At 42.3% G+C, this 60,948-nt stretch overlaps 1 protein-coding gene across 1 annotated transcript; it reads right to left on the reverse strand.

Annotated features, from left to right (window-relative positions):
- Positions 1-28,100: 28,100 nt before the first annotated feature.
- Positions 28,101-59,693, reverse strand: TTLL6 (tubulin tyrosine ligase like 6). The gene is made up of 14 exons (XM_044444656.1): positions 59,661-59,693; positions 59,045-59,163; positions 58,813-58,943; positions 57,304-57,460; positions 54,808-54,951; positions 53,044-53,129; positions 50,954-51,179; positions 48,818-48,999; positions 46,534-46,722; positions 42,889-43,045; positions 38,670-38,984; positions 37,820-38,180; positions 31,898-32,099; positions 28,101-28,477 (listed from the first exon to the last, which is right to left on the reverse strand). Exons 2-14 carry the CDS (start codon positions 59,144-59,146, stop codon positions 28,471-28,473), a joined length of 2,259 nt encoding a protein of 752 aa, XP_044300591.1. The 5' UTR covers positions 59,147-59,163; positions 59,661-59,693; the 3' UTR covers positions 28,101-28,470.
- Positions 59,694-60,948: the final 1,255 nt, after the last annotated feature.

The raw sequence follows: 60,948 nt of genomic DNA on the forward strand, positions 1-60,948 counted from the left end.
ACAACCCAGATTCAGGCTGGACATCGGGAAAAGCTTCCTCACTGTCAGAGCAATATAACAGTGGAACCAGCCGCCTAGAGAGGTGGGGGCTCTCCCACACTAGAGACTTTCAGAAAGAAACTGGACAGCCGTCTGAGTGGGAAGATGTAACGGGGTGTCCTGCAACAGCAGGGGGTTGTACTGTATGGCCTTCATGGCCCCCCCCAACGCTACTATTCTATGATTCATAAGACTTGCTGTCCAGACCCGTCACACACACACACACACAACAATCTGGTCATGCTCCTCTAGGCATTCCTCAGTTTGTCAATATTCTTTTAAAATGTGGGGTCCAGAAGTGAGGCCTAATGCAGAATCAGGTAGAATCATTACTGCTTTGCATGCTTCTGTTAATACAGTCTAAGATTACATTAACTTTGTTATCAGCCACATCACCCTGCTGGCTCATATTCAGCCACAAGACACTTGGGGAATTACCACTGCTGCCCCTGCACAAGGTGGAATGACCAACAGTGAAATGGGAAGCTTGTGTGACACATTGCAAGCTCTAAATACTATCCCTATGTCTTCTCACTGCTGCCAAGCACCAGGTTTTCCCACCCTATGCTCACACATTTGATTTAGAGTTACTTACATGCAAGACTTAACATTTATGTTTACATTTGGTTTCAAGTGTTCCAGCCTACCAAGATCCTTTTGACTATTGATCCTGCCTTTCATGGTTTTGGTTATATCTATCCTAGCTTTGTCATCTGCAAATGTGATAAGCAACCCTTCTATAACCTCATCCAAATCATTTATTTAGAAACAGGTAAACACAGAACAATATAGGGCCCTAAAGCACTCCACTGAAAATCTTCCAAGATGATGCCGAGCCATTACTGAGCACTTAGTGACTGTGCTTGCTTGACCACTGGGGTGAGGGGGAGAAGTCAGGGTGGCTTCTTTTCCCTGTCCTGCATGTTCTGGAACCCTTCAGCAAGCTATGGGTGACACAACAACCCACACACTGCAAGGGCAATTAAGCAGATTGCATGGGATACAGTGCCACTGTGGCATACAGTGCCATCCAAACCTGGTGAGGCACATGGTGCAGGGTGGCTTCCAAACAACCCATGGCTGCTTGTGTGGTTCTAGGACAGTTTTGAAGCCATCCCCACTGTGTGCCTTGCCAGGTTTGGATGGCACCCAGCAAGGGCAAATGGTCAAATCAGGTGAATGCAACCAGTAAGCACAGGGTGCAGCTTCTTTTCCTGGAGATTGTGCAAACTGGCCATTGGGTATTGCCACGCAACTAGCTGTTGGCCTACCTAGCCACAGTAGGATTCAGTGCATAAGGTCCTTTATTTGGCCCAGTGAGCAATTGGTTATCAGAGACTATTTATGGAGTGCAATAAATGTGTGGGGCTTATGGGATAAAGGCACAATACATGAGAAATCAGACAAAAATACAGCCCATGATGTATAAATTGCAGAGAAACTATAATGTCGTGATTAAATAAGAAGTTAAACACATGGAATGATGTGGATTGAAGCATCAGGAGAGATGGTTCTTACATACAAGGCTTACAAGAGCCAAATTATCTGTGATTAATTCTTATAAAAATCCTGCATGTGCCCCCTGTATAGAAGCTTTTCTGGATATTAAAGTACTTTTTTCTTACTTTAGGTGCAGATATATTCACCTCTCTCTTTGACTTTTCTACATTTTGTACAAGTTTTTGCTTACTCTTGCGCCACAATAAAAATGTTCTACAGCTTTGCAGTGTTGAGTATTATCTGTACATCAAGTTGTAACAGAACCAGTTCAATCCATTTTAGTCCCAGGTTGTAATCCAACAAAGTGGGGAAAAGTCAGGGGGAGGTCAGGTGAATACTTCAGGGAGGCATTGCATAGCAAGAACTGAGGGCAAGGGATTGGAACCAGCATCTTTTTCCTGAGAGAAGAGACAAGGGATCTGATTGTGGAAGGTCTCTCAGCTGATCTGGGGGGATTCTTTCCACCAGATCAAGGTCCATTTCCATCAGCAGAGCTGATCCAGTGCAAATCCAGATCCCATCCATGTTATTGTGGAAATAAAATGAAGTTTAGTAGAATTCAACCTAGTGCCCAACCCAGTGTTCCAGGAAAATTAATCCAAGTGGAAATTGAATAGAACAATTAAAAAAACAGTTGTAAAGTTTGAGCATTTATCATAATTGGTAAATTATCTAAAAGATTTGCCCACAGACTTGCAACCTATGAAACCACAAGGTTTAACTTCCATTTTTAAAGGACAATTGAACTTGATTCCAGTTTTCACACACTACCAGACATGAAGTTCAGGTTCATGTTCCAACATAAAAGCTTGGCAGTCCTCACAAGGTTTTGGGGTTAAAATGTGATTTATATATCCACAGGGCTTCAAGACGAGGTTCCTTATATGATATATGTGCCACCCCCTTGGAATTATGTGAAATAGAAATGAATTGCTCAAATAGTCATGCCAACAACAAACAGCTTTGATCATTTTGGACCAGCAGGGCCATTGACCAGGAATTCTGGCTGTTGCAGTCCAAACATGTCTGGAAGACACAAGGTTAGGGAAGGCTGATTTAGAGCACAGTCTTATAACCTCCCAACATTGTCTGAGAGGCCATAGGAGTGTTCAGAGTCCCAGTTCTGAGGTTCTGCACCCTCAAAGCTGGAACTCCATCGGTTGAATCTCACCCTGCCCTGGTCGCAGCCAGTGCAGAAAGAACTGCAATGGCACCCACCTGCCCCAGAGGATGTAAACAAGGCATGCCAGGGAGGGTAAAAAGCTGGGGCCAAAGACTGACAGAGATATTGTGCCCCTCCCAAGTCAAAGTGCATCAAGCCCAGGGCCCACTAAGCTGTATGACACCTGTGACACAAAGTATGACTTTTCTGGCCATAAAACTACAATAAACATACAAGCTGCAAACCGCTTGTTCCCCTTTCACGGCACTCAACATCAGCTGTCTGAGGCAGTGGCATCACTCTGCCATTCTCCAAAAGCAAATTTTCCAGAGTTAGAGAGGTGCAGATGTTGTTAAATCTATTCCATCTGCACTCGTGGATTGTCAGGAGCATTTTACTCTGTTTTCTGATGGATGAAATCATTTTTTAAAATGTTATTCTAAGTGTCCTAATTAGTGTTAGTGCTAATACATATTAGTGCAAATCCCTGCTGCCACCACTCAACAAGTGAAAACTAGTCCACAAATCAAAGAATCCATATATCTTGGAAACAGCATAGTCCACCAGTCAGAGTTACAGAAAGTTAAGGTGGGCTGCACATGTACAGTGGGAAGTGCATTCTTTCTGCAGCAAGAGGTGCCAGGAGCAAGCCTGTTCAGCACTTTTCCTCTGACCCAGCAATTTTCTCAAATCTTAAACGGACAGTTTGTGAGTATATACTGGTGAAGGAAGGCACCCTGCACATAGGGTTATCTGCTGGCCAAAATACTACTGACCTGACTGGAACTTGATCCCCTTGTCCCCCTGCATGTAAGGTTAAAAAGCCAAACCAGAGCAAAATCCAAACCCTACATGGTTGGAGCTTGCATTGTTAGCACACCTGCAGTCAGTACACTAAACTGTATTCACATTCAGAATCATAGAACAGAAGAGTTGGAAGGGGCTAGATTCAGATATAATTGTGAGCCAACATGGAAACAAAATACAAGCAAATTTACAAGGTTGATCTCAGCTGTACCCTTCCTTACCTAGAAGGATACATGTAATTCCTCATTTGTAGCATATTTCACATCTCAGGGCAAAGCCCTCCCAAAGCAGCATATAAGACACAGTTAAAACATTAGAATATTAAATACACCGAAGAACCCAGTATAAACCAAAAACAACAGTGGTCTGAAATGCAACACATGATAACTGGCACAGGATAAAACATATTATGAGGCTGATGATTTAGTTCATCTTTATACTGTCCAATAATTAAAGCTCTGGGCAGTTTACAACAGTGCATAAAAATAAAAATAAAATACAAAAAAATGCCAAAAATCTTATTAAAAAGCCATTAAAAACAGATAAAAACATTAAGTGAAAAATAATCCTGTAAAAGAAAAAACACCCATCAATGCCAAGTATCCCATCCCATCAATGCCAAGTATATCTTTAAAAACCATCTTAAAAGCTTAAAGGGTAGTCTTAACCTGCCATCAAAAAGATGCCAAAGTTGGTGCCAGGCAGGCTGCCATGGGGGTTATTCTATAGATGGAGGGCCATCACGGATAAACTCCTCCCTCTTGTGGCTACCCTCTGAGCTGCCCTTGGTTGGCACTTGGAATAAACTCCTGGATGTTGAGCATTGTGACCAGGTAGATTGCATTTGGGAGAGGCTCTGTGTCAGGTAAGGTGATCCCAAGCTTTATAGATTACTATTTATTTATTTTTATTTATTAAAACATTTTTATGCCGCCCCATTCGCCGAAGCCTCAGGGTGGCTTACAACAATAAGTTAAAAAATAATTATAATATTAAATTAAAAATATAAACATTAAATTAAAATACAAAAATACCAATATAAAATAAGCCGCCCTGGCCAGATAAAATCCAATAATATTAACAGTTAAAATGCCGCTTAAATAAAAAGGTCGCCTGGCACTGAAAAACAAATAACGGCGCCAGGCGGACCTCTCTGGGGAGCGCATTCCATAACTTAGGCGCCACCGCAGAGAAAGCCCTTCTCCGAGTACCCACCCTCCTAATTTCTTTCACGGAGGGTACTACCAGCACCTTGCTTTGGGTACAGAAGTATATAGGCAGCTAGTGCAAGCAGACTGTATTCTGAGCCATGGGCCAGACCCATGTGCCACATTTTGCACAAGCCACTGCTTCCAAACTGTCTTCAAGGGCAGCCACATGTAGAGTGCATTGCAGTAATCTAATTTAAGATGGGAAGAGAATGGATTACTGAAAACAGGCTATCTCTGTCCATATTGGAGCATAGCTGGACCACCAGCCAAAGCAGATGGAAGGCACTCCAAGTCATTGAGGCCACTGCCTCGAGTGACAAGGATGGATCAAGGAGCACCCCAAGATATGAATCTGTTTCCTTAGGGGGAATGCATCCCCTTTTGGAACAGGTTGAACACCCTCCATCCAATCAAAGGAGAAGATATATATCCTAAGTTCTGCCTAAAAAAATAAATACAGAAACGTTTATGCACGGTCCTGTATGGGGAGAGTTCCAAGGATACATTGCCACCCCTGAAAAATCCCTGTCTTGAGTGTCTACCAATCTGATAGACCTTGAGAGTGACCCATGAAGTAGGGCTTCTGAGACTGATTCAAATCCAGCACAGGTTTGTAGTGGACAGGTAGTCCTTCAAACACTTTGATCACAAACTAGGACTTTAAAAGTCAGAACCAGCACTTCAGATTGGGACCCAAAACTAACAGACAATGTGCCTGTTAGCACTGGTGAGAGCTGTTCTGAATTCCTACTATTCTTTCCCAACTGAAACTTCAGATCCACTTTTAAAGGCAGCCCTTCTACATGTGATCCACTTTCTTCAATTGTATGTAGATCCTCCACAAATACAGGATGCTCTCCTGCTCTGACTGTTGCCTTCCATGCAGACAGGCCATGAGGAGGCACGTGGAGCGGGCATGTTCCTCTCCTGGCGTGTTCAGACAACATGGGATGAAGAATGCTTGTAGAGGGCTTAAGAGACTATTTAAACTGAACACTTTCAAGGAGAGTGGAAACCCATCCAAATGGGTTTGCATCCAGATCATCAGATTTCCGAACCCACAATAGTTCCATAAAGGAAGCCACAGTCCTGACTGCCCAACAGCTGAGCAGGGCTGCCATGGATAGGACATTCTGATGTAGGGATGTAATTGAACGATTGCCACGGCTTATAAAACCCACTGACACATATCTGCTCCTTCTTATATATGTGGAAACAAAAGACACTGCCAAGCAGAGCTTTGAAGAAATCACATCAGACTTTCAAGCTTTGGGGAGAAAACTCAAGAAATTTGGGAGCCAGATAGTATTCTCTTCCAGATTTTCAGTTCTGGAAGAGAAATAGGGAAAGAAATACTCTAGGTGAATGCCTGCCCATGAAGGTGGTGCCAAAGTGAGAGATTTGGATTGTGGGAACATGGGCTACATTTCCTGGAAGACGGACTGCTGGTGAGGGATGTGTTGTACCTTATACAGACTGGAAAGAACATGTTTGGCCACAGCATGAAGATGTTTATCAGGAGGACTTTAAATCCTACAGGGAAGGGGTACACATAGACAAAGGTTTATGTACCATAACAGAGAGAGCAGTTGCACTAGTACTAAATAATTGTCTTTTTAAAAAGTAGAAAGAAAGGTAGGGTATAAAGTGTGTGGTCTTCAGTGTCCATGTATGAATGCCCAGAGTATGAGAGAAGCAGCATGAACTTGAACTCTTAATGCAGGATGGTGAATATGTAGGTATGACCATATGATAGGAATGACCAAAACTTGTTGGGATGACTCCCACGACTAGAATTCAGCAACTGAAGGATAGAACTTGTTCAAGAACAGGAGGAGCAGAAAGGGAGGTGAAGTCTCACTATAAGTTAAAGTTACATATCTTCACACAGAAGTACAGGACTACAAGCTTAGTAGCCCTATCAATAGCATCTGGGCAGAATAAAAGGAACTCAGTGGTTGGAGTTCTATTACCAATCACCCAGTCTAGGAGAAGATGGGGATGAAACATTTGAAAACTACTACAGATGTTTCAAGGAAGGAGTAGTTACAGGGGACTTCAATTTCCCTGATAACTTTAGGAGACAAATTCTGGCAAACACAGCCCCTTCAAAAAATTCCAATTTCCTACAGAAAGTGAAGGAAATAACTAGAGGAATGGCTTTCCTTGACTTGATTCTAAGGAACCACAAATACTTAGTGGACAAAGTAGCAGTTCTGGGAACTCTAGGTGAAAGTGACCATGCCATACTTGAATTCTTGATACTAAAGGAAGCAGAAGCCTAGTGTAGCTGAACAGGTACCCTGGATTTTAGGAAAGCTGATTTTAACAAATTCAGAACTATAATAAATAAAGTTCCATGGAAAGTGACTCTAATGAAAAAAGGAGTTCAAGAAGGGTGAGAATTTTTTAAAAAGGGAATTCTAAAGGCAGAATTACAAACAATTCTAAAGAGGAGATATGGTAAAACAACAACAAGAACAAGAACAGAAGAAGCGCATGTGGTGTCACAGAAAGCTTAGACATGTACAGAAAGTGGAAGGAAGATCAGACTTCAAAAGAAGAGTAAGAGCAGGCAGCACAGAATTGCAGTGGTGAAATCAGGAAGGCCAAAGCTAGGAGTGACCTGAAATTAGCAAGGCATGCAAAAAGCAACAAAAAAGCCTTCTTCAGACATGTCCATAGTGACAGACAGAGGAAAGAACTGGGGGTTCAACTACTCGATGTGTTTGGCAAAATGATAACAAAGGCAGAAGGCACCATTCAAACTTTGTCCCAGTCTTTTCCCCCCTGACAAAGGGGAAGTACAAGTTGAAGGAGCAGGATGGCCCCTCAAGACTGATAGGCAATAGTCAAGGATCACCTAATTAGATTGAATGAGTTCAAATCTCCAAGACCTGATGGACTCCATCCTAGAGTAATAAAGGAGCTGGCAGAAGAACTTTCAGAACCATTGTCTTTGAGGAATCATGGAGGGGAAGTGCCAGGTGACTGGAGAAGGGCAAATGCTGTCCCCATCCTCAAAAAAGAACTTGGGGACTACAGGTCAAATAGTATTTTGGGCTGCATAAATAGAAGTATCACTTCCAATCATGTGAAGTACTAGTTCCCTTCTACTCATCCCTGGTTAGTCCTAATGTGGAGTACTGTGTCCATTTCTGGGCACCACAGCTTAAGAAAGATGCAGACAAGAAGGAAAGAGTTCAGAGGATGACAAGGATGATCCGGGAACTGAAAACAAAGCCCTATGGAGAGAAATTGAAAGAATTGGGCATGTTTAACCTTGAGAAGACTGAGGGGAGATATGATAGCACTCTTCAAGTATTTGAAAGGTTGTCACATAGGAAGGTTGTCACAGGATCTCTTCCCAGTCATCCTAGGGTGCAGGACACAGAAAAACAGGCTCAAGTTGCAGGAAGCCAGATTCTGACTGAGTATCAGGAAGAATTTCCTGATTGTTAGAACTGTAGGAGAATGGAACTAATGACCTAGCGAGGTTGTGGGCTCTGGCACACTATAGGCATTCAAGATGTCGTTACAGTCATCTAAGAAGGACGGTTTAACTTGGAGTTCTGCACTGAACAGGGGGTTGAGCCTGATGGCCTTCTTGGCCTCTTCCAACTCTGCTATTGTATGAAGATCTTTCATTCATGTGATCACCGTAAGTCAAAGATGACTTGATGGCACATAACAACAACAAATCATTCCATTATATCTGTATTAGGCCAAACAAGCAGATTAGGCTTCTGCTTGTTTGGCCTCATCTATCCCAAAACTGCCTTCAAACACCTGTTCAGGATTTCCACAGCCTCCCTAGGACTATCAAGAGAGAAAGAGAGTCAGAAAAGTGTCTCCTGCATATTGATGTTACTGTAGCTCAAATGTCTAGATGACTTCTCCCAACAATTTTGTGTAGATTTTAGAGTGTTTGAAGAACTAAAGGCTGAATGGCCTTAATGTAGAACAGAAGTCTTTTAGTACACCTGTTTGATTCACCCTCCCAAAAATAACTGGAGTTACTGTAAAACAATGACAACAAATCACATCTGGGATAGTACAGAAAGATACCATGGTCAATCATATTGAAAGTTCAGGAACCAGTAGGGTTGCACTCTCCTCATCCATTCCTTTGTAAGTCATTCAGCAAGGCAAGCAAGTTTGTTTTTGGCCCCATACTAGTCTGGAAACCAAATAATCAGTGCCATCTAAAACTTATGTTAATTTATTATGTAATTTATTATGTATTTTTAGGATTTTAAAATTTTATGCCGAGATGTTACCAAGCTTTTTAATTAATTGTACTAACTGCTATTTATATATTTTAATTATGTTATGAGCCGCCCCGAGGCTTTGTTGCGATGGGGGCGGCATAGAAATGTTTTAAATAAATAAATAAATAAAAAACTGCCTGGAGTTAAGATGCTTCTGCTCACTCTAGTATGTTCTTCAACAATGGTAAATTGGACACAGGCTGAGAGTTATCCAGAACTACAGGGTCTAAGCAAGATTGCTTCAATAAGGACCAATCTTTAGGTCCTTCAAGGCAGAGGGACCACCCCTTCCCTCAAAGAGTGATTAACAACATCTGAGATCCCAACTGACCATCTAGACCTGGCTGGTTTCAATAATCAGAAAGGCTAAGGGCCTAAGGAACAGTTGATAAGCCTCAAGATCCTCAGCAGCTAATCCAGATGTTCAAGTTGCACAAGTTGAAAAACATCTATAATGATATACGACTGGACAGTCATTAAGAGTCATATTACAACCAATAGTTGACCCAATATCCCTCTTCCCATGCCTTGTATAAAAGCCAACTAGGCTAGCATTTGGCTTGTACTCCGACAGGGGCAGACACTTCCACCACATCTGAGGGCAGCAGGCTAGTGTAGGTTGCTCATGCAGGCCACATGCCATACCTAGCTCTGTCCTCCAACACCTCCTCACGGCTCCCCACTGCCAAGCATCTGCCACCCAGGCTAGCTGCTTCACTCTGCCTAGTAGCAGAGCTGGCCTTGCATTGAAGGAATGGCAGAAGGCATGTGGCATTTTCATTTGGAATAGTAAAAAGCCTAGATTAAATCGGAAGCCAAGCCAGCTCAAGATGCACAGAAAAGAGGAGTGTCAGTGACCCTCAGAAAGATTTATGTTGCCATGCAAGCAAAGCAACTTGATCAATAGAGTGACTGAAGGACAAAAATAATTTTCTTCCATGAACGAGAGCAGTATTTCTGTAATTTCCTACTAAGAGCTTGTGCCAAGATGGTGACCTGTCATCCTGGAAAATTCATATGGTTTATGGGCCAATAAAGGGCAGCTTATGGGTACTGTAAAGTGGTGAAAGATGATTTTATACACCTCAGGTAGGAATGTGGCACTGTTTACAAAAATATTGGGGGGAAATCACCGAACATATTAAAAAAAATCAGAATATTTGGTATTCTACTCTGTAGCATACTTACTAAAGAATGTGAACTTTGGAGCATTGGGCTAAGTCAACCTTTCCCAGCTGAGGATGATAGCAGTTACAGTCGAACACTAGCACAGGGAAAGTTTCACTAGGATATGAGATACTCACATTCAAATACCCAGAGGATGACCTTGGCCAGTCACTCTCCTCCAACCAAAACATCTGGCAGGGCTGCAGTGAGGATAAAATGATGGAGGGGGAATAAGTACATAAAATAAAAACTCAGGTGGTTATTTTACATCTTTTAGTAGCAGTAGGTTCATCTATATATAGATATAATATATATAGATATATATATATATCTATATTCATGTTGTAAGCCGCCCCGAGGTTTCGGCAAGGGGCGGCATAGAAATGTAATAATAATAATAATAATAATAATAATAATAATAATAATAATAATAATAGTAAGATGAACAAACACATCTGAAAAAATATTGCAGCATAGAATGCTCTTCTTCAGGATTGCAGCAAGATCTGCCCTTTCCAGGAGACTCCATGATGGAAGACCAAATAGGCATCCAAGTACCTGGGAAGTTCTCTCCACTATGATGAAATATATTTTTATTTAAATAAGTTATAATGTCCAAATTTGCATCAACACACATGAACTTGCAAATGTACATGTTATGAATACTAGCATCCCTTTTTCGATCATGCATGCTTATTTTATGGCAACCTTGCCCGCAACAGCTGGCCAGGATTGTATGGTCACTGAACCTGTTCAGTTTTTCTTGGACTGTTTAGAGTTTTCCCCTGCCTAGCATTTTTACTAAAACATTAAACTTCTGAAAACTTTTTGATTTTTTCTAGCCTGTTGATACCTCCGCTCATGTGTGGCTAATGCCACATTTTGCTATATTAGTTAAAAAACCACCCAGAAAAGGGTGGAAAGGTTTTGAAAGCCATGCAAATAGTAAAACTGGCAGCTTGTAAAAACAAAACAAGTGGACACCTGGAAAGTTTGTATGATGAATGAACTCTTATTTTAAGCTGCATACAGTGGAGCAGATGTTTTGGTCCTCATCTTCCATGAACCTCACCATTAACTAAGTTGGCTAGTGCTGATGGGAGTTGTAGGCCAAAACATCTGAAGGACTGCCAGTGTCCCATTGGAGTCACACAGAAGGAGCAAATACCAAGGAATGTGCTAACTGAATTGCTGTGATCACTAACTATGCTAAATATTTTCAGTCTACATAAATGCTTATACATGGGTATGCACATATTGAGGAGCAGCCCTACAAACCAAGGCCAGCCGAAGATATTTTGCCCCCTGGCATGATGGACATCCCTTCCATGGATGCAGCCTTGCTGTGACCTTGGAAGGGTGACCCTCAAGCCTGATCTTGCCCCCTCATAGCCACCCTGAAAAGAGCCAGAGGGCTTGCAGTATGAAGTTGCAAAAGGCCTCAGGCCTGCAATGGTGTGTTGTGGTGGGTGGAGAAGGGGGAGAGAGGAACAGGCTGGGATGTGAGAAATCCTGTGCTCTTTCCAAACCAGCTCCAGGTTGCCAGCACGCCACCCCTAGACTGGCTCAGAGGCCAGTCTGAGGAAAATGAGCAGAGGAAAGTGACAACGAAACAGAATGGAGATCTGAGGTTGTCCAACAAGGATGCAAGACATACAATTGTGCCTGTATTCACTTTTCAAGCTGGGAAGAGGGTATATCTCAAAGCAATCCACTGTCCCCCAGTGCCATCTTTATTTGAGCCACTTTGGTGTGGTGGCTAGTGTTGGAATGGGGACCTGGGTACACAGGTTCTAGTCCCTTTTCAGTCATGGAGCTCAATCGGGGGCTTTGGGCCAGTCACTCTCACCCTAACCTACTCACAAGGTTGTTGCTGTGAGGTAAAATGGAGTGGAGTTTATGTAAACTGCCTGGGGTTCCAGGATATAAATGGATATAATGTTTGGGTTCAAAAGAGTGCTTTTGTGATTTGTAGCTCAGACCCAACCACTACCCTGTACCAAGACTGTTTAGGAAGTTACATTTACTCACCAGTTTGCCTTTGGGGAATGAATATTTTGAGACTGGTCATGCCTCTCCATGGCAGCCATCTTGTCGCTCGCACAATGCTAACTGAATTCTACACTCCTCTTCACTCTACCTAACAGCAGGGTGAGCATTGTCAGTGCATTCGTTTAAACTCGGGGGGGGGGGGGCTCTTGTGACTTAAAGACTCTTTGTGAGGGAACCTGTCCCAGAGATTTGCTTTTAAATTTTAATGACATTTACTAATGACATTTAATGACTTTTACTAATATTTATATTCTATTTATATATTAATAATAATATAAAATATTTTATTGTCATATACCACCCAGAGCTCTTCAGCTACTGGGTGCTGCAGAAAATGAGGAGGATATAAAACAGGTTGCTTTACTTTTCTTTGGCGTAACTTTCAACAGAGTTATTGCAGACTTCTTCAGCATGCATGAGTCATTCCAATCTCTCCAATAGTTTCCTGGAAATGAAGCAAGGCCCTGTCATGCCCTCTTTTCTTTTTATGCTTCTCTAAGCATGTCTATATTCCTAAGATTCACATTCCATGACTGCTTCCTAGGTGGAATTATACTGTAGCGATCAAATAGAAGATTCTGAAAGAACCCCCCTCCCTCATATTTGTATGCCATCCCATAGCCAGGAGGCTCTCTGGATGGCTCATAAGAGCAGATATTTATTTAGCAGTATCTTCTTAGATTAATATAAGGGATGTCCTTTGGAAAGCACTCTGCAGATGCTTAAAGATATCTGTTGCTTGGATCAATTTTCCCATATGTGTTGGTATTAGCACCTTGCCATCTGCAGGCTTCCAGTCCATTCCTGAGTCCCGTCTGAACTGCCTTGCCAAATGGTGCAGTCCATTCTTCCATCTCACTGCCCTGAATGGGGAGAACAAGCCTCAGTGCTCTTCATGGCCGGTCTCCTTCCACCTAAATTTATCATCACCTCCATTCAACATTGTGTGCCACTAATTAATCAAACTGTCCCAGTTGCAACAAATTATTATAACTTTGCCCAGATGCATGAATTCCCTTTATGGTGTACACAAATCATGCTATTATATCCTGGCTTTATAAATGTCTTGTTGACAGAGATGAGTAACTAAACAGAAACAATGTCAGATGAGTGTTGTTTTTAATTAAACACCTTGCAAGCAAATGATTTGAACAACAGCAGCAGCCACATATAAAACTCCAGATGATGCGAACGCTGGTGCCCTGAAGGAGGCTCTTCAACAACTTTAGAGTTTCACACACATTATATTTCATTGATTATACTTCAGATTGGATGCAGATTTAAAATGGATCAGCTGCACAAGAGGAATTGGACTTTGCCACCTCTCGTCCTTCTCATGGCTGTTCCTCCAGGCCCCTGAAAATGAAACTCAGTAGCTTGCACAATGACAAAGTCCACAGTGGCTTATTTAACCCATAGTAGGTTGCAATGCAGGGAGTGGCCATTTTAAATATTCAGCCCCAGCGGAGATTTGCCATAGTTTGTTGAGTCATCCAAACATGAGCAGCAGAGCTTGTCTGAGGTTTAACAGACAACACAAGAAGTCATGGCTTGAATAGACTATCTGGTGCCAGGGGTGCCACAGCTCATCATGGCTTAAATAAACCTTGGTGGGCTGTGGTAACCATGCACGCCAGGTGAAAGAATCAGGAGACCCTGCTGAATAGGGTGAACTGCAGTGTTGGGGGTACAGGGAATCCCTGAAAGTCAGGCAGAGGGACCTTCTGCAAGTTGAGCTCTTCCTCTCATGGAAGATTATAGCTGCTGCAGCCTTGCTGCTTTTGTAAGAACTGTGCCTCTTTTTCCCCTTTCAGTGAATGCACATTGCTAAATGCTTTGCATGATTTGCTGTCTTCTCTGGTCAGCACCAGAATTAGGAAGCCACAGTCACTGAGCTCAGTTGGTAGGCAGTGCAACAGTTTCATGACTAATCAGAAATGCATCCCACTGAGTTCATTAAAACTTAAGCTCAAGTCTTGCAGCATAAATTAATGATGATTAACTTTTCATATGGATTACAATGGGACTTGAATTTATGTTGAGTGCATTCAGTATATTAATTCTACGGAAGTCCTGATCTCCCTAATGGCAAAGTCAAGAGGGTGTTTGTTCCTTTGTATGTCCTAGAAAAATACCATGGGAAAATCACAACCAAATCCTGCAATACATTACCAGCGGTTGACCGTACTGAAGAAGCAATGTGTGAACTGGCAGATGGTTCACTACAACGGTAGCTTCGGATGCTCACACATGCATTTGTGTGCCAATGGCTGGACACACGCTGCATTGCCTGCCCACCCTCTCAAGAGACTTACAGTGCCATCCTAGCAGCATCTGCTGTAGGTATGTCTGCTCCTTCAAGGAGCTCCTATGAGGAAAGTGTAGAGCATTTGGGCTTCTTTAGCTTAGAATAGTGGCAAGTAATGGGGGACATGATAGTGTCAGGATCTGGGCTGCCCTAGTGGCCAGAACCAGAACCAGAACCACCACCACCACCACCTTTTTACAGGATCAGTCCCAGTCCCAGCTGGAGCTCTTGCTCTACTGACAAGCACCTGCTGAGAGCCCTAGGGGAAGAGCTATATAGCAAGCTCTTCTCTCCAAGACTGGCCTCAGCAACAAAGGTCCTCCTGTGTGCTTTAGTGCCTGCTCCTGGTTCTTGCCCTGTCTCCTGCCTTGTCCTGTTGCCTCAGCATCACAGCTGCCTCTTTCTGCTGCTGTCCCTGCCCCTTGACTGACCTGTACCCCACCTCAACATTTTTATCCTGCCTTGCTTGCCTGCCTCCTTGCTTGACTCTTGCAGTGTCTCCTCCATCTTGCTGCGTCTCCTGCCCTGCTGGGATGACCCCGTTATTATGGGAAAGGGAGAAAAATATTTTCTACTCCACTGTCTGCACACCATGCATAATTTTAAATTCTTCTATCAAGTGTCACTTTACTCACCTCTTTTCTAAGCTAAACAGCCCTCATTGCTATGACCATTCCTCTAGCCCCTTAAGAACATTCATTGCCCTTCTCTGTACTTTTTCCATCATAATAATGCCCCTTTTCAGGTAAGACAACCAGAAGTGTACACAATATTGTAAGTACAGTTGCACCATGGTTTGTATAAGGGGAGTACAATCCTGGCAGTTCTTTTTTCAACTTTGTTCCTAATTATGCCTAACATGGAGTTTGGCTTCTTCACAGGAGCTGTACACTGCATCAACTTTTTCATTGAGCTGTCCACCACATCTTCAAGATCCCTTTCATGCTCAGTTGGATCCCATCCCTATAGTCAAGTTGGAGGTTTCTGCATTACTTTACATTTACTTACATTGAACTGCATTTGCCATTTTGTTACTCATTCTCCCAGCTTGGAGAGAGCCTTTTGGAGCTCCTCATCATCCCCAATGGTTTTAACCATCCTAAATAGTTTGGTGTCATTAGCAAACTTAGGCACTTCACTGCTTATTCCTGATTCCAGATCATTTATGCATAGTATTGGTCCTTATATCCCTTCACTGGGAGAAATTACTAATTATTCCCACCATTTGTCTTCTGTTCTTTAACCAACCATTTACTGATCCAATTATTCTCTGACGGCTAAGTTTGTTCAAAAGTCTCAGGCAATGGATTTTTGTCAAAAACCCTTTGGAAGTCCAACTAAACTGACCATGTGCTTATTGACACCCTCAAAGAACTCTATGTTAGTGAGACTGGCCTTACTCTTGTGGAAGCCATGCTGATTTTTTTTCTGTAGGGCTTGTCACTCTCTATGCTTACTGAGTCTATCCTCAATAATGCTTTCAAGCAATTATACTAGAACATATTTTAAGCTAACTGGCCTGTAATTCCCCAGATCCCTTCTGGATCCTTTTTTAAAGGTTGGTGTTATGATCATATGATCCCTGTCCAGATAGGGGCACAGCAGGGCCACCTACTAAAGATAGCAGAAGACACTAGTACCACTGGGGCAATCTAAGCCTCAAGGTGATAGAGATTACTCCCGCAGATTTCTCCAAGCTATGAACCTGCTCTATTAAGGGGAATGAATCCCAGTTCAGAACAGGTTGAGCAGTCTCCATCTGGTCCAAACAACCAGCCAGTTGTAGCATCTCAGCCTGGATTGAGCTTCAGTTTATTATCCCTCATCCAATCTATTGTCGCAGGCAGGTGAGTAAAGTGACACGTGATAGAAGTATTTAAAATTATGCATGGTGTGCAGAAAGTGGAGTAGAAAATATTTTTCTCCCTTTCCCATAATAGTAGAACATGAACATCCCATGAAGCCGATAAGTGGGAGATTTAGGAGGTGAAAGGAGGTACTTCACACAACATGTAGTCTGCTATAGAGAGCATTTGCTAAAGACAGGTCTAGACAAACTTTAGATAGATAGATAGATAGATAGATAGATAGATAGATAGATAGATAGATAGTTAAACTGTGGAATTCACTGCCACAGAAAGTAGTGATGACCTCTCTTAAAAGCAGATTTGACAAATTCATGGAAGAGGCAGCTATCAATGGCTGTTAATCTGGATACAACAATCAACATCTGAGGCCTTGCTTTGAGTGACAGCTCCAAGGGAGGCTTGGAAGCTGGAAATAATGAATAGACCTTTTCAGTGGTGGCCCCACAGTTGTGGACTATTTTCCCTTTGGTGACTGCCTGGCATCAATACTGTCATCTTTTTGGCACCAAGTTAAGACTGCCTTCTGCTCCCAGGCATATTTTATTTATTTATATTGCGATTTATATCCTACCTTTTTTCTACAAAGGGCTCAAGGCAGCTTACATCATCTCTCCTCTTCCATCTTATCCCCACAACAACAAGGTAGGTTGTGAGGTAGGTTGGGCTGAGAGGCTGTGACTGGCCCAAAGTCACCCAGTTGGCTCCATGGCTGAGCGGGGACTAGAACCCAGATCCTCTGAGTCCCAGTCCCATGCTCTTAACCACTGCACCACACTGGCTCTCAATGGGGTATGATGATGGGGTATTAATGTCAGTTCAGGTCTAACATGTTATTGAAATTGTTTTGGACAGGTTTTTTTTACAAAATATAATTTTATGTTGTATCTGTTGTTTGCCATTTTTGTGAATTGTTGTGTATCACCCAGAGAACTGGGAATCATCTACTGGATAGGGTAGAAATAAATGGATGATGTTGTGTTTGTAAGTTTCTTCCAGGCATGTGGATTGCCATTGTGGGTACAGAATGCTGGACTAAAAGGGATGGTGATACAAAGGGTTATTCTTGTGCTCTTAAGTGTGTATACTAAGATTGCAAGCTTAAATTTAGAGACCCCAGGGAGGTAGTTGATGAATCCTGAAGAATTATGGCTTTTTTTTTAAGGTTAAAGGCAAGTGGCCAAAAAAGAAGGAGAACAATTTACCAGGGGCCAAGACCAGAAAACAGCCTTCCAAAGTCATTGGCTGCAACAAAGAAGACCATGGTGGGGATTGGGGGGGGGAGGCACCTAGCCACAGATCCCTGTAAAGAAGAAGCATGTCCATATATAGCCAATAGGGTATTATAAACGCCTTCCCATTACCTAACTGTACATACACAGGGGAACAAATTACACATGAAAATTTCAGACTGACAGCCAATTGTCTCTAAGCATATAATGAAGGCACCTTGTTGCAGTGGATTCAGATCTGGAAATTGCAGCACCTTGTTCTGGCTCTGCCAGTACATTCTAAATTCTGGACGGAATGGTCTTGCGCGCGTGTGCGTGTTTGTGTGTGTGTGTGTGTGGGGGGGGGTGTCTTCAGATTGTTGGGTACATTACTTCACTTACTTCCAAATGCGATGTACCAGCACTTCTGTGTTTGGAGACCCTTCTACCTGGGTTGCTGAACGGAGCTCTAGAGTCCTGCTTTGATGGCACAACTGCAGGTAGGCTGGGAGGTAGCAATGGCATTTCTGCAGTGCTGGCTAGAATTTTTATAAAATTGCATCACTATCAAATAGGTTGCAAGAAATTCTTAGGAAGAGGAGTATGTTAATTGGTGTGCAGGCATATGTTCAACATGACCTTTTTCTCGCTGTTACGTATCTATAGCAGGACTGCCTCCCACTGTGGCTTGGCACAAAGACAAATCCCAGGACCCCAAGACATCTCCACTCACCTGGAGAACATGCATCATTGTATACCTCTGTCTTTGTTCCCATGGCATCTATCACCCAAGTTTTGAGAGGTTCTACACTGATTCATGAAGGGGGGGATCTGGAACCTGCCTTCTGTAAAGGTTCTGTTGCAGAAGGTTCCTCTGCCTGATTCATGGGGCCCTTCTTCCCATTGCCACCACAGCTCACCCAAGTATTCAGAATCTCTTGACTCTCATTTTAGGGGAACTGGAGAAACTTCTGTGGGGAAAAAGAGTAGTGGGGAAGTCCTCTTGTCACATCCCAGTTGCTCATACAGTAGTCTGGATCATCCCTCCATCCCTGTTTTCACTTGGGAAATATTGGAAGATAGGTGACAATCTAGGCCAAGGTTATGTAGAAGATATATCTGCATTTTCAGGTAGATCTCTGGATGATCGGCGGTAAATTGATAACATTTCCAAATCACAGTAGGCTAGACTGGATATAACTGTGGAGGTATAACTGTGGAGGAGAGGAGCATTGTTTAATTACTTGTCACATACTTACAGAACTGAAGGTCATGATCCTTTGTATATTTAGATTGGAAAACAACTCAAAGCTCATTGGAGAATACTGGGAGCTGTAGGTCCATTTTTCCCCAAGTCTTAACACAGAGAGCCTAAAGATGCTGCAGTGCCTGAGAGAGAAGAATGCTGAAATGCTTTTCTTTCCAGTGAGACGACATGCTCTCTCTCTCTGCCCAGCTTCTCTATATTTTCTTTGGCAAAGGATTTCCACCAGACTCCCCTTACCAAAATTCCCTAGGCTAAAGATTAGGTTAGGACCAGATTGTGTGCAGGAGTTGTCAATAGAATGCAGCAGCTGGAAGTTCTCCTGCACAATCTCCACTAACAGACTGAAATGAAGTGGAGCAAACCTGAAGCATGATGGCAGGTCAGTGTTCCTGGAACTTGAGCAGAATTATTTCTCTCTGAGTTGTGCCTACAGCCATGAATTAAATCAGGGTGTGTGAGAGAGAATGGAGAAAAGGGTTGAGGGGTGAAATGAATGTTACCTAGATAAGAAGGAAGGAAGGAAGGAAGGAAATAAATAAATAAAGGGGCAATCATCTGCAATAATTCATTTCTGAATAAAGAACATCATCCCCTGATCCAGGCAGGCTATCAGAAAATAGTTGCTTGAAACAGGATAAAGAAGAAACAGAAAGTAATCTCTAACTTCTTTTGGTACATACACAAATATATAATTTTGTGCATATGTGTATATAGAGGGAAGTGGAAGAGAGAAGGAAACTGCTTTTATGCTTTTGGTGTCTAATCCATTCACATTCTGACAAACAGGTCTAAAACTTTTCACAGCTGAAAAAAATGAATCTACATTAAATAATGCCAAGTCTAAGAGGTTAATATAGGTGGAGGCATATAATAAACACATTAAAAAATTCTTCAAACTCTTGCCAGTTTATTCCTGTTCCAGAACCTCTAGACTCTCCAATTTCAATGTATTTTGCTTACTTGTCCAGATGAGAGAATGAATGCACTCACAGCACGCAACATGAATGGCATTTGGTATTAATCGCGACTTTAAATAGAGACAGCTTCTTCTTCTTTCCTCTCCTTAGTCTATATTTTAGGCAGGAATCAATCGTGCAATGGACAGATACCAGGCATCAATTTTCAGTTCCATTCTGTACTCCAACGCTTGTGTGTTTGCTTGATTCTTTTTAACGAATGCCGTGCCTGCAATCTTTTTCCGCTCGAAACACCAAGTTTTTTCTTCAACGCGTGCTGATCCCTCTTTAACATGCACAGATTTCGGTCAGAGCTAGTAAAAGCAACGAAGGCTCCTTCCTTGCAACGAAAATACTTTTTCATATATTTTAAGTATTTTGCCTACGATTTTGCAGACTTCCTAATACACGCAGGGCCAAGCTTGAGCCTCCCGTTTCCTTCTATAACCCTAACGCCAACCTTGTCTCACTGACGACTCTTTCAAAATTCCTTTGTTTTTAATTTTGCCTCGTGTGATTGAAATACATCCATTTCATGGGTTTCAGGGTCAGGCTATCCTTCATTATGGACGACGTATTTCCCATTATATTCTCTTAGAGGGATTTTTGTTGCAGAGAGGGGGCGTCTTAATTTTTACCCGTTTCCATTTTCCTTTGTGTTGTAAGCCAGATATTCTCCTGCCTCTTTAATTAGTATTAAAAAGTTTCAGGGTTTGGGTTTATTATTATTACTGCAAATAAAAATCCGTCATAGTCCTCCTCGAAGATCTCCGCAAACCACCTTGAAATGCACGGGTCAACTGTGTATGAACGGAGAAATCTAGCTTTGAACTTTATATTCAACATCTTTATATTCATGTCTGTTATATACCGTTTTTCATATTTTTATTATCTACGTTTTTTACTTTTGTTTTCAATTCTCCTATCTCCAAGCTGCTAGTAAAACCTCGATTTTGTTCTGACAATTCTCTAATTTCAGTACTCTTTTCACAGTACAATTAAAAAGTACATAACTACTCTGAAGTTAGTCGCACTGACTTTAACAGAGTAAGTATAGATAAGAGCGTTCACACTAAGGCTACACTTATGTTTTTCTGATCTCCAATTAATTCCTTGAAATTCATGAAATTCTTTTTTATATTGTGTTAAGTGATGACATATATATTGCTTATCATATTGTATTTATTCAGTATAATCTAATATTCTAATCTTATATGGAGACAAGATCCCATTAACGGATTTCTGCTATTGGGTGGTAGAAATTTATTTTATTATTATTACTACTACTACTACTACTACTACTACTACAATATTGCATTCATCTTCGGCATGTTCAGGATTTGGATGCAGCACATATTTTCATTTCATCTTGGTTTCAAATTCCTGGAACAGAATACAGCTGAACTTGATTTAAACAAATGTGTGTTACACCCATTTAGTGCAATCACGCACATCTACGGAGAAATATGTTGTTCATATTGCTGATTTTGACACACATGCCCGAGCGTGCTTCTCGCAGCAAGTAATCTCGCTGAGTGTGGCAACTACGTGCTCGTTTGTAAACAGGACTTCTTTATTTTACAGTGCTTAAATTGTTGTAAGCTCTCCTCAGCACTGCTTCTGATGGTGTATAATACCCTTTTAAAAGGAAGCAGGCCAGCAAACAAACAAACAGTTTGGAATCAGTATAAATTATAATAGCTATATTTCTGAAACTCATGATTTTTTTCTGGTAAAAGGCGACTTGTGCTGTGTACCTTGTGCTATGGTAAGTTCCTTCCCCACCCCAGTTTACAATATGCTGATATAGCTTAGGAGCCGTCCAGGCTGAGAATAAACACGTTTATGTAGCAGAAAGATCCCTTGAGAGTAACAGTATGATCTATGCATATCTACTCAGAGGTAAATTCCACTGTTCAAAGGGACTTATACTCGGGTAAAGGTAAGTGTAAGTAAGACAGGATTGCCTCTTAATAGGATACCAAGTTGCAAAATAGGATAGGATGCAAGGTACAAACTGCATCCTTTTCTATTATTTATTGACAATGTGAATTCTTATCTGGGCTAGAAATCTGTAGAAACCTGCAGGATCTACGCTGTGGATAATCTCTAAAATGGATAATGTGTAAGTGATGAGGGTCATGGTTGTATCTCTGCCCCTTGACACTCTCCTTCTTGGTAGGAAGCCCAGAGTGTAGAAATGAACTGTTGTTACTCAGTGGTGAAATATATTCTGAACACCCTTAAAGGTATTTTTACTGTCAGCATCAGGGATTAATTTATAGAGCTGAAAATCGGTTTCAGGGAACACAATTGAGGCAGAATGTCCAGGATATGACATGTTTCCAGTATAATAATCTTTTTAAAAAGATGTCTCATTTTCTGATGCAGGGGGAATCATCTCGTGACCAACAGTTGTCTAGGATAGAGGCAACAAGCCAAAATCATGTCCAGTTTAGAAAAGAAACTGGAAAGCCTGGAATAGAGGGGGCAGTATTTTGTTTTGCTTGGAGCATGTGTTGCAAATAGTTTCATAGAGAAACCACACAGTCTCCTGCCTTTCAGAATGGGAAACACTTTTACACATTGGAAACTGTGTGCAAGTGGAAAGAAAGGGTTAGCACATGATGGCAACCCATCACAGAGGGCCAAGCATCTATGACGGGTCTGACTGGGGGCTTATTTTGGTTGTTTTGCTCCCCCCCATCTCCTTGCCCCCTTTCCTCCTGTTGGTACCCCAAGGGACACCTCAAGGAAGAATGGGTCTCCTCTCTTTGACAGCAGTGCCCGAAGGTCTCCGATGCCCAAACAGGGCTCACCCTGAAGCACAACTAGGAGAATGGGGGAACTCATTGGGCACCCCTGCCTCCTGCTCCAGAGGAGACCTCTGGAACACGAGGTGGGCTCCCTGATCTACCTGAGCCGCTGCCCCATTCCAGGGCAGCCACCCAGAGCAGACAGCCAGCTCCTGCCTGGGAGCAAGCTGTCGGATGCGGGGAGATGCGGGGAGCCCTCTGCACAGAGCGGAGGGAGCATCACAGAGCAGGCGGACAGAGGCAGGAGGGGGCAAGCTGCGGCTGTCAGCCATGCTTTCTGGGCCAGCTTCCCGATTCTGGGGCTCGCCCCACCATAGGTTGTGTTGTCCAAGTTCCAATGACACAACAAACCACTGTGGTAGGGAGAAACCCTAGAACAGGCTGTTGGGTGTGTCTGTTTACTATCACAGGAAGTTACTACGGTCACTCATTGCAACATTACATTTATATCCCATTTATATCCTAAAGAGCTGCTCTGGAAAATTTCCCAGCCTGATGGAGCAGAAGTGGTGGGGCAGGAAGAGGGGAATGGAGAGGAGGAACCGCTTTCTCCTTTCTGCTCTGTGGAATATTTCCAGAAGTTTCTGTGAAGTTACACCATAGCATGCAATCAGTTTTATTGTTGTATAGGATTTATCACAAGCTACACTGGGAGGGTTTCTGCCCTTCAAATTAAAGAAACAATGTTTATTACATATTGCTGCTGTTGACTATTATTACAGTGGATGTTGAAGTGATGCTGCTGCCGTGTTTCTCTCCGGGCGACTGTCACTTGGTTCAGTGAAATCTCTGATAGACTGTGCTCTTAAATGGAAGTAAAGCTTAATTTCTTCAGTGAGGACTAAACAAGATTATTCCAGAGGTTTATTTGCACAGGTTCAGGGATGGTGGAGTCACAATGAGAAGATACTCTTCTAGAACCCAGTGCCAGCTCCAGATTATGGAGGGCGTTTGGGCAAGAACTCCTCCATGGGCCCCTCCTTCCCTCCTCCAGGAGGGAAGTTCTCCTGAGCACAGGTCCTGCTGAAATAAATGCGTGAACGGGAAAAGCCCCCTCTCATTTTGCTTTGAAAAGCAGCAATGGCTGAGTAGTATGGACTCCACTATGGAAGGCAGGGGAAATCTGCTCTTGATCCAAACACAATGCCCAGGAGGCAGGGCAATGCTCTTCTGCGGGCCTGAGTCATTTAATGGGATCTGCAGAAAAACATCTCAGTAAAGTGCATTCTAGATTTAGAAGTGAGCGGGGAAAAGATGAACACATTACCGCACTGTCCTACAGAGGAAGCCCCTTTTGAATGCTTTTGCCACATTAAATGGTTAACCACATGACATGGGGAGAGCCATTACACCTCACTGGGGATGCTGTGACAGCTGTCTAATAAGTGTCCAGTGTATGTCCACACACTACTCCAAACTATGGGAGGAGGTGCTGTCAGAGGGACAAAAGAAATGCCACATTTTCTGAGAGGTGCATTGAGAATTCAGGGGAAATGAGATAACCAACCTTGAAGAAATAGGCATCTGTGATGTGATGTCAATATTTGTATTGTTCAAAAACAATGTGCAAATCCAAGTAATTTGGGAAAGCTGTTTGGTTTGTGTTTGGTTTTTAGGTGGGTAGTCTTTTATTTTCGTTGCCTGTTTTTATTCCTTTTGATGCCTAAAGTAAGTTGCCTTAAGAAAATTTTGTACCTTAGCAGCTAACCTCAAACTTTAAAAAAAAAAATAGTCATTTTAGAGAAATAATAGTACATTGCACCAGTGCCAGTTTATGAAAAACATAGAACCCAGGGACTTTTTAGCCGGTTCAATAATTCAGGATCAATCACAAAAACCTCAATCTCAGAGAAAAAAAATCAAGAACAGAAATTCTTGACAGCTCCACCACCTTTTGTGGATCATTTGAATTAAGTTCACTTTGGTAGCCTCTGCATTAATACCAAGGAACAGCTATCAGATTGCCTTGCATACATGCAGGCCTAGCATTTTGTCCTGGCTCTTGGATGGTTTCATTGGATTATGTGTTTCTAACTCCACTTCAAAGGCATTTAAAGCTTAGGTGCTGGGCAGTATCCAGTGATGAGTCTGATAACACTTCTCAGTATTTATGGGAAAAAATTTAGTGCGGAAAATTTTCAATTGCTGGTAAAAGGTTTCTGATTTCTCATGGTTGGGTTACAAGAGTCCATTGTTCTTCTGCAATTCCTATTTAGGGTGCTTTAATAGGACTGAGCTTCAGGCAACAGTAACTGGGACAATCACTAATTACATTTCTAGATATTTATCTGATGTAATTTATATCACTGTTCAAAACAGAACATCAACTGTCAGGAAGATTGGCTTGGGCTTAAAGGTCACTGTAAATTGGTAGAAGGCCAGCTCTGCCATGAAGCATAATGAGATGGCTGCCTGAAGTAGGCTTTCTGCATTTCCAGTCTGGTGCTGCTGGGCCTCAGAGCAGATATCAAGATAAAATTATACATGCATGAGCTCTACATCTTGTGATATGATCACAATCTCGACATTTACAATGACCCTAGTTTTGTGCAGATGATGCTCATGGTTAGGTTCACCAGAGTGTATATAGAGAACAAGCCCATGCTTAGGCGGCTGCCCTAAACACTATACCTACCAATTCACTTCCCCTCTCATCCTGCACTACCACATTCTGTGCATCATTGTAGTTTGTCTCTAAACATTGATCACCTGTGGTTCCAGAAAGGTAAGGACCAAATGAAGGAGTTCAAACTGTGTTGTCTTGCAGTCTGTATCACAGTCAACCAGCTGCCACTGCAGCAGCAGAACAGGGTGGAAATGTTGGGCTAGAAGGATCCAGCCCAGATTTGGTACAGAAGGTAGACAAAAGACCTCAAGATCCTTCCTGGCCTACAATTCTGCAGTGAAATAAGTACATAAATGACACCATTGAATTACTCTTTTTCTTCCTTTAGTATCTGATTCATCCCAGCTTAAAACTTACGACATGGCAAAATAATAGGAATAAAGGCCAATGGAGCCCTTTATTTACAGACAAGATGAGACACTAATCATATGCGGTAAAAATTGTAAGACTTCAGGGCAGAGAACTTTACCGGAAGAGTTTCCACAATACATGCATCAAAGACAGACAGACAATGGCCTTTTGGTTTATCTCAGCAGGGAGGTTTTTTTATGCAAGGAAGAAAAGTAGTAAAGGCCCAGTCTATAATGTCTGATTCCCTACCCCCACCCTACTTCAAAACAGTAGAAGGTAAGCCATCCTAGGCTTTCAGTGCTACCTCCATCTTGTGGTTTAGTGGCACCAGAAGATGAAAATGCAACTCTCCAGCTTTTAAAGATGCCACAGCAACCTTATTTTACTGGAATGCACTCTTCCTCCACATGCCATCATTACTGGTTTTCCAGCCGCCACCTTTTTGTTGACTCAGAGCTTGTTGCAGATGATTCAGATCAGGATATGGCATCTTGTTCTAACTCTGCCATTAAATGTTAATCACTGGTAAGAGGAGTTAACTTTATTTCATATCCTGTTAAGGAAACAATCCAACTATCTTATCTTAAAATACTGTGGTAGCAGCCAAGTCAACTGAACTGGATCACAATGACTTTGGGCTGTGGTAGAGTCAAGATTGAGTTGGCCCAGAAAGTCACAGTGCTAGAAATCCAAGGCCTATTCAGTCAACATTTTACTCCTGGCTAACTGCTCTTGAACCATACTCCTGTTTTGTGCCAACCAAGAAACTTCTCTGATGTCAGATGAATACACTTTTGAATGACTGGTGCCAGTACATGGATAAATGAGAGTGTATGGAGTTGTAATGTGTGTGGCTGGGAAGACTATACACAGATACATGCATATATGAGCAGACAGATGGATATGGAGGGTATATGTGAATTAGATGTACATACGGTTTTGGACCCACCTACTGCTGGTGTGTCCCCTGCAAAAGATTACCCACAGGGGAATACAGCTTGCAGGCATTTTGCTAGTTGATAATAATGGAAGGGAAAGGACAAGGAGTTGCTTTCAAGAATTTGAAATAAGGGCAGAAACTTGCTTTTAAAGTAAGATTTCCAGGATGCCAAATGCTGTATCAAAAAGGATTTCCTGCATTTGAGTAGCAGCTGCTATACCTAAGCTGAGACAGTTTGCCTCATTGAGATTCCCAGACTGGCAATTCCGTACCTCTTACTCTGTCTGCTGCTTGTAATTTTCCAATCTGATTTATGGATATATAAATATTTAACATACACTGCCAATTGGTTGGAAGGCTATCAACAAGAACAATCTAGAAGGGGAGGCAGGCGAGTAGAGCAGTTCTGCCAATTTTGTGATCAAACCTCCCATTTTGCAATGGAAATAATCTATGCCCAGCAAGCAAAACTTGTATGTTTGATATACTGGAAACAGCATCTATGAGATAGAGATGGGATGCCCTGCACTTAAAAGTATGTATTTATTGTTACCATCTTTTCTACTTTGACTATTTCAGCTGTCATTATAAGCCGGTACTGCCAGGAAAACTCAATCCTGCCAGGAAGCCCTCTCTTCCAATAATCCTGACTATAAACTTTCCTTTAAAATAAGATAAACATGCAACTACAGTTTGCCTGAAATAGAGAAATCTATCCTAGGCAGTCCCTGCACTTCTTTCAAAGAAGCCCATATTTTACCCCAAGAATATGGCAGTCCATGTATCACTTGCAACCTTGCTAGGCCCATTCCCTCCATAACCCTCATCTTCTTTGCGCCAAAGAACAGTGATAATGAAACGAGGCAGGGTGGCAGAGGGGGCAAAGTCAATTAGAAGCAAAGATACATGACCACTGTGAAGATTACGGGAAGAAAAGTACAGGACTCTCAGTAAATAATATATAACCAGAGACACAGCATACACTACACAAATCTATACAGGACATTGTTTTATTCCATGGAGGAAACCAGATCCCTTCGTGTTGGAATCTTTTCCATCGTCAATCCTTTACTGAAATCTGTGAGCCGACTCTTCTTCGCAACTTCTCACTAGGTTTACTAATAAAAATTGCTTCAAAAATGTAAGGAATTTACAGCAAAGCTAGACTTGGCATGTGGACAATCAAGCCTCCTTCCCGTTTTTTTTTTCTTGTTAATGAAAAGTGGTCCAGGAATTTGCAATGGGGAATAGGACTGAGGGGGGGAGGGGTGCTTAATTCCAGGGGTTTGCAAAATAAATTACCCCTCTCAAGCCTTTTTCACCATGAGGGAAAAATTAGGGACGCCATACCTTTAACATCATAGGTGGAAAAGCAGCTAGGTGAGATTTTGGCAGACCAAAGCACTGAAGGGGTTAAGCAGCTCCTTCTACCCCATCCTTTTGCTCCCTTTCATAGCCTCCATGGCTGCGTTTAACAGCAACAACAACAAAATCTCAGGGGACATGCAACTGAGTGTTTGGTCCCTCGGATTCCACGTGCAAAACACAGTGCGTGCTCCATCCTCCTCTGCAGATCTAGAGAACGGTATGATTGGAAGTGGTATATAAGTCTAACCCTCTAGGGTCTGAAATTCATGCAGCAGCCATCTTCTTAGGAATTTCTGAAAGAGGATTTTTCAGTTTGTAAAGTACCTGCAACATACTTCCACAAGCAAGAGGAAATCAGGAGCTTCAACTCGCTTGAAATCCACTTGCTTTAAACATACCTAATCTCTTTACAAGTCATTTTTCACTGGCTGTAAAGGAAGGCACCTTTACATAACAGCCTACTGGGGATGGATATAGTTGAACAGTTCAATATGTCTCTTAACCGAAAATAACATCTTTTCGAGAAACCAGCCTGGCTTTGTGAATGATTCACTCAAACCCTGGAAGAAGGAAGCAAAAGAAAATGGTATGATAAGGAAGCACAAATGGTAGAAGCAATGACTCCAAATATTTGACCCAAAAGATCACTAACAGACTATTCCTTTCCTAGACTTACACTTTGGCTTTCCATCTGGGAAACCCAACAGGTGGCTTGCTATGAAAAATAATAATACAGTGCAGAAATCTCTGGATCTTGACAATTACAGCTATTGTTGCATGCGTCTTCTTGTGCAAAGGCGGTGCTTGAATAAATAGTGGCCAAGCAACTCTAGGCACCCTTGGATGATACGGATTATTTGGGTCTCTTTCAATCAGGCTTCAGCAGAGAAGCTGTCCTGGTCATTCCGATAACTTACGCCAAATGTAGGGCAAGGGATAGTGAGCTAATTATGCTGAACTTGTTGGCAGCTTTCAATGCCATTAACCAAGGTATCTTTGCCCATAAGTTGTCTGGGTTGGGGCTGACGGTATTGTGTTTCAATGGCAGCACTACAACTTGGGGGGCTGGTTCCTGATGGCACTGCTGCAGGATCACTGCTCTTATGCTGTGGGGCCCTGCCGGGTTCCAACCTGTCTCCTTTTTTTAACATCTACTTGAAACTGCTGAGTGAGTTTATCCTGGAATTTGGAATTACTCACACTGGTATGTTGATGACACTCAACTTCTACACTCTTTTACGTCTGATTCAGATGAAGCTGTAGCAGTGCTACATTTGTATCTTGGGTCAATAATGGAGTAGAGAAGAGCTAATAAACAGAGGCTCAGTCCTGACAAGATGGAAGCACTTCTGGCGGGTGGTTTCTTTGTTTAACCTGGTATGATGAGCTCCACTCTCCCTAAAGGGCCATGTTGACAGTCTGGGGGTGCTGCTCAGTGATTCTCCTTTGGTACTAGAGACCCAGATGATGTGCATGGCATGAAGTGTCTTCCAACAACTGAGGCTAGTGCTCCTGTTGTGCTCCTCGTGGACAAAGATAGCCTGGCTAGTTATCCATGTTCTAGTAACCTCCAGATTATGTTGTTACAATGTGCTGTGCATGGGAATGCCCTTGAAGATCGCTCAGGAATGGCAGCTTGTTCAAATTACAACTGCTAGGCCATTAACGGGGACTGATTACTGGGACATTTCTGGTTTGATACATGATTGTGCTCAGACTTTTCTAGTTAATGGTGCTAAAGTTTTTTCCTACAGCCCTACATGTTTGGGGGATCTGAATACCTACTTCCACATCAACCTGCCTGCATGCAGAGGTAATATTTGAATGACTTCATGCTAGTATGCCCACTATTAGAAGTGAGCAAAAGAAGATATTCTTGGTTGTGGCTCCCCTCCTGTGGAATGCTTTCCCCAGTGAAGCTTGCCTGCTGCCCAATTTGATGACTCCTGGCCACAGGCAAAAACCTTTTATTTTCCCAGGCTTTTAACCTCAGATGTGCCTGTTTAAATGCTGCAATTTTAGCTGTTTTTTATGGTTATGTTGTGGATGTTTTACAGCTGCATCAGGCAGTGCAATTCTGCTAGGTTACACTGCCTGATACAGCTGCTTAGCCATAGGATTTTTTTTTTGGAGACCCAGGTAAGTAATAGAAAAAGCACTCCACCTCATAGCTGGGTCTCCAAGCTTCGAATATCCTCCCCTGCCTTTCAGCCAGCACAGAAAGAAGTGATCTCAGAGACTAGGTTCAGTAGGCATTCCAGGTGGTGGAGAGGAGAGGTCACCATGATACAAAGTTACCTGGTGTCCTTCCTTCATGCTTCAGGATGCAACATTTGGATGGCCGAAACTGGCTGCTTAAATATTTTCTATGGCAGGAGGAGGATGGAAGCAACTTTCACCTCCGCATGCATTTCACCCTGCACTGGATGAATGTAATCCTCCAAGTGTGGAGGGTTACAGGCATCCAGATGGGGCTGCACCCTGTATCAGCCTAGAAACAGTGACAGGCAAAAAGGAAATGCATTAAAAATATACATTCTAAGACAAAACAAATATTTCTGTAGGGCAAGAATAGTCCTTGTTTCAATGTTTTCTCAACTCTTTTTTTCTCAACTCTAGGAAAGTAACATTTCTATTTCTTTTCCTATTTTATTTGCAACTTTACCTAGCAGATTCTAAGGATCGTGGTGGTGCCCACCATACTAACAGTAAACAATATTCAGAAACTCAGTCTGAGCAGTATTTGCCAGGGAGCATGTAACTATGTTAGAAGATGTTCCATGTAATGGTCTCTTCCACAGTAGGGCCCTTAATATCGGTGAGCCATTGCTTTTCCATGATAAGTTGAAAGTGGAATTAAAATGGTGGTTCCAGGGGAAATGTTATATATAGTCTTACATTTTCCCATTCAAATCCTGAAATGTCTGCTCTTATCAGCAAGAAGCTACTGTATGTGCTTCTATGATGCTGTTAAGTTCCTTTGAGAAAAAGGCAAGACATTGATTTGACAATATGTGAATAAAAGTATTTGTACTCAGAAGTAAGTTCTTTTCCAGCTTTTTTCTGCAACTGGCCATTTAATTAGTAACAGTTGCCTTCTTGTCCTGTTTTATAGTAGTTTCTGCCACTTTAATCCATTATTTCCTGCTTATTATGGAAATGGACTTTTAATAGTCCATTCCGGTCACAGGCTTTCATGACTGGTATATTTTTTTGTAGCAAAAGCAAATGTGTAATAACTTTTTCCTTTATTTGCTCTGATCACACTTGCACAGGTAGCCTGTGATTTAAGGCCTGCCCACACACCGTATTCTTCACCATTGCAAAGAACAGAAACTGACTAATTATGGACCAGACTAGGATAGAAAGCAACTGATTAGTGTCAGTGGGTGAGAAACAAAAGCACTTCAAGAAAAAGTGGCAAAGAAGAATATTAAAAAGACAGATAGACCAGGAAACTTCAATAGTTTGGATGGTACTACAATTGAATTTTAACTCAAAAATCAGCACAGACCAGATTTAAAAAAAAAAAAATGGAGGGCACCATGAAAAATATTGGAATAAACAGGTTGGTCACAATAGCTCTATTCCCTCTAAAAAGAGAGTGAGCAAATAATGCCTATTTCAGATTAGCTGAAGGATCACCTACTCTCACATCAGTATTTTAGACTAGAACAGAAGCAATTTTCAATTCAGAACATTTACATCCTGAACTTTGGTATCCATATACAGATGGGAATGTTCCAAACCTTCCAAAGCCAAGCACAGAATTTGGCCCAGCAAGGAACCTCAATTTTATTTCTAGATCTAGGTCACCATTGTCCTTGAAGAATAAGTTTTAGCAAATATAGGCAAAGGCATGTAAATTTGTTTAAAGTTCACAATGTCCTCTTGCCTTAAAGTCACAACTCCCACGCAGCCCCTAAAACTTTCAGCCCCTTCCATTCATAGAAGACCTGACAACCACCCATGTTTGTTACCTGTTCACAGGACTGTCTCCCAGTGTTTGGTCACTGGCTCTTTTGGACTGGTTGTTCATCTGTGAAATCACCAATAGGCCTTGCAAACTCTGCTGCTGAACTACTGGCTTTGGCATAGCAAGGTGGGCATTGTAGTACTTTGCTGACCTCCTGCTAGGAACGCTCCTGCTGCCGAGGATTTCTCTTGGGAGAGAAGCACTTTCTGCATAATACAAAAAACAAAACAAAATTGTACTGCGATGGAGCATGCCCAGCAGACCATTTTTCCTGGATCAGAAAGAGAATGAGAATGCCACTATAGATTACCAAATCACCTGAGTGCCTGAAGTAGAGGAATCTCCTAAAATTCATCTCAGAGCCATTACTGGACAGCAGCGAAAAACAAAAGATCCTTCTGTAATCTTAGGCTGGGAATGGCAATGGGGAGGGACCAGAGGAGACATCTACTGGAGAGAGAAAATGAGGAGGGAGGATTTCTCTTCCAGCGCCAGGAAAAATTGCTCAAGGTTTCTCCGGTGTAGTTTCTCCCCATACTTTGCCATAGACATAGTGGGTCTTCAAGGAACCAGATAGGCAGCTTGTACAGGGCAATGCTAGCTGAACTGTATAGTTCCCTTTTTGTTTGTCCTTTGCCACCAATCAGCCACTCTGTACTGTTTATTTTTTGTGCTCAGAATCTGACCATATTTTCTCCGGTTCTGTACTTTTCCTGAATCCTTAAGAAATCATTTGCCCCAGGACTGTGTACCTTGGGAGTGAAAGTAGAGAGGCTCACAAGAGGATGCCACATTTTTGTGTCAGGTTATTGCCATTTCAATGCCTAGGTTACACACAGAGTGCTCAGTAAAACCTGTAATCTAGTTGTGATCCCGTAAGGACACAGCAGGATGCAGAGAAGCTCCACACAAGGGACTGCAGTGGGATCCTCGGCCAGCTATTCCCAAGGCACCAAGAGCATTTCAGAAGTGAGTCTGGGGAGGTTTCTCTTTTGGTGGTGGCGGGAGATCCCAGTTTTGGCAATACTGCATCAGGCCTGCTGCCCTGAGAGAGGGTTGCCTGCAGGTGCCTGCTCATCACTCCTCCATTCCTGGGCAGGTCTCTCAGTGCTTAATTATACCAAACCTCTAGCCTCCTGCTAAGTATTTTTCATATATTTTTCAGTCAATATTGGTACTATGCTCCAGGGCTTTTGGTCAGCTCTCTAAATCTTTCTTTTACTGTCTGATGAAATTAAACCCATGCGTTATATTGTTTATATATTCCTACTAGTTTGGAAGAATTTAAGTTATTTTTGAAACCAATATTATGTGTCTGAAAATATCTTCATGGATATCTTCATGGATGGCCTGGGTAACCCAGGAGCAGGGTTCTCTTAAAAAAAAGAAAGAATCTCCAGATATCATAAGGATACAGGAATCCTATTAGAAATCGCAAAACATTAAAGCCATTAATACCTGCAACACAAGGTGAGTAGTATATGGCCTTTGACATCTCTAGGGCTAGAGAAGTGGGATTTTGGCTTGCTCATAAACAACTTTGTGACGAAAGATCAGCTGACAGATGACCTAAATGCTAGGTATATCTTCTTTGAAGGATCGATGCAAGATTTTGAAAAAAATCCCAGGGTCACTGCTCAGTCCTAATAATGGTCAAAGGCAGTTTTTACAAACACAAGTGCTTGCACGATTTGCAAAGGACATTATACTTACAGGAGGTGATTTATACTGGATTAATTAAAGTACGAAGGATAGGAGATGTAACCTTAAGAAAACATCAACATGTGTAGACTTTAAATAATATTTTAAATACAACTGACTTATTTACGTCTGGTGAGAAAAAATGCTACGGACTTAAATTACACATTTTTCTCACATGGGTATAATACACATACCCAAATTGACTACTGACTATGATCAAAAAGCTTCACAAGTCAAATTCTCTTCCTCTCAGACATGCTGTCCAACTCCCTCCTGACCATGCGCCTGCCTTTGTTACAATACATACAAGTATCCTCTTCTGAAATCTATACCATGGAACCTGTCCCAAATGTATTACTTTGCAAACATACAGTGAATAAAATGAAGGAGAAATGACACTGAAGACCTTCCTGAAGCCCTAATGTGGGACTCAATTGTGGAACTCAAGGCCATCTGATAACTGAATATGCTCACCTTGAAAGATCAAGACAGGGCTCCAAAATCAGACTTCAAACATTTTTAAACCCTTGAAAACATTCACAAACAATCAGACAGTAAAATGATATACTACATAGAAAACTATTAGAAATAAGAACAGAAATGGCAAATTTAGAAACTGGGGAAAGTGCAAATGCAGTGCCATTCACAAATAAAAAAATATGATAAGTGCAGTGATAAAAGTTCAAGAATTTTGGCTTTTAAACATAAAAAGAAACCCCATTGACTATAATTACAAGTTTGTTACAACATACTGGTGAGTAATTACACAGAACAAAAAATGTGGGAGAAAAAATTCAGGCCTTCTTTTCAGATCTATATAAAGCTAAAATGATAGGAAGCACACAAACTGACACTTGAGCAAAGTAAAATTAAACATTCTTGACACAAAACAACAATATTTAATAGATCAAGTATCTACTGAATAAATAGAATAGAACCAAAACCTATTTTAAAAAAGCCAAAATCTTAAAAGGCTCTGGGCCAGAATGCCTTTATATCACAGTTTTGTACAGTGCTTTTTTTGTAAGAAAAAAGGTGCCGCCGACCTGCTACACTCAACAGGGCGATTCAAATCCACATGGACCAAACATCAAATTTTCAAAAGTTACTTTTAAAACTTGGAAAATCTGTCAAAAAAAGGTGCCGGAACTCCATTCCGGTGCATTCTATGACAAAAAAAGCACTGGTTTTGTAAATCTTTATAGTTGAGCTCCAAAGAAAGAATGCTTTTCAACTCTATATTAAAAGGCAATGCAAAACTGAACAGTTGGAAGGAATCTTGTCTAGTTATCATCTTAAAACCCAGAAAAGATCCAATGCTAGTGGACACATTTAAGTCCATAGTGCTCATAAAACAAGATGCAAAAATGTTCAATATCATCTTAGCCTGGTTCTATTAACAACTAGAATAATGAAGATCAAGCGGAAAGTATTAGACACAGACACATAGCTAACCCAGTTGGACAACCATTGAATACAACTTAGCAGTTTCTTTGCTCATGAAAAAAGGACAAAGATAGCCATCAGATTCCAACAAGCATTGAACAAGATGAGGCAGGATTTCTGATACGCCTTGAGGGAGAAAATGTTATTTCCAAAGAAAATTATGCTGGTTTTAAAACACACATGTATGATCAGACTGAATGGATGGAATAAACCCAAGTTCAGTATAGCAAGGGATACAAGGCAATAATGCTTGTTTTCACCCCTGCTTTTTACTCTCTCCATGGAGCGTATGGCTCACAAAATTCAACAACATAATTTAATATAGGGAGTGAAGTCTGCTGGATCTGTTCACAAAATAAACCTCTTCGCAGATGATGTTGCTTGGATACTATGGAACCTAAAACATTATTGTTTATTCTTAAATAAATTATGGAACATGAAGGAGTGTCATGGCTAGAAATCAATCATAAAAAGTAAAGAATGTTGATCATTAATCTTGTCTCCTCAGACCAACTTTATTTACATCAACCCATCTAAAATTAGTTCATGTTCTAAACATATAAATTACCTTGTGGTTACAAAAATAGAAACAGCTAAAGAAAATGAAATTTCATGCTTTAATAAAATCTATTAGATCTGATATTAAGAAACAGAATAACCTACAAACATTCTGCTTGGGTAGAGCAACACTGCTCTACCCAAGAAAATGATTATCTTATCTCTTCTGAATTTTCTATTCTAGTCCCTCCCAATATGCAGTTTCAAAATTATTTTTTTAAAAATTGGTAGAACACACTTAACTTCACACAACAAAATACATGGACAAACCTCAAGAATGACACTGTCTACAAACCAACATGCCTGGAAGCATTTGGAATACTGAATCTAATACGGTACCATTATGCGGCACCTATACATAATACATTACTAATAACGAAGCAATGCATATGAGTCTACTTAGAACTCTTAATAGAAATTATGCGGCTCCATTTGTTCCTAACACATCAACTGACTCTTCTTAAAAATGTCCTGAATCCCTTTGCATTGGAGGATTTATGGATCTGGACTACCCACCTATCTAGCTACTTACTTTCTTTTGCCATCATCCTCCATTTTACAATAAAAGCAGGGAAGAACAATTTGAGAACTGTAAGAAAAGAACTGTACATGGTCTGAGATCTCTATAAAGATATGAAACCCATTACAGAACCACAACTGAAATAGAAATTGGGAAATGTTGAAGTTGACTAGCTTCATCAAGTGATACATTGTACCTACAATGCCACTTTTATCTCATGTCACTGGATTTCATGTTAAGATATGAACAAACAACAATATTCAGTAATCATAACTCTGCAAAACCTGATGTATCACTGTTACTTACCTTCATTTGGAAGTTGTATACATGAAATATTTGGGAGGTGTTGCTAATATATACATTAGATATTTTATATACTTGCATTTTTCTAATTTTACTTGAAAATGTAAACATTTAAAAAATAAAAATGAGGGTGACAATACCTTCTGGTAAGAACCAGAAACATTCAAGGCTACCAATCCACAGCTGAAAGCAAGATCAACATGATTGCAAAGCTGACTCTTCCCCACTACTGATGGGCTATGAACCTGGAATTGGTTTATATTTTTTAAGATATTTTGATTCTGGTGGAGTACTGTGTATTCCATAATTGCATATACATGAGAAAATTTGCAAGTGTTAAAGATTTGCCTTCCTTCTAACAATATGTGGTAATTTTTACTTGTTAAATTGTACGTTATCTCATATATAAGGTTTATTGAACCTATTACACAAGATCCTCAATATAAACAAGTTTATTGAAATTTTACATATTAATACCACTTAATCTGTAATTGTATTTAAATACAACTGATTAACTATTCAGTCAGTTAAAAGTCAATCTGACTCAACTGAATATTTGGACAACCAGATCCCCTCCCTAATTCTCAGCTACAGCTATGAATTAAAAGCGTACTTCCACTTTTAAATTAATTGGGCTTCCCATAATATCTAAAGTCAGAATAGTTAGTTCTGCTTTCGCTCTTGGGCAGTATAGCAGCAGCAGCTGTAGTAATAGTAGTAGTAATAAGTTTAAACAATCCAGGATCATAAACCATCATTTGAATCAAGCTTGTTTGAAAAGACCAGTGTTTAAACTGACCACAGTTCCCTTGAATTTTGACAATACAGGGAACTCTGGTTAGTTTTTAAAAGAAAGCAAAGCCTTTTAATCTCCTCCTCATGGCTGTAAGGGGAGGAGTGGAAAGCATAAAAACTTGAGGCTCCTGCTTGTTTATGTATACAGGTAATGATGGATCAATTTTATGCTATATCCAAAACAAACAAGGTTAAACAACTAGTTGATAGACTCAAGGCAATGTGACTAAAAGTCAGCTGTTCAATGACTACCATTCCCAGGTCCTATACCAGGGAAAAGTAGAAAGCATTTTCCTTGTGTCACACCTGCATACGAACTGGGCATACTATGTTGAATTTTCTCTAGCTTTTCTCAGCTGTGTGGTCTGAGGGCAAAACCACTGAGATATCAATCTCAGGCATCTGGATAACATGAGTTAGTAGTACTAAACCAATGGCACCAAAGAACTAGTAGAAATCTAAAACATGCAACTTTTTTTAACAATAAGGTGTCTCTCCAATGCTCAACATTACACTCTGCTTGCTCAACACTGTTGCAAATGCTCTGACCTATCTCCAATTTTTGGTGCTTGGGTGACAGGATGCCAAGAAAATGGCACTCACGTGCTCGGTTGGTGAGGAGATGAGATTGCTGTAGCGAAAGTAGCCTGAGGTTTCTCTCTGCTGGTGTGAAATTCATCCTGCTGAAGAGTTCGGAGACTACTCTTTTTGGAGTTCTTTTTTCTTTGACATTCTCAGAGAATCTCATTCTCACCATTGGAGTAGCAGAGCGTGAGAAGGCTGTGTTTTCTCTAACGTGAAAGTGCAAGGGTTGTTCTCCGAATGGCCGGAAGTTTTTAATAGCTGGACTTGCATAGCAAGCCAATGTTCTTGTTGCCCTCTCCGCCCGAGGCTGTGTCATTGTTGGAAAATGCTTGTGAGGACATAGGGTTTGTTTACTGCATGCTTTTGTAAACACTGGAAGCTGGGGCTGGTAAAGGAGAGAAGGAAGGTCTGTAATAGAGTCCCTCTTCAACATGGCTGCCAACTTCACTGACAACCCAGCTGTCAGAGACCCAGGAGCTGACACAGTTCCTTTCCTCCAAGCTGATACTTGGTGACTTTTAATACTTATGCATACTTGTATCTGCCACATCTTTATAGTATCTGATTAATGTAATCATGGAAATACCCGGCATCAATCAAAGTCTGAGAGCGGCTGACACATTTGATCCAAAGGGCTTTTCAATGATACTGCCTCTCCTTAGAAATATTCTCCCCAAGTAGCACACTACTAAATTGAATCAGCTCACTGGCCAGAAAATATTTTGAAAAGCTCTATGCTTTAAAGTGGCTTATTTTCAAATAAATAAATAAATAAAATCAACCTTCCAGGGCCAAAGACTTTCTCTGTGTTTGCTAACTGGAGCTGCCCTGTGATTCAAGATCCAGTGCATTAGTAATTTACAAGTACTGTGGTGTTATCACTTACACTCGTTCTAATGCTCACATCTGGTGCAGAACAGTGGCCACTAATGATGTCCCTCAGTTCTGGATTTGAATTACATTGTTCTGGGATGCTGGATGAATTCTGTTTGGTGAGGTCAGGCACGGAGCTGTAAGGCCTTACGGGCTGTTTTTCAGGGGTCTCTGGGCAACTGCCTGTCCCATGGCTCTCATGCTGGGAGAGGCTTGAAGAATCACAAGCTACTTCTTTCGTGGGCTCTTGCTCCTCTGAAAGATTGAGTGGGAAGGCAGGTCCAGGCTCAGAATCTGAAGAAACCCGAGGCTGCAAAGGTAGGAAAAAGAAACCCAGAACAACAGAGGATCAGAAGTGAAAGTCTTGTGTGTGAGAGCTTTGAGATTATACCAGATTTTACAACATCAGCACACACACGCACACACACACGCATGTGCACGCACACACGTTTAACCAATTTCATAAAATGGTAAGCCTATTGAGTGTTTACATAAAATGGTAAGCCTGTTAACCTACCAAAATGCAAAGGAAAGGTTGCTTTAATAAATTGTGCTCTGATCTTCCGTTACTGACAAAGGGAAAACTGACCTTGCAATATTCAATCCTAAAAAACCACCAAGTTCAATTCTTAAAACAAAACCTATCCAGAATGAGCTTCTAAAGGCACAATCCTATCATGATAACGATACGGCTGCAAACTCAGAGGCTTATGATCATCCCATGCAGGGTGGGAGGAGTCGGGGAGGCAAACTGCACCTCTCTCCCTCCCTCCTTGCATTTTTCATCAGACAGGCTTAGCTGCCCATTTAGCTGGGGTGTTTCATAGCAGGAAGGAAGGAGGCTGAAGAGGCCTCAGGATGACATATTCTGGCCCCTCAGATCTGCTCACGCCACCCATCAAAGCATTCCTTTTCCCTCATCTCTGACCTCAAAGAGGAGCCATTGCAGGTCTTTCTGTTTGGGGTGAAGAGGAGGTGGGAGGGGGGCAGAACTCCAATTCCCAACTGCTAGGCTAAGGCACACTGTCTAACCTCAGATCAGGGAATCTGAAATATCTTATGGCCCCTCAGATGCTGGCAAGGGGACACAGAATTCCGCCCCCCCAAACTGGCTCACATCAAGGTATTGCCCCTCTTCTGGAAGGGGTTGCCTCCCCAGAAGGATCAGGTTCATACCTGATGCCACTACAGCAGGTTGCAGGTGGCTTTCAAGTGCCTTCTATTAGCTTTGGCTACAAGCTCAGCCCCAGCTTTGCACTTATCTGGATAGGAATAACCTGGCTTCAGTCATCTATACTCTGGTCACCCCTAGTTCAGGTTACTGCAATGCACTTAACACTGGGCTGCCTTTGAAAGCAGTTTGGCAGCTGCAGCTTATAACGAATGTGGTGAACAGACTGATAGTGGTGACCTGGAGGTCAGAACTGGTAACATTGCTTCTGGCCTTCTTGCACTGTCTGTCTCTACACTTCCTAGCCCTATCTGGGGTATAGTTTGCTCTCTACGGTCTGACAACATTTGGGGCTGGTTTTGCTGTTTCAAAGTGTTCTAAATGTATGTGCAGTAAACATTTTATGTTTTTTCAATGCTGTTTTTTCATATTTTAGAGAGCTTTGGCTAGCGGGTACAATGCGCAAATGAAATGAATGAATGAATGAATGAATATCTACAACTTGCTTTATCCCTCTCACTCCCTTATCCCTTTGTCAGTCTAAAAATATCCCCAGATACCTTGCATGAGTGTTACTTCAATCTTTCTGATACAGGCTGGATTCACACGACATGACAAACAACTGTGTGTGAACTTTTTTGGCCTGGATATGCCTGAGAGATAAATCAAGTGGTTTCTACACTGGCATGTTTCCACCTTCTTCGGTAGCTATATCCCATCAGCTCCCATGCCTGAAATTCATCCCATGCTGGATGGCTGCAGCAGCTCCTGCAGTTGCCACTCTTTCCAGGGTACTCTGTGGTAGTTGCATACCAAGACTGTTGAAACCATGATGCTGGGTTTGGATGACCAGAGAAACCATGGTGAAGGGTGCAAACCAGAGAACAGGCCATTGTTTCTTATCATGGTTTCTAAAAATCAAAGATACCATGCTGAAATCCCATGACAGGATTCAGAGGACACAACAGACACTTCTGCACAAGAAATGACTTGTTGTATCATGCAAACCCCACCTACATATAATGAGTAACATTCCCAATCATATAGCATATAAATGGAAGTATAAATAAAATTCTCATCCATAAGTCATCAAGAAGTATGCAACTTATTGCACATATTATTAAAAATCATATAATTGCCGAATTGTGCTGGTCTAAGATGGTCAAGATCCCACCTCAAAATTTAACTCTGCTCAGACAAAATATTAGGAATATTTGAGGATTTTGTTCACTTTGTACATTTAGGCAGACTCTCCTGATTTGTATGGAGTAATACATAGTTCAGAATACTATTATTCTTAGGTTTATACCTTTCTCCAGATTTTATGGAATGGTTGGCTATTCAAAGAATGTGCTGAGATGCATACAAAAAGGCCTTTAAAAACAAAATGTATAAAATGCCTATTTTTGGTTAAAATGTGCAGTTAACTTTTAAATCTATATTTTTGTGCATTTTTCATTAAAATATGTAGACTGCTGTGAAAATGTGATATGATGGACTTAAGAATGAATGTATGCAAAACTGACATGGACTCAAATTAGCATGATTTGTTCATCCCCACCCCTAAATACCCCACTGCAATTGTCCATATCCTTCCCTCTCCCTTCTGTGTTATTCATTACCCTTGCCTCTTTCTTTTTTCCTAAACACACTATTTGAAAAGGCAGCCTGACTCATGTTACTCTGTAAAGTGCGGTGTACATTAATGGAGGCATACAAATAATGAAACAAAGTAAGATGAAGTTAGAGGGATGGGTTAGAGATTAACCCACCAGGTGTGGACATAGGCGAGGGAAAGACAGGAGGTTGAAGAAGAGCAAGGGAAGTGAATCTGGGAGGGTTTGGAAAGGCTTGGCTCAATAAATATAACTTGTGGGGAAGGAGGCCTGAGAAAGAAGGCATCTTTCTGGGCAAAGGCAACAAGTCTAGAGATGTGAGTCAAATAATGACTAGTAGCTGAGCTTGTGAAGTACAAAAGGAATGTCCACAGAGTAGGTGAAAACAAAAAAGAGGGAAGTAGAGAGCTATTCAGGTGAAGACAGGTCCTTCTAGATCATCTTTCTCAGTCTCATAAATTGACAGAATAACGCATAATGTCTTAAACCTCTTCTATACCATCTGAACTCCCCCTTTTTAACTTTAGATTTGTATCCTACCTTTTGCAACGATCTCCATTTTATCCTCAGAACAAGCACCCTGTGAGGCAGGTTAGGCTGAGAGTAACAGGCCCGAAGTCACGCAGTGAGTGTCACAGCTGAGCAGTGGGCTAGAACCCAGATCTCCTGGGTGCCCAGACCAACCCTCTAACCACCATGCCACACTGGCTTGAAGGAACAGTGGGAGGTGCATGTGAGAAACAAATAAAACAACTTAAAAGCAAAATGTTTTCACAGAGCATGATGGAAAGCTGGAATAAGGACATAAGAAATAGGTTAACATGACAGTACTGTTCCTTCTTGTACCTAATTAACACAAGTCTGAGTCATGGGGGAGTGAAGGGGAACAGGCTGTGTAGCCATCTGTAGCCAGAGTTCTGTTGCCCACATATATATTGGGATCATCTTTCCTTGGAGATATTTCTAGAAAGGTGGGAGGAAGAAGGCTGGGCTCGTCATAGAGGGACAGAAGAATGCACTTAGTGGAGCATTTCCAATATGCCAGAAAGGAAAGGAAAGGAAGAGGTTACAAATAAGACAGGAGGTGACCACCGCATTTATAAGCATTTAAAGTAGCTAGACAAGAAGAAATGGTGGCTCTCACAGATGTTGAAAGAGAGTAAGTTGCAGAGGGGTGATCCCATACTTCCAACAAGGTGCGTATAGTCTGGACCATTTGAATTGTGCAAGGACAAATTCCATCAAGTTTAAATGAGGTGAAATGTCTTGAAGATGGAATGTAATCCAAGAATGAAAACTGAGGGTTGTTGTTGTTGTCACTGCAGCTCTTTCACAGAAGAGTACTTTCCATTTGTTTTCCTATGCCTGCTGGTGGACTAGCGGGGGATAATAATTTCCCAGCTGAAATGCTTCTCTGTGAGTCCTACCTGGGCAGAGACTGGCACTGTACTTGCTCTGTTTGCCACTTTTTGCCTGGAAATCTTCATTTTTTCTCCACCAGACTCTCCCTGCAGTTCAGCCTTCTTTTCTTTCAGCAGAGATGCTTTTTGTTCCTGCTTGAGACGGAGCTCCTGAAGCTGCTGCCTATGGATGGCATTGGGCAGAAGAATTTAGCACAAATTCCTATGGGAAGGGGGCCACATACCCTGTGCTGCATATTGCTGTCAAGAGGCTATCCTGAATCTGGGAGACCCTTAAGCAGTGGGGTAATGCAGGTGCCATTGTCACACCCCAAGGAGAGTCCCGGCACGCAGGCAACTGTGTTGATCTGTGTCAACAAACCTGTTCTGGAAGTCTTCATCTCCACCAGAAGCAGTGATGCCAAAGGCTTGTTCAAGAACATGCCACCTCACATTATACTTCACATTATAACAGGGGTAACTCAAGAGGCACTGTTGCTAGAAAAATCCATTTCTTTGAGCAGGCTGGGAAGGGACAGATGACAACACTGTCCTTGCTAACCAAAAGCCTTGGTGCTTCCATCCTATGACACCACTGCCCTTAACTCCTCTCAGCTTCCTGAACATCCCCCAAAGTAATGCATGAGGTCCAGTGCCAGGCAAAAACAGACTGGCCTCACCCCTAAGCCCAAACTATTATAGGAAATCAGCACTCTAGTTGCAATGTCAAGGATTTTTTTCTTGGTATAGCATGTGCTTCACCAGATGACACAGGCAGCTAAACAGGGCCAAGTTAGCAATCCTAGCAGTCAGCACGGAAGGCAAATGAGAACGCAGATGGATCGAGGTAGGGTTTAACTGGTGCCAGGGCTCAGACTCCAAGTTTTTTCCATGTCTGGGCTTAGTCCAAGAAGATTTACTAATACAGGGGGAAACGTACATGCAAGGCCCATTTCCTTTCAGTCCTGATCAGGCTTACACTTCTGAGGGGGAAACTTCCAAGGCACAGAATGTCCTTTCTAGATAGGCATCAGCCATTTCAGAAATTATGCACTGTTGTCATGAGACTTTAAGGCAGTTTTGTCCTGTTCTAAAAGGCTGAAATGCATCTCCTAAGGAGAGAGCTCTAAGCGAGAGTTTTAACCTCAAATAAGCTAGAAGTTTGCCACCTGCCCTTCTTGTCTTTGGCCCTACTTGGCCTTGGTATTCAGCCCCCAAGAAATTTCCAAAACTGAATTTGTTTCTCCAGTTAAAAGAGGTTCACTATCCCAGTCTAACAGATACATGCCACAGTCTGTGGGTCTTAGAGAGGGAAGAGGGTTTCAGGATCACCCAGCGAAGCTATTGAGCTATTTCACACAATCAATAATTCACTTTTGGAACTCATGACCACAAGAAGTGTTCCAGTGTACAGCTAGCTTTCAAAAAGAGATTGCACAAATTCACAGAGACCACCTCTATTCATGGCTAGAAGCCCTTTGCTGTGTTGTTTTATTCTGCTCATTTATTTTAAGCTGTTCTGAGACGTTTGTAGTGAACAAGTTAGAAAAACTGTTAATAAATAAAGCCAGCCACCCAGGCCTAGAGCTCCATGTTAACTCCATGCACAGAGAAGCAGTTTCCTCTAATGCTAGGGGATAAGGGCAAATGACAGGGGAAGGCCACCATGTTTGCGTCCTTCCTGTCGGCATCCAGAAACATGTGGCAGTGGTTGCTGTTGGAACCAGAATACTGCTGCAATCAGCCTTTCCCAGCCTAGTCCCCCAGGTGTGTTGGCCTACAACTTCCCTACATCCTATCCTGCATGGGAGCTGTAGTCTGACATCTGGGGGACAAGAGGTTGGGAAAGTGTGGAGCAGATGAATCTGTATACAAGAGACATTGTCTGGTTACAGTGAGCAGTTTTTCCTTCTCCCTAGAGAACAAAGGGAATTCTAGTTCTGTGTCAGAGTGGTCTAGGGATCTCTGAAAGAGAATGTTAACAACAAACTTCAGTTCCCAGATTCTTCAGGAGGAACCACAATAGCACAGAATTAGTATAAATCCAAGATGTGGCACAGATAGGGCATTACTGGCAATCCACAATGCAGGCTAAGAAATATTGGCTTGACTTATTAGCCAGCCATACAAAGTTGCATTTGCCTTGCCTCCCCCTCTCCCCAAGTCCTTTGTTTGTGCTGAATAATTTGGGCAATCTTTCCACCAGACTGGCTAAGACAATTATGAATTTTCTTTTTTCCTCCTCAGTCTCTTTTCCCTATTTGTTGATTTCTTTAATATTGCAAGCTGCAGGCAAGAACTGTCTTGTTTAATGGATTATTCACACTTGAAGCTATTTTTGGCTGAGAAGAGGCATAAAAATACTTCAAATAAGTATCATTAATAAAGTGTTATTTATATAGTGCACATTCTTGGCATTATGTACTGACTTCTTTTGAGGTAAGCTATGCCAGCCTGCATAGCTATACATCAAGCTAGTATGTCAAGTCACCTTTGCCACGTTGGAAAGGCTCGGGCCTGCAGCCAGAGAGGTGACCAAATTTGGAAGTGGAGCAGGGTGTTGTACTTGATGGTCTCGCAGACCCAATCCAACTCTACTTCTATTCTATTCTAGTGCAAGGTAGAAAGTAGCATCTGTGGGGATAATAAAATTGTTTCATAGGCAGTCAACTGCAACAAAATCACCCAAGTGCAGAGCAAACTGAAGGGCGGGGTGGGTGGGGGCATCCAGGCAAGACGCTCCGAACACTTGCGCTGGTGGGCCCATCTTCTCCCTACCGCCGTTAGCAGTGCTCTCTTTCTCTGGGCTCAAAGCAACAATTGCCCAGAAGAATGCAGGACAAGAGGAGGAGAAGCAGGTGCCATCTCTTCATCCAGATCACTGTTTTTGCAAGCTTGGAGAAAGGAGGTGAATGCCAGAAGCAGGAAGAAAATCCGGTGGGGCTCAAAATGCCAGGACAGAGCAATAGAGCCCCCCTTCAGGGTTGTGGGCTTTGGCAAGTGCCCGATGGTGCTCACCCCGGCCTTGCCTTAGCATGCTTGTATGGGAAGTCATTGCAAGCCCCACCTTACCCCCAGTACACACACACAGTTTATCAGGAATACAAGCTATGGGCAAGGACATGGAAGCTCTTTTGACCCAAAAGCCAAATTTTATTCCAGAGAAGTTTTCAAGGAGGCCACATTTCAGTGGCAGCTGGGGCTGGAAGCGATATCCAAAGGACCAGCCCTTTTTAGTCTAAAGCTCTTCTGCTAGTAACTAATCCTTAGGAAAGGTATTTCAACCTTTGGGAATAGGGCAAGACTGCACTAAAGATTGGGAGGGAAAGGGAAGCAGCTTCGGAATCCTGGAGGGTCACACAAGGACCCCAGGAGAGCTGGATTTGGCTCCTGGGCCCGAGGTTGTACACCCAGCCTTGGGGATTGCCATGAAAAATTTTGGGGAGAAAGACTAGAACTGTTAGGCTTAGGGCTGGATAGCATTTGAGAGGTTGTGCTGCTAGACTAGAACTACTACACTTCCCACTGAATTCTTGCCCGAACACTACATTTAGTACACAAAGATAATTGTGGGAAAGGCAGTGGAAGCCGCCAGTGTTCCAACTGCCAAAGTAAACTACATTCAAAAATAGTTTTGTTTTATTTAAGAGACCAAGAAGAGCTATTTCTCACCTGGCATATTCTTCACGTGCTCTGGAAGCTGCTGTTTCCTGGAAGAGTGAATTATTGTGTTGGAAAAACTTATCATATTTGTCTGAATCAGAACTGGGGTAAATTCGGCGATAGCCTCCTGTGTTTATTTCCTCATATTTTTCTGCTTGCTGGAGCCAAGCAGCTTGGCAGCTCTTGAATTCCTCGGCCCTGATAAAATCAGCCAAGTAAAATTGTTAACAACCCCCAGAGAAAATGTCTTCTATGGGAGATCTTTCCATTTTGTTTCCATGCTGCAACTTCAGGCCTTAAATCATATCCGTTTACACACTGGGACAAAAACTTTGTCATACCATTTTTAAACAAACTCCAGAGACATAAATGTCACACACAGCAGCCTCATTCTTATTTACTAGATACAGCCTTTGTTCTTATTTACTAGATACAGAAAGCTCAAGTTTGTCAATGCTTGAGTTTTGTCTCTCCCCGTCTTGCTAGGGAAGACAAGATGAAAGCTCTTCCTTATTTCCTTCACAGGAAGAGAGCCAGGATGCTGCCAAAAATCCATGGAAGGCACTTGCACTTTGGCTTATTTTTTTGGCCATTCTGAGCCCTCCCTAGTGTGGTGCTGTGGTTAAAAGTGCTGGAATGAGACTCTGGAGATCTGGATTCTAGTCCTCACACAGCCATGACACCTACTGGGTGGCTCCGAGTCAGTCACTTTCTCTTGGCTTGACCTACTTCACAGGGTTGTTATCATGAGAATAAAATGGAGAGGAGGAAAACTTTGCAAGCTCCCTTGGGTCTCTTGCAACTGGAAGAAAAGTGGGTAGTAGTAGTAGTAGTGGTAGTACTATTGATAATGTACCCCCCATATACGAGTAGAGACTTTAGCATATCTGTGACATTTGGAAAACAATAAGTGGGAGCCATATTTGGGCTTGTGTACATTTTTAGTGTTAGCCATCCAAGCTTAGATTTTTACACTTTCTTTATATGCTCCAGGCTGATGCAGAAACCCAATCTCAATGATTAATAAAGGAAGAGCTGCAAACTTTGGACATAATGTCTGGGATCTTCACTTTACACTGGGGGCATGGTTAAAGATATGTTTCTGTACCAACTAGTTCTGTTTTGTGCTGAGCAGGTACTGCAATGCTTACAGAAATGATGAGTTTCTTCTTGCTGTACTCCCTATCTTTGCTGAATGCTGAGCAGCTCTCCTATATTCCCTAGAAAATTGGGAAAGCAAAGACAAAAAGGTTGATGTTCTGGCCCTGATGTTATGTTTTGAATGACAAACAAATCACTGTCTACTGCACAACTCTTCATACAGGCAACTCAAACATTCTGGACTCTTCCAGCACTAGCTGGATACTTCCAGCCCTAATGTGCAATTTCTTTTATCAGAAGCTAAAACTGCCTGTTTTATAACCTCATCTCAATGCTGCTCTTCTGTTCCCCACTGCACTGCTCAGTACGTTCCATCAAATCCACCAGGGTGAGGGAATAATGCAGCACAATTGGACAAATATAGCATTATTTTAGGAGAAAACTAAATCAATCAAAATCCTAGGTCTGCCTTCCTAGGAGGAGAAAACACATATGCATGAGATAACAACTCATCTCGGTATAGGTTTATAGTAAGGTAACGAAGGAAAAGTTGAAACAAAAGGAAGCACGATAATAGTGCTGGCCTGGTGATTGCCTTGTGAACGAAATGATCTCCCTGATACATATACAGACGGATCGTTTCTCATGTCCTCCCTTTCAAAATACCAACATACCTGTTTGGAGATGTGCTTTGGTATATCTGAGCTACTTCTGCTATACAAAAAGCAGCTTGCTAAGGCAGAACTAGATGCTCCAGTATACATGCTGCAGCCGCTGAAAACAAGAGCCAACGATGCAGAGCTTGGTGGGGAAATGCATGATGTTGTGACATCGGGATGTGGATAAACTGCACCAGACATTATGGACGGGGGGTGGACTAGATAAGCAGCTCCTTTTACAGCAACAGCCACATATATATCATACTGCTTAGTTCTATCCTAAATGCCACTGATGCTTTGCTAATTTCATTTTGTCTGTGAGTATCCATTTTGATATATCTCTGCAGTCCCTGTTTAAAGATGGCTACTAAATGAATGTTGCATTAAAATATAGCCATTTGCTTGTTGTATGCTTTATAGGAAAAAACCTCTCTACAAGGCAAATCAATTACATTAAAGATGTTTTGCAGGTGGTTTAAAAAGCTAATCGACATAGTCCCAGGAAACAGCAGAAGGATTGAGAAAGCTCACACCTGGCTTCTCGATTACGGCATTGGTTCAGAAGCCTCTCCCTCCCTCGCCGTTTCTCTTCTTCCAAAACTTTCCGTTTATCACATGCTCCCAAGTTGATCAGGACCAGAGTGTCATACAGGAGTTGGTCTTTCACTTCTTTGTCCAGCCAGGAATCGGTACTGAAGCTTGGCGAATGATTCACCTGAGATATCAGAAATCAAAGCTCTTTTGCATTTGCTACAAACTGATATATTAACATTGCTGAGAGCTCTAGAATAGCAAAGGGGGAAGTAAAGGCACATTTACAGGGGAAGTAATCTGAAGCCAATGTTTTAAACTTCCAGGGTGCAAGGACGTGCAAGGGCTTGCTATGGCCTTCTCAACATGATCAGATTTCCAGAATTATCAACAGTAATAATGTATAAAAGAAAGGCATCCTTAATAGCTGCTCCCCAATTATGACAATCCACTATTACCATCTTCCCCAAACACTATATTTAATTGTTGCATTGTTATGCCAGCTTTCCTCCAAGTTGCTCTGGGTGGCTTGCAAGGATCTCACTTTTTTACCTTTGCTTTTCATGGCTATGAGTAAGTTGGCACGGAGGGCCTCTTGATTTGAACTGTAACCCTTTTACTCTTGTGAGGGACTTACTGCATTATTTAGAATTTTTAATAGTAGTGCCACTAATTTGATTTTGCAAATATATTTTGATGAGTAGAGGTAGGCAGGCAGGCCGTAATTTACATTTATTTTAAAAGACTTGGGCCTTGAACTACAATTAGATAAAAATCTTATCAAGGTAGTATAGTACAAAGCTGAGATTTATACAGATGGAAAATGGTAGGCTGTGGATGGAAGATAGTGCAAAATACTATGCAAATATAATCAAATAGAAAATGTTAAAAGGTAATTATGCATATATTCTTTATTTACTGAAAAGGAGCATTTCCACAGTGAACCAAAATAAACTATTTCACCACCTAATTAAATAAATTGCATGACTGCCAAAGAAAGATACACTGTACTAAACAGCAGCATTCAAAGAGGATGTCTGCTGTTAAATTACAGGAAATTAAAAGATTATGATTAAATATTTATTTTTCCTGAAATTAGAGGAATAGGAAGAGTTGTGATATTTGTTTAAATGTTGGGGCATATATCAAATGGTATTATAGTAATCATAAGAGGAACATTTTTCCAATCTATTTTCTTTGATATAGACATACATAATTTAATTATGGTGAAGCACTTAATAAACTATAAATGTAATATGATAGTACATATTTTAATGGGCAATTTTATTTTCTTGGCTTCATGCTATTGTTTTCTAACACTGACATCTTCCTGATCCCTCAGCATGACCTGACATCTAAATAAATAAAAAAGTGATGATGAGTTATGCCTAACATTAGTTCTACTGAGAGCGGACTCACTGAAATGAATTGGACTTAAGTTGGATTAATATAGGATACCACCCAAAGTACTTCAATGGCTAAAACAGGTTGAAAGTAAAGAAAGGAAAGCACTTTTATGCCCAGTGTGTATCTAGTCTGTGAAACCAGCTGCCATGGGATGTTACGCGGACAGCTGCCTTGAACAGCTTGAACTAAATCGCTGTATAGCTAAGTTCATCAGTGGCGGCCAGTCAGGACAGCCAAGAGTAAAGCCTCTATTTCTAAAGCAAGGACGCCCTTCAGTGTACCAGATACTGAGAATATGGAGACGACGAGTGTGGTTATCATCATCCTGTCCTGCTTGTGAGCGTGTCTGTTAGAAGCTGGAAGAAAGAGGTACTAGCTAGATACACCATTGCTATGACCCGCTTTGCTACATGTGCATGTTTTTAATCCTCCTGGATTATCTGTTTGTTCAATCCATGGATTGTCCTCCCAATGCACAAGGGCGCCTTTGATTTTTTTTTTTTTAAACAAACATTTCCTGTAGTCTACTGCCCTCTACTGGGCATCCATATGATTGGAAGAATTGCCACAGGGTACAAAATTGCTGGGGCCAGCCACAAACTGAAATGGGGAAGGGTCAAAGTGGAACCTGGGAATAGGAGTTGCCTGTCCGTCCAGAGGATAGGCAGAGAGAAACAGTGGCGACCGTTTCCGGGTTCAAGACAGAAACCGTTTGCCTTGGAGACACATACCTCGAGCAGCCATGGTTTGAGTTTTCGATCCAGTAAAATATCAAACCCCAGGATTTCAAAGCAAGCACTCCACATGATGTGGTTAGGGAAGCAAGTCAGATAATTATGCTTGAGGATAGGCTGGGCTGACACCAGGGTCTTAATCACAACGTCATCAATATCTTTCCATATCTGTTTTGTTTCATAACCATTTTCCTCCATGTGCTTATTGAAGGTGGACAGCTTCCTTAAAAAATGGGGAAGGGTTATGGGGAAAAGAACAAAAGTGAGGCAATATATTTAAAGGTAGGGGATTTTCTTTTTACAGAGATGTCAGAGCTCAGTGGCAACCATCAGCTAAAACAGCATGAAAAGCAGTGCTTCACATCCATCCGTCTGCTTCACATGAATTGACCCAGTAGAGAACCAATCCATGGCTGTGTATCTGTAACCGCTATGGGGTGCTACTAGCCAGAGGGCTTCTAGCACTAGCATCAAAAGGCATTGCAGAGTGGCTCCTTTTGCTCCTCAACAGATTTTCTGCATTAAAGAAGAATGCACAAGAAAAAAAATGGGGGGCTATGCACAGAAGGGAGTGGCTGGGTTCGCACCATCACCAGAGAAAAGAAGCCATGGCAGCTCTTCCCCTTTGCCCAGCACAAGCCAGTCACATGCTACATGACTTGCTTATTTCCCCTTCTGGTGTGTGGCTTGCCATCTCATGTGAACCCAGGGAGATGCAAGGCAGAGTTGGCTCCAAGGCACCAAAGAACTCATCGTTGCTGTAGCTTCTGGGGTGATCCGAAAGCTGCCCCTCACAGCACACTGTGCTGGGTCTGAGTGATACAGCAACTTGAGGTATATTGCATGGAGCATGGAAAAAAAATCATGGTGGCTTCTTCTCCCTAGTGATGGTGTGAACATGGCAAATGTCATTCAGAACCTTTGTGAACATTCATGGATGGGACAGAAGAATGGCATCATAAAATCCTAATCTTCAGTGTGGATCTCGCAGTATTTTTCCAAAAAAAAGAGCCACACTGTTATTCAGTCTGACAGGTAGGCAGGCATAGACAGTTAAAAGCCAAAGATGGATTGACAGAATAACTGAAGCACTTGGGAGGGTGGCTAGTCCATAGGGCAATGGGTAATATCATAATTTATGCAAAGGACTTTGCATCTCTCGTGGACCTTGGCAGAAAGACGTGGTGAAAGTCATAGGCTGGGAGTGAACTCCCATTTCTAAGGGCACTGTTTAAAATGCTATAAAACTGTTTGTGACTGCCTCAGGATGCAAGGACACTACAAAAGGCTTCTGCAGAACCCAGAATAGATTAATGTAAAGGCAGTAGTTTTATAATTTATGCTCTTTACCAAAAAGCTTAAAAAGAACTTTGAAGCCATCTTTCACCAAGGTAAGGGACTACTGCTGCAAAGGCAGAGACTGAGCTTGGGTGGGAATCAAGAGTGATCTCTTTCCCTTGGATGTATGGAAACATCCCTCCTCCCTCTTGTTTACTCAGTTGCCCCACTGCCTGCTCCCCTCTCTGCATTGCAGGATCAAGGCTGCACTGCTGGTATCTGATCCGTTTACTGGGGAACTGCAGTAATACGAAGGAAAAGTACCCAAAGCAAACCGAGCCTTTGTCGCAGTGGGCAGAACACTGCGGAAGAGCAGCCGCCTAACACAGTGTTAGAGATCGCCAGTCAAGCCAAGAGGAGCCAGGGTGGGGGTGAGTGCGGGAACTGGAGGCGACAGTAATTAGATCGAACTGACCATTCCACGCAAGATTTAGAGAGGTGGCTAATTACACCCACCAAAAACAATAAAACAGAGGGCTGCAATCCAGCAGTTCCATTTGCAACAAATTCATTTGTATTTCCTTTAGGGGGGGATAAATCCGGGCTCTTCTCGCCTGCTCCAGACTCCCTGCTGTTACTCATCTGAGCTTTTTAAATGATTTATTCCACCTAATGATGGAGAATGCGCCACGTGCCAGCTGAATTTAGAGAAATGTTTCCTAAACACGTATGAAATGGCCGTAAAGATTCATGAGAGTGGGCCCAGCAGCATCCCCCCAGCTGTGATTATTCGGGAAAACATTCTGTACCTCTTGCTACCAGAGTCTTCATCTCGTATAAAATTAGCGCTGTGCTTGTTAATTGAATAATTAGTCAGGTGCATACAGACGTCGTCCTGTAAATAATTAAACAAACAAGCAGGTTATGAGGCTTGTGAGATTTCAGCCTCCCTTATGCTCCTTCTTCACTTGGGTGAGGGGGTGGGAGAAGCACCCATACCTCGTGAAAAGCATTTCAGGTCTATCTTTCTATCACTGTGACTTCACTTTCCTTAAATAATTAATTCTGACTGTAAAATTTCCAGCACACAGAAGTGACTCCTTTCTACTTCTCAGGTGTGTGTGTGGGGGGAGGGGGGTGTATGGAGACAGGGAACCACTTGATATTTCTGCTTTCTGAGTTCCCCAGTCAGAATAAACTATGTAATGCAAGCAATACCAGATTTCTAGAAACAGATCTGAAAAGATGTATTGATCCATGCAGGGTATTTTGTAAGGCAAGGTGTTAAGAGCAACACTAAACAGATGAAATATATATTTGTCAAAACTTCCTGCTCTCACAGCAACATAGATGGCTATCTGGGGTTTTTTTCCTGGGCTGAAAATAATGAGAGTGCAAACTGTTTTAATCAAACCATGACAACTGGGCGTTACAGAGGCATTGGCTGTGGATTCAGATTTCCCTGCGCCCTTTAGAACCTAAGTACATGTTTCATGCAACAGTTTATAATAGAATACAAAGGCACATTTGGAACCCTGCAGGGACGAAAGCAGCTGGGGGGCTGTGATTTGGAACAGAAAAAAGGATAGGCAAGGGGATAGTTATGCATCCCCTTTTCTCTACTATTTTACCGTTCTAAATAGCATTCTCCTAAAGATATTTTTGTCTTTAAAAAATCCTTACTAAAGAATCAGAACAATTCAATAATTTTAAGGCTTTTCTAAGATGTGGCTGTCAAATGTAATTCCACTACTTTTGTTTTGTTTTGTTGCAGAATTGAAACCTGAGCACTAGGGCTCAGATTTCCTTTCCTCCTTTTCTGTATATAACCTCTAGCTAGTGTGATGGTATAGCAGAACAGTGCAAACACGTAAGTGGAAGCAGTGCTTTCTTTTGCCATTGAAATAATACTCCACTTTCTCTGCTCAAAAAAAGATAATAATAAAATGCTGAAAGTAGAGTTTACAAGCAAACAAAACTAGAGGGCCTACTTCATCTAAAGAATCCAACAAACAACCATGATAAGAACACAATAAATACCTCAGGTAGAAAAATTTGGCCCAGATGATGGAGACTGCTGTGTAGAGCCCCAAAAGTATAAGACACAAATCAGGCAAAGCCCAGCTTTAGGTTACTGTAGGAGTTTTGAGCTTCACAGAACTGGCTATTCTCTACCTCCTGACCTGTGACCATCCTTATGTTGATCCTTACTTCGGATGCTAACCAACAAAACCGTGGCATCACTGCAGGCAACACTGTAATTCTAGAGGAAGGAATGCTTCACAAAATCCTTCCCAATTCCTCCTCCATTTCCCACACCGGTGGCATGAGCAGCACACATGTCAACACACACCTTTGGTGGCAGACGAGCTGCTATAACGCTTGCTCATTCATTCTTGAGCTTGCTCATTCATCCTGTTAGAGTTCGTCCATATAGTCAATGTTGAGAGAATAGTGGTAATATAGGCCAGAAGCGCCCTATCCCAGTACTAGAGGAATGGCCTGGCATGAACGGAAACCTGTCAATATTCTAGCATGCCAGTTTATGTCGACAGGATCCTCCCATTACTCACCAAATTGCTGTGTGATGGGTCTGAGTAAGCAGACGTTGCAAAGCGTGCCAGACCCTCCTTATAGACAAACACTCGTAGGGGATCGCACGATGTCACCAGCACATAAACCCGGAGATCAAACTTGAACCCATCAATAATAAATGGCTTAGGAAAAGACGATAAATGTTGACATTAACACCATATGGGTTGCTACATCTGAAGAGTGAAACATTGCCTAGAAAACCACATGCAAGCCACTATATCTGTGTTCCAGGACTTCCATTGACTTCCTGGACAGTGATCCACATGTCTAAATTGGCTCTCCACATCTTACAGGGCCCTGTTGGGTGCCTTTACTGATTCAAAATGCCCCGTACTCAATCCCACTGTGCACCATGTTCACACTGGACGGGTGCACACAGAAGAGGGCTTTCAGTGGCTGCTTCTACTACTGAAGCCCTGCTGGTTTGCCAAAGTCCATGCATGCTTTTTCTGGAAGTACCAAGTAAGAACTGATTTTTCCAATATGCACAGAGTTAGAAGACTCCTTGCAGGCCATCCCACCCAGCCCTGTGCTTAATGCAGGAAAACCAGCATTCGTGCATCCTCAGAAGATGGAAGTTCAGTATCTCTTGGAAGACCTCCAGTAAGGAAAATCCCTCCCGTGGGTCATTTGTTCCATTGCTGAATTGTCCTTTCTGGTAAGTAATTTCTTCTAATCTTCAACTAAAATACACCCTCCTGTAACTTAAGTCCATTAGATCTTGTCCTGCCCTCTTAGACAGCACCATAGAACAGCCCTTCAGGTATATGAAGAGTGTTAACTTACCCACACTTGGTTTTTTCCTTCTCTAGGCTAGACATATCTATTTCCTTCAATCTTTCCTCGGAGGCCTTGTTTTCCATCCCACTGACCATTTTCATTGCCCTCATTTGAGCACTTTATCTTCATCCTAATGTTTTCTAGTCTCTCGTAATACTAGACCTCAGATGGCTTCATTCTCTCAAGCTGATTGGTGAAAGTTTCAGGATGGATAAAAGAAAGCACTTCTTCACACAGCACATGGTTAAACCATGAAATTGCTGGGATGGACACCAGCTGGGTCAAATCTAAAGGGGACTGGACAAATTCATGGAGATAAGACTATCAGTGCCTACCGGTCCTGATGGCTACAGCTAGATCCAGCAACAGAGGCACTTCCTGGGGAACTTGGGTGGGAGGTGTTGCTGCACTTACACCCAGTTTGTGTGATCCCACACAAGATCACAGGGAGAGCCACACTGGATCAGACCAAACTGGTGGCTGGCCACCATGCAAACAGAATGCCTGACAAGAGAGGTCTGATCCAGTGTGGCTCTCCCTATGCTCTTAACAGGACACAGTATTCCAGATGACACTCGAATTCCTTACTTCTCTGACCAACTTACCTTCTGGCCTGTAAGTCCTTTCACAACCCAGGGCATTCCTCATCAGCATCCTTATCCTATTCCACTTATCCTGTGGTTCTTACTTCATAACCTGTTGCCTACTGTCCTCCCTTCCCTCACCCCCTTTCTTCCTGAGCCCCATATTCCAAGTTCCTTTCCTGCCCCCAATTCCTTAGTATTGCACCGACAGCATGCAGCTGCTCTTGTATCTGGGTGCTATATGGTCCCCTGTCCCAAGTCCAACAGCTTCCCTCACTCTAACTGGGTTCACTTGACACAACAACCACCATGGGTAGCAAACTATGGTGTAATGTCACATTGTCCAGAAGTGAAGGACATTCTGTGGGGTGATTTACTTTTGGGAACAAGAGAATCCATGGTCTGTTGGATGGTTGTTCCTGCCCATGATAGAGTATTGTCTGAACCCAGGACACTAACTGTATTGTGGTTTTCCACACTAGTCAGTGGTTACTTGGTTGGGAGCGGGGAGGAGAAAATGCAGCAGAAGTGGGAGCACAATATCTCCTCCTTGGCAATACTATCCTGCCACTTTTAAGTGTGGTACTGATGCTTCTTAGTGTCTTCCATCTTTTCAGCTACTCCCCAGATCTGCAGCTACACTGGGAAGAGATTAACTCCCTGCCACTTTTCATGGCTCCATTTTGAAGAAGTTACTGCTGCAGTTACTACAGATCCCAGGCAGGTGGGGGGGGGGTGGGATCCAGGGAATGAAAAGAGTAGTGATTGCAGGAGGATCCAAGGAGATAGGATCAGCTCTAACACCAATTCCCCTGGGATATGTGCCAGAACCCACTGGAGGAATGAAAAAATGGGGGTGAACAACCCATGGCAAGCTCAGTCACCTGTCAGTTGTGCACTGGATTGTTCTGCAGACAATTAGCCCACAATGGCTTATTTGCTGGGTGTGTTAGCATAATATGCAATCCTGCACCAGCCATCAATATTCTTTGCCTGACTGATCTTTCCCCTTCTGTAGCGAATGCTTGTGAACATCTGCAAAACTGCCACAGCTCAGCCTCAGCCCAGGGAACTCAGGCAGCCTATTTTCAGTCAAAATCAAGGAGCTACCTTTGAGATATAGAGCTGGCAGATCATGTCCTCTCCAGGTTTGATATCTTTTACAGTTCTTGTGATGAAAATGCCTTTGCCTTGACAGCCAGAATCTGGTTTGCAGATGTAAGTCTTATGCTTTTTGGATCTGCCAAAGGACTGCAATTCTCCATAGCTGACAGACACGAGGAGGAAAGCAAAAAGAGATTCTTATTTGGCATAAAATCGAACAGAGGCATACCTGCAGGCCAAGATAAACTAGGGATGGTAATGGAAAGTAGCTCTGTTGCCATCATCACACTAGACACAGACTAAACAGACAGAGAGATTCAGAGGCCTATGCTACCCTCTAGACAGGCCCTATCATACCATACCATTACAGATAATTAATGGTATGATATGATAGCATTCCCACCACAAAAAACTTGTAAAATTGTCACACCGCACAGGAGGAATTATCTGAGAGGGAGCTAAAGGTCCCAGAGAGGACCAACAGCAAGGAGGCAGCCATGACAGGTGAGCTCAGAGAGCCTGGCCCTCAGGGGAGATGGCCGTGGTTCAACCGTCACAGGGAGCTGGGAGGCAGAGGCTGGGAAACCAGCTAGTCCCTCAGTGCCATCACCTCAAGAGGCAGCCTGGTAGGTGCCTTTGAAAAGGACAGAACAGAGGATCCCTCAAGGGGAAGGGACTCTTGGGGGTAAGGCCTGTAACAACCTGCAGCTGAGCCCTGGGTGGGGGTCAGGCAGGTCTGGCAATTATGAGCCTACCGTGCCAGTCTAGCCTCTGCTGGAAACAAATGGGCTTTTCTACATAATTGCTGTATCTACTTTTGGTTTTGTTGCAACACGGAGATCCATGCTCTACACAAAGAGCTCTTCCCTTCCTGCTTTTCTGCTGCACAGCCTCCAGGTAAAGCTGTGCTGTAGTGCAACTGCTCCAAAACACAAGGGGAACACTGTTTTCCTTCTTCTAGCATAATACCCCGTTTCCCTGTTCTAACAAAAGGGGAAGAGTGCTGTGGAAGCAAAACTGGAGGAGGGTGTAGTCATTTAGCTGGCAAACAACTGCAAGGAATCACAAATGCACAGTAAATGTCGCATGCAGAAAATCTCAGTGTCTTCTACCAGCTCTGAGGACTTGTATCTCTGACCTTGCTCCATGTTCTAATAATCTTGGACTCCTGCTTGATTCTGCTTTTTGGACTATCTACTGTACCTGACTACTATATGTATTTTTACCCTGGCTACCTACACGTTTCTTTTGGAACTCACCCTATTGCCTGTAAAAACATGCCTTTGACTGCTACCTGTTTATTCCCTTGTTTTTGGATTGACCCTTAGTTTAACCGAATGCAGTGCCTGATCCAGCCATCGCAGGACAGCAAAATGAATATCTGAACATTTGTAGGAAAGACATCCTTCCCTGCATCCTCACAACTCTCTGCCCACCAGCTTTTCTGCCCACTTTCTGCATCTATGCAATGATGAAGAGGAAGCATTCAAAAGTAAGCATTTCAGTAAGACTCACTCAGCAGGAAGACACCAGGTCCTGGGAAAGAAGTTAAACTCCTTGGGGAAAAGTTTGAGCATCCTGCCCATGTTCCTGGCCAGAAGGTCCTTCCTACAGATTTCAGACATCCCAGGGAAATGATTTATTTTCTAAAAAAGGAGGTTAAAGACAAATTTCTAAGTGCTACTTAAGCATCCAGATCTTTTTTCGGGAATATAAACAGGTAGATGCTTCAGAGTGACAACAGTACCTGGTAACTTTTCATTTCCATCACCCGATCCAGCGAGACAGAATAATCTGTCCAGTACAGGGTCCAGTCATCCAGCTCACTCGCCTCCCGGAGGCCACACATCACTGCAGCCCGCCGTACTGCATCAGAGGAGGAGAGACACGGCACATCAACATTTACACAGAAAGGACCAGGAGGGGAACTGAGGGAACTTGGTCACCTTCCAGAGACACATCGTAAGTGCAGTGGTCTAACTTGCATATTCTTCATTCCATGTAATTGACGCAATGAATTATCACTTACTTGAGCCTGGAAGGTGCAAAGCTAGAGTTGACCAACATTTTTTAGTTCCTCTGAAAGATTCGGATATTTAAATTGCTACTCTAAATAATGATACCTAATGTGTGCATGTGTGTGTGCTTTAACCATACCTTCCAGTTTCCAAACCTTATTTCCTTCTGCGATCCTATAATCCAGAATCTAAAAGTCTGGCTTCTCAACATTCTATTCAGAATGAAGAGAAATATAAGTCGCCCTCTAATGCAAACTGAATTTTTCTCACTGTTTACAAGAACTGGCTCAGAAATAAGGCCAACTCCCTCTTTTACAGTTTGTGGACAAAATAAAGAGTACTTACCACTCTCGTATTTGCAGTTGGTCAGATTTATGACTAGTCATCTGGAAAATATAATGGGAAGAAGAAAGACAGAGGCAGACAGGCAAAACCAATTCATGGTTTTACTGTGAAAAAGCCAAGAATCTTCTGGATCTACATTCTAAGAGCGAAGCATTTGCCTCTATCCCATCCAAGCATGGATGAAGTACTAGACTTGGATACTGGATAGCCTGTTTGAATCCCATCTCAGTCATTAACTCACACTGAAGGGCCTTGGTACATGCTCTGTTTCGGCCACAATATGTACCTCATGGGAAGTAGTATAAAAATTAATATGGCTACCTAATGTTCTATTAAAAGCATTTATAAAGATAGGAAACATCTTTCAGAGGGCACAACAACACATTGCCTTAGCAAAGGTATGATCCCAAACCCACATCTGCTGAATTAACACAGAAGTGGGGCATAGCATTTGTGAGAGAGAATTAGCAGGTGGAAAGAGTGGCTAGCTCTCCCTGTGCATCTAGATTTTATTCATTTATTTATTGGATTTATGTCCTGCCTTTCAAAAAAACCAAGAACAAAAGGCTTACATCATTCTCTTCCTCCTCCTCCTCTCAGTCTTAAAACAATCTCTTCATAACAACACCCCTGTAAGGTAGGTTGGGCTGAGAGTCTGTGACTGGCTCTAAGTCACCCAGTGAGCTCCATGGCTGAGCAGGAACTAGAACCCAGGTCACCTCAGTCACAGTCCTGTGCTCTTAACCACGACACCACACTGACTCTTTGATTCTTGCCTGCAACATTATGCCCAGGCTTCTTCTCCCCAGCTGGTCTTATTTCTGGTTTCAGAGCTCAGTTGGGCAAAATTGTCATAGAGGAGAATTGGTGGAACTGAGAATGTGAGCTTGTTCTCTGATACTCCGGATGTCGATCAAGATGCATGCACCTCTGATTTCCGCTGCTCTGATAAGAGTTTGACTCTAACTGGTTTACATATTAACTGTACCTAGCCTTGAACCTGGATGCCCACATTTCCATGGTGGTCAGGCAGCTTATAAAATCCCCTGCTTTTTCTCCATGTTCTCTTCACAAGAACCCAGTGAGGTAGGTTAGGCTGAGAGTCAGTGACGGGTCCAGAGATACCCAGTGAGCTTCATGTCCGAGTAGGGACTAGAACCCGGACCTGCCAAGTCCCTGCCCAGCACTCAAACCACTATATGGTTTTTGTTGTACCTGTATACTGATAGTGTGTGTTCTCTTCCTATGGGCCACTCCAAGCATAAACTGGGGGAAAACAGCATACTAA

This window comes from Varanus komodoensis, unplaced genomic scaffold, assembly GCF_004798865.1.
Source record: "Varanus komodoensis strain SLA01 unplaced genomic scaffold, ASM479886v1 scaffold45, whole genome shotgun sequence".
NCBI lineage: Eukaryota > Metazoa > Chordata > Lepidosauria > Squamata > Varanidae > Varanus > Varanus komodoensis.

Excerpts from the sequence above, each read along its gene's own strand:
- TTLL6 (XM_044444656.1), bottom strand. The coding sequence starts at position 59,146 with ATGTGTGGCCTCCGGGAGGCGAGTGAGCTGGATGACTGGACCCTGTAC. Across the intron at positions 57,461-58,812 it reads ACCTGGTGTCTTCCTGCTGA|CTATGGAGAATTGCAGTCCT; the intron begins GTGAGTCTTACT and ends CGTGTCTGTCAG. Across the intron at positions 46,723-48,817 it reads TGCCGTAATCGAGAAGCCAG|GGCCGAGGAATTCAAGAGCT; the intron begins GTGTGAGCTTTC and ends TGATTTTATCAG.